Here is a 72,089-nt window from a genome sequence, read left to right as displayed (position 1 = left end):
CATCATTTCTCCACATCTCCAACTCGGTTTGTCTCATGCTCTGTGTGGGTCCCAGTCCGGTCACTTTCTAAAACCTTGGATGATTACCCTTCCTTAGAGTACATCGTGGGCACTAGCGCCGGCTTTGACCACTTTGACCTCGCCGAGTGTCACCGTCGTACCATCCGTGTTACCACCGATGGAGATTCATTCTCCGATGATTTCACCGTCGGCCTCTTGACTGATGTCCTACATGGCGTCTCTGCTGCTAACCGGTTTGTTCGTGCCAGTTCTTGGCCTGTCATAGGAGAGTTGAGTCCTCTCATTTATAAGGTCGGTATTGTCTTTCTGCATGCTGGAACATCTTCATGATTCATGATTAGGTCCCATTTCTCTTTATTTTTAATTAAAAACTTAGATTCTCTATTTCTCCAATGAGTTTTAATGTTTTATACTCCATTGATTTGATTATGGTCAAGATTGAACCTTTTCCAATGTATCAACTTAGTTGAAAAGTGTGCCAGTCTTATGTTTCTTTTAAAAAATTAAGCAGGTTGACAATATTTGAAATTGACGGAGAGCTAATGATATGAAGATATCATCTCCAAATTCCTTATAGATGGTAAGATATAAGTTTTTAAAGTCGGGTTAGTGATAACAGAATTTTCTTCAACGCGATCGCGAAGAGGCTTTCGCGATCGCGATTCGCACTGCCCAAAACAATAATTTGTTCTTCGCGAACACGACCCAAAGTCAGCGATCGCGATGCACACCCCTATGGACAAAAGCAACTAAAAATGGCCTAGAAATAGTCCGAAACCACCCTCGAAACTCATCCGCGCCCATCGGGATCCCGTCGAAACATACCAACTAGTCCCAACACATATTACGGACCTACTCGAGGCCTCAAATCACACATGATAACATCAAAACCACGAATCTTCGATCAATCTCTTAAGTTCATAAATTTCAAACTTCGAACCAAGCGTCACATTCAAGCACAACCAATCCGGAATGGATCTAAATTTTGCATACAAGTTCCAAATGATATATCGAACCTATCCCAACCGAGCCAGACCTCGCAGGCTGGTGCAAGCCTGTAATCTATTTTTTTCGAATTTTTCCCAAAAATTTCTTGCGATGTTTTAATATTTCATGCAAAAACATTTGCAGGTAATTTACATGCGGGTAAAAAATTCCTAGGCAATGTACTTGGGAATTTTAAACTTCGCATGTAGTAATTACCTATGAAGGTTTTTCCATCTGATTATTTTTAGTAGGAAAATCTGTAGAAAACTAAATTATCTGCGAATTTTCCTCCAGGAAAATCTCCATGTAATTCATGCTTTTCTTATAGTGTTATTCCAAAACTCTAGAACACAATATTTAATACTAAAACAATTGATTAAATCTATGGATGAGGTTCCAAAAACAAAATAGTTATGGAATTTCAATAGGGGTTACACTGAGAAAAATTCAAATTAACTTGAGATAAGCTTATAAATTGGAGATTTGAGGCAGATTAGGAAAAGGACGACAAAAGGGGACTGGCAGTATGCTGAAACAGAACCGTAAAGATGGTGAGAGAACCTAAGGACACCAATAAAAAGGACAAAAAATAAAAAGTAACCTGCAAGGATTTGGAGGGGTAAGACCGTCAATTTTATCTACTGCAATTGTAATTTAAGCTCTCCCCTTAAAAAACTTCTAGGTTGGAGTAATAGTCTTCAAAGCTTGTATAAGTGGTTTTACTTCAATTTTTCTCCAAAATAGTCACCCCCAGTCACACTCTTCTCACCAGTGCCGCTCTCGTCCACTGAAGCTAAGGTAATATCTTATCACCCTTCTCTTCTATTCTCACTTGAGATGTGAAGAGTTAAATTTTTTCCAGTTTCACGTTTAATTATTTTTTATATATTGGAAGATTAGGAGAAGGTATTTTATCGTCCCTGGTGTATGATGCATGTGGTTGCAAAGAGTGTTAAAAAACACTCTCAACATAGGGTTAAAAACATTATTTGCAATCACATGCATCATACACGGAGGACGATAAAATACCTTCTCCTAATCTTCCAATATAAAAAAATTAAACGTGAAAATGGAAAAAAAATTAACTCTTCACATCTCAAGTGAGAATAGAATAGAAGAATGATAAGATATTACCTTAGCTCCAGAGGACGAGAGCGGCACTAGTGAGAAAAGTGTGACTGGGTGACTATTTTGGAGAAAATTTGAAGTGAAACCACTTTTACAAGCTTTGAAGACTATTACTCCAACTCAGAAGTTTTCTAGAGGGAGAACTTAAATTACAATTGCAGTAGATCAAATTGAGGGTCTTATCCCTCCAAATCCTTGCAGGTTACTTTTTATTTTTTGTCCTTTTTATAGGTGTCCTTAGGTTCTCTCACCACCTTTACGGTTTTGTTTCAGCATATTGTCAGTCCCCTTTTGTCGTCCTTTTCCCAATCTGCCTCAAATCTCCAATTTATAAGCTTATCTCAAGTTAATTTGAATTTTTTTCAGTGTAACCCCTATCGAAATTCCATAACTATTTTATTTTTGGAATATCATCTAGTGTTTTAAAAGGCGTTCGCGTAGAAGAAAATTCTGTTGTCACTGACCCGACTTTGAAAGCTTATATCTTGCGAATTATTTAATATTCATATTGCCATATTATATTCAATTAGCTTCTGCTGCAACTATAGACTTCGCTTAAGTACTTTTGGATCATAGCTAATTAACCACTATAGTACTTAGTGCAGAATATGTTTATTGCAGATTATTTGATATTATCATGGTAAAATTCTTATTACGTTCCATATTGTAACGACCAGACTAGTCGTTTTGAGCATTTGCACTTTTTCTCGGTAGTTTGAGGGTTCAAGTATCTCCGCATGATGTATTATGATTTGCGTAAATCATCGGTGTTGGTTTCCAAGTTATGTGGAATCGATTTGGAAGAATGAACTTCAAGATTTAAGGTCTAAGTTGGAAGAGTTAACCAACTTTGACCTTTTAGCATTGGATCTCGAAATAGAGTTTCGTTAGTTTCGTTGGGTGATTTTGGACATAAAAGCACGTTCGGATTATAATTTGGAGGTCCGTAGTCGAATTAGTCTTGAAATGGCATAAGTTGGATTTTTTGGGAAGTTTGACCGGAAGTGGACTTTTTGATATCGAGGTCGAATTCTGATTTCTAAAGTTGGAGTAGGTCCGTAATGTCAAATGTGACGTGTCTGCAAAATTTGGTGCCATTTGGATTTGATTTGGTATGGTTCGGGCGCTCGGTTGCGATTCTAGAGGTTCTTGAAGTTTACTTTGATCTTCATGCATTTTGGTGTCCGATTCGTGATTCTAGAGGTTATTTTTGATGTTTTGATCGCTCGATCGAGTTCGTGTTATGTTTTTAGACTTGTGTGGGTCTTTGGTTTGGAGCCTAGGGGGCTCAGGTGAGTTTCGGATTAGCTTCAGAGTGTTTTGGTAAGAACCTTGAGTGTTGTTCTGGTTTCATCGCATTTGCGATGTTTTGGTCGCAAATGTGACTACCGCATTTGCGAGGTAGTGTTCGCATTTGCAAACCTGGACTGCTGGGGACTGGATCACATTGCGATGAAGTTATCATTTTTGTGAAGCCTGAAGAGTTTCGCATTTACGAACTCTATATCGCATTTGCGATGAAGGCGTGGTCTGTCAGGGGTCGCATTTGCGATGTTTTTTCCGCATTTGCGGAGGTCGCATTTGCGAACCCCTTGTCGCGAATGCGACATCTGCAGCCTGCTAAATGCTGAGAATTCTGAGACTTAGCTTCATTTTGTTTTATTTTGAACTCTAGCTTCGATGGGAGGCGATTTTGTGAAGGAATTTTCATACCAAATCATTGGGTAAGTACCTCTAATCAATTGTCAACTATATTTCATGATTTTACATAAGATTTAACATCAAATTCATGAGAATCTAGGGAAAAATTTGGAGATTTTGTCAAAACTTTAAAAAATGAAAATTTAGGATTTGAGAGTCGAATATGTCTCGGATTTGGAAACAAAAGACGTATTTGCACTCGTGAGGCTATAGGTAGTCAAGACCTACCCTTGGACCCGGGGGTTGATTTTTGTTGACTTTTTAGAAATTGTATAAAAAATCACAGTTTTATTAATTAAAATTATTTTCCCTTGCATTGTGTGATGTATTTAAGTCGTCTTTGGCTAGATTGAGCCGAGCGGAGGTGAATTTGTAAAGGAAAAGCTAAATTGAGTATTGAGTTAGCCGAATTGAGATAAGTGCCTTGCCTAACTTTGTTGAGGGAATTTTTCTACTATTTGACATTGTTTGCTACATGCGGGGGTGATACATATATGAGGTGACAAGAATATATGTATGTGCCATGGTTAACTATGCTCGGGGGTAAATTATGTTATAAATTGTGTCTTGTAGAATCACGTGACCCTCTTGACTCATGCCTTAATTGACTCCTAGATACTAAGTACATAGTATTTAATGTTAGAACTACGACTTAGCTTATTATAACTTACTCAAATTTGATGAAATTCCGAGAATACATTGGTGTGTTTAATTCGGTCATCAATATGCATAATCATTAATACATTGCTACGACCGATATTCTTGAGATACTAGATTCTATACTTGTGTTATAGATCATTTGTGAGATTTGTTGATATACTTGAATAATAAGGTTCTTGCGGGTTTATTGAACTATTGTTGGCTTGGAAAGTTGTGATTGGGATTCATTTGGAATATTCGTTTAAACACTCTCCTTGACGTTATTTATGCTTCCTGCCTTGTTTGTCATTGATATACATATGCTTGGTAAGGAAGAGTATAAAGCACGAAGGGTGATGCCATGCCTTTATTTATACATTATCATTCGAGAGAGAGTATAAAGCATGAAGGGTGATGCCGTTCCATATTATTGAGAGTAAAATCACGAAGGGTGATGCCGTACCATATTATTGAGAGTAAAAGCATGAAGGGTGATGCTGTACCATATTATTGAGAGTAAAAGCACGAAGGGTGATGCCATGCCATATCATTTGTGAGTAAAAGCACGAAGGGTGATGCCGTACCAAGTTATGCGAGTGTAAAGAATGAAGGGTGATACCGTGCCATTTTATTTATATTATCATGATTTAAATTATCATGAGTTCATGGCACGATGGGTGTTTCTGTGCAAGTGAGGACAAGGGACATGCATTATGTTGTGATATATTTCCTATGTGTATACGTTCATGTCGTTACATTGAGCTGTTATTTTTGTATTTATGGTTCTTATGTGACTTGTCGTCAATGCCATGTTCTTGTTCTTTACCTTATTTGTTATTGTGTCACTCATGCCTTCTACTTGCTGAACTTGCAAATACCATGCCTACTTACTACTGTCATAATTATATCTTTGTCGTATCTATTTTGGTTGCACTTAGTACATGCCTTCTACCGTGTTAATCATCTATGCTTCTACTTGTTAACGCATAAAGATCATGTGTTCCCCTCTTATTCGTTATATTTGTATTTATGCCTCCACCATGCTAGTTAGTTGAAGTTACATTCCTTTTCTTGATTGTTGTCATCACCTCTATGCTTTCCGCCTAGTCTGTTACTGATGCCCTTATGTACATTCTCGTTCATTATTGCTACTTGCGTATTTCCTACTTTGTCGTTACTGTTATCGGCATTTCTGCCATCCGGTTGGTACTGTTGTATGCATATTTGGTGAGGATGAGATAAATGCACGAAGGGTGTTGCCGTGCAATTGACTTGATATCAAAGTATATTCCTCACGTTATGAAAGTTATAGGGTGACTATTGTGGTTTATTGGTTTCGCTCTAAGGAAAAGATTGGTTGAGATATTGGAAACTGTTGAATTATGATCTCTTCTAGTACTCTGTTATTGTTTTGTACATTCGTTTCGTGTACTCTATATTGTTATACTATAGTATAGTTCTATTGCTAGATTTCAGTACAGATTTTGTTTTAGTGAACATGTTTTTACTAAAAAGCCTCGTTACTACTTCGACGAGGTTATACAAAATACTTACTAGGTACATGGGTTCGGTTGTACTCATACTACACTTCTGGACCTTGCTTGCAGACTTTTGGAGCGGAGCTGCTGGTGATGTCTGGAGCTGACCTTGAAGATGTTCGTGCATTCCGGATATAGCTGCCACTTGTCCTTGGTGGCTTTATATTTTGTTAATCTATTTATGTAGCTTTCAAACAGGTCGTGTAATTATTTGTATCAGCTTTGTAAATTCTAAGTCTTAGAAGCTCATGATTTATACCACCAGTTCTTGGGTTAATTTGTAAAAGTTCAAATAATTCTTCATTATTTTCCTATAGTTTCATTTAGATAGTATTGACTGTTAGTTGGCTTACCTAGTGGGTCGAGTTAGGTGCCATCCCGACTAGTGATTTTGGGTCGTGACAAGTTGGTATCAAAGCTCTAGGTTCATAGGTTCTACGAGTCATGAGCAAGTGTCTAGTAGAGTCTTGCGGATCGGTGTGATGACGTCCATACCTATCTTCGAGAGGTTGCAGGACATTTAGGATAAACTTTCCATCTTTCTTTCCTTATCGTGCGGCATTGATTCGGCTTGAAGCATAACTCTTTGAATTCCTTCCACGCATTCATATGGGCATGTGAGTGCTCGGTATCGGCTGAGCATCGACGGCTTTTGATTCCACGGATGAGGTACGAGATGTGATTTCTGTGTGCTGATGATGGGTCAATCTGGAGGACTTGAGGCCGTGTTTTTACTGTGGCTTGAGCACGGAAATTTCGGTTATGTGTGCATGTGCTTTTGGACTTATACGTTCGATAGTGTCCCTATGAGTGGAACTTATGGTCGGCGAGTGGTTGGATGACTAAATGATGAGTAGGATGTGACTGCGGGCTATGTTCAGATGACTTGAATGTGAAGAGAAGAGTCTGCTTGAGGTGTAAAAAGGACTGATGGGTGCTTGATTTCTTTCTCAATGTGACGTGTAGTCCCGAGTTATGAGTGTGTTGGAAGGTTTTCCATGTTGTTTAATTGTGGAACAGATTTGATTCTCATGCCTTATTGATGAGTTTAGACTCAGGAAGATTAAGTGGTGGCATAGTAGTTGTGGCTAGAGTTTAAGATTTACATTGTATGGTGTCGAAGCTCGCGGTATTTCTATATCATTGTGGATTATGCATTTCAGTATCAGGAAGACTAAGTGGTGGAGGAAACGAATTTAGATTCATAGAAGGTCTATTCAGAGTGGGTGTGTCGGTTGTGGTACTTTGGGGTGCTAAGATGGAATGCAGCGACTTATGGGCCTTTGGGCGGTGTGGTTTTTATGCTATAATCTCTTATGGCGAGCTTTGGGGTAAGGATCATGGTGTTCTCGCAAGGAGGGGTATCAACTTGAGGGTAATTTGAAAGGAACTCAGAGGAAACAGGGCGGTTTGATAGTAAATTAGATCAACACGGTAATGATATGATCGGTTCTTTGGGTACTTATGATGTGGTAGGTCTCCACAGGTATTTTGTGGCAATGCGCATGGGTTTTGGGCAACTGCGTGGCTTGGTTGAGTTAGAGGGATTCGGTTCTGATAGCTTGGTTATGTGCAAACAGATTCCAAGGGGTTCTCGATGATTTCTATCACGGTTTGAGGTGAATATTTCCTACTAGTGTGAGGAATATGTTGCGTATTGGGATTTCCTCCTAGATGATATCAAATAGAAGGTTTCTGACTGATCGGGATTGAGTTTTGCATGTGCAGGGTCACGGTTCAGTTTTGAAGGGAAGGTCATGAATTCGTAGATAGCACGGACGATTTCAGATGTCTAGATGGATGATATCGCTACTTGGTGTTGCCTGAGAAGGGTGTGCATTTCAGAAGATGCATTGTGTTTTGACTTATAGATGCAATATTGATATTGCAGTGCTCGCCTGGTTAGTTGATTGATGAGATTCAGATTTTGTTATGTGGCATCGAAGAATTATAGAAGTATTTCTCGTGGGATGATTGTATACGAGAGATGTGTTAGACATTTGGGCGGTGTAGTTGGGATCGGGTAGGATGATTCGTGTGTTCTATGGATTTGGAGACTGGAGTCTCAGAAGCAGATTGTTTCGTGGTTGTGGTTTTTTGGAGGGCTATTTGTCCGTTCGGGGATGACCATAGTTGATTTGGGGGCCCATTGGTAGGACCAATGAAGATGTGTATTCTGTATCGGATCGGATTTGATTGCTCATGTGCAGCTTTTACCACAGGTATATCACCGGGCGGAATAGATGCTATTCGCGCCTTGGTCTGTGTTATGTGCTCCTCTCTTATGCTATGACGGGTTGTGAGGGTTACATGGTTCTTCGTACGCATATTGTAATTCAGTTTAGGCCTCATGGAGCTATGGGCGAGATGGCCTTCGTGATGTTGATTTGCTTATTGTACCATAGTTGTGCTTGTCATGTGTTCCTAATATTTTTCCCACAATTATATTTTATGCACTCTATTGTGTTTGATATTGACGCACATGTGATCAGTGAGCCCGAGTATTATGGCTCGATGGGTACCCTATGTGGATTGATATGATGGGATTGGGTTGCACGCCGCAATGGCACTGTGATAAAATGTAATTCCTGATGCTTACTTCGTGTAGTTTTGCTTCCACCTTGTTGCAAATAGTTCATACTAAAATGCTAAAATTTCCCTGTCTGCTTAACTTGTTTAGTAGTCTTGTTATTTAACTCTCTTACTGTTATCTATCATGTCCGAATTATTACTTGGTGTTCAGGACCGTGTTGTGTGGGGTTCCATATGATTATTGTTGATACTTGTCGGTGGGGCTGCTTGTATTGGCTGAGATGAGGTTTCTAGACTTGAGATCTACGCTATTGTATTGGGATGAGGAAGGTTTGGAAGAATAATACCATATTTTGCTGAGGATTTAGGCAATGGACCTGGTCAGACGAGTGAGTTTCTTGGCTTATTGATTAGAAGAGTGGTTAAGAGGTTATGTGTGTTTCTTTCATCATCGGCAGGGTATGAAGGTTTTGAACGAGGCTCTAATCGATATGAGATTTGCCACCGGCACCGGATTTGTTTTTGGGCAGTAATGGTGGTCAACAACTCCTGCTGTGAGTGTCTGAGTAATGGGGTGTACCGTGTGATTACATCTTGGGGTTATGGCTATGACCTAATGCAGCTTGTTTAGGCTAATATAGTGTGTAGATATGAAATTCGAGTCTTGTAATGAATTCAGGATGTTAGGGATTGGGTTCTAAGGTTTAAGGACCAAGGTTGAAGTAAGGATCTCTAGTTATGTTATGTTGGCAGGCTTATATGGAGCAGGGTGACATGGGATCACCCCCGGGTATCTGCATAGTAAGGTTACACCGTGATTTGATAGCTTTGGAATGACTCTTGGCACGTTCGAGGACGAACGTATGATTAAGTGGTGGAGAATGTAACGACCCGACTAGTTGTTTTAAGCATTTGCACTTTTTCTCGGTAGTTTGAGGGCTCGAGTATCTCCGCATGATGTATTAAGATTTGCGTAAATCGACGGTGTTGGTTTCCAAGTTATCCGGAATCGATTTGGAAGAATGAACTTCAAGATTTAAGCTCTAAGTTGGAAGAGTTGACAAAGTTTGACCTTTTAGCATTGGATCTCGGAATAGAGTTTCGTTAATTCTGTTAGCTCCGTTGGGTAATTTTGGACTTAGGAGCGCATCCAGATTGTAATTTGGAGGTCCGTAGTCGAATTAGTCTTGAAATGGCGGAAGTTGGATTTTTTGGGAAGTTTGATCGGGAGTGGACTTTTTGATATTGGGGTTGGATTCCGATTTCGGAAGTTGGAGTAGGTCCGTAATATCAAATGTGACGTGTCTGCAAAATTTGGCGCCATTTGGAGTTGATTTGTTATGGTTCGAACGCTCGGTTGCGATTCTAGAGGTTCTTGAAGTTTACTTTGATCTTCATGCGTTTTGGCATCCGGTTCGTGATTCTAGAGGTTATTTTTGATGTTTTGATCATTCGAGCGAGTTCGTGTTATGTTTTTAGACTTGTGTGGGTATTTGATTTGGAGCCTCGGGGCTCGGGTGAGTTTCGGATTAGCTTCAGAGTGTTTTGGTAAGAACCTTAAGTGTTGTTCTGGTTTCATCGCATTTGCAATGTTTTGGTCGCAAATGTGACTACCGCATTTGCGAGTTAGTGTTCGCATTTGCGAACCTGGGCTGCTGGGGACTGGATCGCATTTGCGATGAAGTTATCGCTTTTGCGAAGCCTGAAAAGTTTCGCATTTGCGAACTCTGTATCGCATTTGCGATGAAGGCCTGTTCTATTAGGGGTCGCATTTGCGGTGTTTTGTCTGCATTTGCTAAGGTCGCATTTGCGAACCCCTTGTCGCAAATGCGACATCTGCAACCTGCTAAATGCTCAGAATTCCGAGACTTAGCTTCATTTTGTTATATTTTGAACTCTAGTTTCGATGGGAGGCGATTTTGTGAAGGGAGTTTCATACCAAATCATTGGGTAAGTACCTCTAATCAATTCTCAACTACATTTTCATGATTTTACATAAGATTTAACATCAAATTCATGAGAATCTAGGGAAAAATTTGGGGATTTTGTCAAAACTTTGAAAAATGAAAATTTAGGATTTGAGAGTCGAATAAGACTCGGATTTGGAAACAAAAGGCATATTTGAAATTGTTTTCCCTTGCATTGTGTGATGTATTTAAGTTGTCTTTGGCTAGTTTGAGCCGATCGGAGGTGAATTTGTAAAGGAAAAAGCTAAATTGAGTATAGAGTTAGCCAAATTGAGGTAAGTGTGTTGCTTAACTTTGTTGAGGGAATTTTTCCTACTATTTGATATTGTTTGCTAAATGCGGGGGTAATACATATATGAGGTGACGAGAATATATGCATGTGCCCAGAGTTAACCATGCTCGGGGGTAAATTATGTTATAAATTGTGTCTTGTAGAATCACATGACCTTCTTGCCTCATGCCTTACTTGACTCCTAGATACTAAGAACAAAGTAATAAATGTTAGAACTACGACTTAGCTTATTATAACTTGGTCAAATTTGACGGAATTCTGAGAATACATTGATGTGTTTAATTCGGTCATCAATATGCATAATCATTAATACATTGCTAGGACCGATATTTATCACGACCCAAACTAATGGGAGGTGACGGGCACCCGGTACCTTACTCAACCGAGTACCAACGTAACGTATCTTTCGTATAATACTATCATAGGTAAATGAGCCAGAGAGGCTGTCGTGAGATAAGTAGAATAAAACATGAGGAAATACTCAATATAGGATGACCTAACTTGATATACTGACTTATACATATGACGTACTGGCCTATAAGGCCATACCGGTATCCATATACATTACATATGTCTACAAGCCTCTAAGAGTACATAAATATCATAAAGGTCGGGACAGAGCCCCGCCATACCAATCAATACATATTCAAATCATAATGATCAAATAGGCAACTCCGGAGCAAGTGGAGTGCACAAACACCTCCTGCTGAGCTGATAGCCTACTAGGAGAACTCTCAACCTGTTTATCGGGACCTGCGGGCATAAAACACAGCGTCCCCAGGCAAAAGGGATGTCAGTACAAATAAAGTACCAAGTATGTAAGGCATGACAGTAGTATATAAAAGACATGAAAGAAACATGGAGTAAAGAACTCAATCTGAAATTCTGAATAGCTTTATGAAACATGAAAATTTATAATGTCATGCATGTGCGTATAAATTCCATACCATGCATAGGTATATGAATACATAACATCATCAAGCCTCTGAGGGCATCCCATCATATCATCTCAGCCACTGTGAGAAAAATCATCAACGTATACCAGCTGACCAGGTGGTGGTGCGTATATAACGCCATAACCTTTTCTCATATCCCATATACATATAATATATGCGTCTATAACGCTATCTTGTCATGGGTCAATGTACATGTATAAATGAATGCAATGCATAATGAAGTAAGTCAGTAAGATTTCTCAGAATGTCATAAGATCAATATTCCTTCGGATAAACTTTAGCAACTTACGTATTTTTCTGAGACCCATGAACAGAAGATATAATAATAGGACACATGGGGAATCAAGAACATAGGCACCCCTAATACTTCTATGAATAGAGTCATTTATAAAAGTTCAGCGTTTGCACGTTTCGTTTGTTTCATATGGATCATGCCAAAAGGAAAGAATGGATAGCCTTAACATACCTTAACTCCGTTGAGTCCTTAATACCTTCCAAGAAATTCTTCAAACAACTCAATTCAATTTACCACATCATAAGGAGATTCAAAATCAGTGCTGAATAAAGGATAAGTCCGCAACTTAAACTAGTAGCTCGTTTACGTAAATTTGGGCAGCATCTCCCCTATAACTAGGCTCTCCTCCAATACCATATACCAACAACAACAAGAACACAACAATAATAACATGTAAGCATCATTTTCCAACCTTATCTCCATCACAATATACCACAAAATAGCCCACACACCCTAATCACTTCATACATAAAACCACAACCAAAGTAGTGTCAAACAACTTAAAAAATGTAACGACGAACGACCAGCTCACCATTCCGTCATTATGTGGTATTTCTCCACACCATTTGTACTCCAAAACTCTATTAAATAGTAGAAAAATATACATCCCAAAGGCAACACGAAACACCCCACAAAACATTCCACTACAAGTCAAATAACTCGAACTCACGGCTTCCGATCACCGTCCTGTGAGTTCTAACTATTAGGAAACAAATTTATCAATATTCCTTGATATTTAAACACTTAAATACAGAAATTACATGTTTTCTTAACTTTGAAGTACCTTCCAAAATTCAAACTATAAAGAAAAAGAGAGGCGATATAGCGATACTTACGTCGTAGGGATCGTTTTAATGTTATCGCTTCTTGATTCTGTGCCCGGGATGATAATATTCTTTGAAACACTATTAGAGAGCTCAAAGACAGGTTACATGGTGTTCTCTGATCAGGTTATATGTAAAAATGAAGAGAAAGACGAGTTAAGACATATATATCAACTTTTGAAAAGTCAAAGAGGTGCTAGCTTGGCACCCTCTCATTCGCCCATTTTCTGATGCTTATATCTTTTTATCCGGATGTCATATGAATGAATGGTTAAGAGCACTGGAAACTACATTCCAAGACCTTCAATTTTGTATATAATATGTCCCAAAAAGACCTCATATAGCACATGAAATGTATTTTTCAAAAAGCTCTATTACAAGACAAATTCTTAGTCGGTTTTTCCGCAACTTAAATTCGATTTTTCCCAAACTTCATATTTTCTATCCAAATATCATATATAGCCATAGTATGACTTTCAAATCATTTAAATCATGATTAACAAGTCTCATATTTATTACGTCACCTTGGGACGCACAAGGTGTAACAATCTCCCCCCTTAGAAACATTCGTCCTCGAATGTTAAACTCCCAGAAATCTATAGAAATTTTGGCAGAGTCTCCTCTGTAACGATACTACATCCAACTTGTCACACAGCAAACCCAACAATACAAAGCCACACAGGTCCACAATCATCAATAACACAATGGCCTCACACGACCAATAACAGTAACTAACATAAGAATCAAGTACCATATACGTACCTAAAGGTTGTGATGTCTCAGTATGATCCTCCTCCGGAAGTGGAAACAAGTGAGTATACCTAGTCTTCATTTCTTCTTCAGCTGCCCGAGTCATCTCCTCCACATTATTATTAATCCAAAGTACTTTAACCGAAGCTATATCCTTAGTTCTTAATCTCTGAACTTGTCTATCTAGTATAGCAATGAGAGCTTACTTATATGATAGATGCTCTGTAACCTGAACATCATCAACTTGAATTACTTTAAAGGGATCTCCAATACACCTACGGAGCATAGACACATGAAATATTGGATGTACAGACTCCAATTTGGAAGGCAAGTCTAATTCATATGCTACTTGGCCTACTCAGCGTATAATCTTATAAGGTCCAATGTACCGAGGGATAAGCTTTCCTTTCTTACCGAATCTCATAACGCCTTTCATCGGTGATACCTTTAGGAATACCCAGTCATCTACCTGAAACTCCAAGTCTCGTCGTCGATTATCTACATAGGACTTCTGATGACTCTGTGATGCTAATAGTCTTTTCCTTAATTGCCTGTTGTACCAACTCTGGTCCTACTAACTTAGTTTCCCTAATCTTGAACCATCCTATGGGAGACCTACACTTTCATCCGTAAAGAGTTTCGTATGGAGCCATCTGAATGCTGGAATGATAACTATTATTATATGCAAACTCAATAGGTGGAAGATGATCATCCCAGCTACTCCTGAAGTCTATCACACAAGCCCATAGCATATCCTCCAGTGTCTGAATAGTACATTCAGCCTGACCGTCTATCTGGGGATGAAATGTTGTACTAAGACTTACCTGAGTCCCCAATCTTTTTTGGAAGGACCTCCAGAAATTAGCTGTAAACTGAGCACCTCTATCTGAGATAATAGATATAGGGACACTATGAAGTCGTAATATCTCCCTAATGTAAAGCCTTGCATAATCCTCTGCTGAGTAAGTAGTCCTGACAGACAGAAAATGGCTACATTTGTAAGTCTAGTGACAATAACCCATATAGAATCGAACTTACGCTGGGTACGAGGTAAGCCTATGATGAAATCCATATTAATCACTTTCCATTTCCAAGTCGGAATCTCTATAGCCTATAATAATCCATCGGGTTTCTGATGCTCAATCTTAACCTGCTGACAATTTGGGCACTAAGCAACAAACACTGCTATATCCTTCTTTATTCCGTCCCACCAGTATATTCCCCTGATATCATGATACATCTTAGTCGCTCCTGGATGAATAGGATAACGAGAATAGTGAGATTCTCTCATAACCTGCTGGCGCAACCCTGCCACATTAGGAACACATAATCGACCTCGATATTTGAGGACTCCATCTCCTGTAATTTCAAATGGTGTATTCTCCTTTTGAGGGGATGTATCTCTGTAATGAGCTAGCACAGGATCCTCATACTGGCGTTCCTTCACATTAGTTACTAAAGAGAATGTTGTTGTGTCCTGAATAGTAACTCCGGTATCACCTGAGTCCAGTAATGAAACTCCAAGACTAGCTAGCTGATGAATCTCATGGGCTATCCCACACTTCTCTGGCTGTAAATATGACAGGCTACCCATAGATATACGGCTGAGGGCGTCGACTACTACATTCGCCTTCCACGGATGGTATAAAATATCAACGTCGCAGTCTTTCAGTAGCTTCAACCATCTCCTTTGGCGTAAATTCAATTCCTTTTGATTGAAGATATATTGAAGGTTATTATGATCCGTATAGATATCAACATGAATGCCATACAAATAGTGCGTCCACATCTTTAGTGCATGAATCACCGCTAACTCTAAATCGTGGGTCGGATAATTCTTCTTATGCTTTCTTAGTTCTCTTTAAACATAAGCAATTACTTTTCATGGTCGTTCTGCCACTTGTTGCATGAATACATGACTTATCTCATTGCCCACAAATACTAGAATTTCCTGTAACTCATATGATCTCAAATATCATCTTTTAATTTTTTTTCCTTCTCTTTCATTAGCCACGATAGGTGCCACTTTCTTATGGAGTGCATACAATGTTGTTGTGAGACTATTGTTATAAGACCATTTCTTCCTTATGTCACTATGCTTAAGTTGAAGCCTTCTTCCTTATTCCCTCAGCTAGTCTTTCTTTGTAGTACTTAAGAGAGACCCTTTGACTTCTATAAAGCTGTGAGCTTATTACATCGTATACCCGAGAGAATTTTTGATGTTCTTACTCACCTATAATTATCCGTAATTACTTACCTCCGTGCCCTTGTGCTCGTAAGGTTGATTCTGAACTAAAAATTTTTTACTGTCTTCTCAGTGGCACCATTTTTTTCGTAACATTTATGCGGTACCTTTAACAACCCCAACTCCTATCTGAATATTTCTCAAGGATTACGATGTCATCATATTTGCGAGACTGAATTCCCTATGTTGGGTTTCGCTATGTTTATCTTGCACAACCTGCTGATTTGTTGGTACCCTCTTATTTAGCCATGACTAGGCTCTTCCTGAATCAACTACTAACTACACGTTAGTCCATTATCATATCTATATTCTGTGTAATCTCTCGTGGGTTATATCTTTTGTCTTAACTTATCCCGCACACTGGCTCCTTACGTATCCAGTGTTCATTTGTACTTATTTATCAATAACATCTAGTGATGGAACCCTTACTGCCTCTCCCCGTCGTCATGCTTACATAATGTTCTGGAGTCGTATCATATCCGTAGGATCTAAATAAATGCAATCTCATTCCTTTTGCCTTTCTACCACCTTCTTCCTCTACTATTCTATAGTTACCTTAACCACATAACTCTGACTTAATACCATATCACACCATCTTTCCCCCTTTAGGGGAGTACTAACATTTATTGCTATGAAGATTTACCTATAAATGTTTTACCTCTTCATATTTGGCGTCTTTTCACATTTTTACGGACTCTTACTTGCCTTGCGGTAACCCTTCTGTACCAGGGATAATTTAATTTCTTACACACAAAGGTGACACCTAGTGTAACTGGCACACTTAGTCCTTTAAGCTTAACTCTGCTCACAACGCTTGTTTTAGGGAAACGTCTTCTTGAATGACCTTTAAAAGTTATTCTTCTGTTGTCCATTCAATTATTGCCCAGAACGCGATCTCTGAAATTCTCACGATGTCAACTATTATCAAATCCTTCGGTCTCGGATTCATGTTTAGTTTATGTTATTCACTAGCCCATACTAATTTTTATTACTCTGGGGGTCTAACTTTTCCTTCTGGTAATCACGTATAAGTCACCAACTCACTCATTTCTCGAAATGGGGACATGACTTTATGGTTTAATGAATTACCGTTATCATCCATTTATCACATCTTACTCATAATGTTTCATTTACTTTCTTCTTATTCTCCTGCTAATATTTCTGTCTATCATCTTATTATGAAAACTTCTTCAAAACATTCTTTCACTTTTAGCCCCCCTTGATTCAACTCACTGGCTCTTCGGGTCGCCTAACACTCTCTCTTTACTAGGGACGAGAGCCATACAAAGGTAAATATTTATCCCTTCTAGGATTCCAATGCCAATCTTCTCAAATTTTTGAACATTCTAGTATTCATATCTGATTGTACTATTCTAGAGTGAACCATCTAGGTGTCTCACAAAGAGAACCATTACCACGTTTGCAATATCCCTCGGAAATGTGAGCTAATGATAACAATCCATCCACAATTTTGGGTTACTCTAACCCCAGCTGGATGCTGATATCCTACCCTTCTCTTAAATTATATATGTTAGCTCCCACAGGGCATAACTGAAATGGGTGTTGTCAAGTGAATATATCTTTGTTATTGTTGAAAGTAACTCAGAATGCTTATATTTCTCTGCCTGAATTGTAAATACAAATAATCTTCACTAACCGGGTGCCTCGTATCCTTCTTCACCTAGCTTCTTTTACTTGTTGAAACTTGTATCTATCTTCTGATTCTCTCGTTGCTTTTTACCATAGGAATAAATAGATATTCATGCCTTAGGGCTCCTTATCAAGAGGCTCACACGTCGTAGTACACACATATCTACTAAACGCCTTACATTTACTCATCATAAGCATGACGCAAAATCGAGTTTTACTCAACTCTTTCACAACCACATTCAATCTCTTACCAACTGTCTTTCTGGATGTAGATGTCGTTGTATAACGAATAAAATAGAATTTAGGAATTTGAATTTCTTACAACTGAGCTCTTACACACGATCTAGAGTAAGAAGAAAGAGTGACAGTCCTAAATGCCCTGTGGCCTCCTGCTTATAAGTGTGGTGCACAACACACCCATAAACAAGACTCTACTAGACACGGCTTGTAGACTCCCTAGGACAGAACTGCTCTGATACCACTTTTGTCACGACCCAAACCAATGGGAGACGATGGGCACCCGGTACCTTACTCAAATGAGTACCAACGTAACGTAGCTTTCATATCATACTATCATAGGTAAATGAATCAGAGAGGCTGTCGTGAGATAAATAGAATAAAACATGAGGAAATACTCAATATAGGGTGACCCAACTTGATATACCGACTTATACATATGACGTACTGGCCTATAAGGACATACCAGTATCCGTATATATGAAATATGTCTACAAGCCTCTAAGAGTACATAAATATCATAAAGGTCGGGACAGAGCCTCGCCATACCAATCAATACATATTCAAATCATACTGACCAAATAGGCAACTCCGGAGCAAGTGGAGTACACAAACACCTTCTGCTGAGCTGATAGCCTACTAGGAGAACTCTCAACCTGTTTATAGGGACCTGCGGGCATGAAACGCAACGTCCCCGGGAAAAAGAGACGTCAGTACAAATAAAGTACCGAGTATGTAAGGCATGACAGTAGTATATAAAAGATATGAAAGAAACATGAAGTAAAGAACTCAATCTGAAATTCTGAATAGCTCTATGAATCATGAAAATTTATAATGTCATGCATGTGCGTATAAATGCCATACCATGCATAGGTATATACGTACATAACATCATCAAGCCTCTGAGGGAATCCCATCATATCATCTCAGCCACTGTGGGCAAAATCGTCAACGTATACTAGCTAATCAGGTGGTGGTGCGTATATAACGCCATAACCTTTTCCCATATCCCATATACATGTAATATATGCGTATATAACGCCATCTAGTCAAGGGTCAATGTACATGTATAAATGAATGCAATGCATAATGAAGTAAGTCAGTAAGATTTCTCGGAATGTCATAAGATCAATATTCCTTCGAATAAACTTTAGCAACTTACGTATTTTTCTGAGACCCATGAACAGAAGATATAATAATAGGACACATGGGGAATCAAGAACATAGGCACTCCTAATACTTCTATGAATAGAGTCATTTATGAAAGTTCAGCATTTGCAAGTTTCGTTTATTTTATATGGATCATGCCAAAAGGAAAGAATGGATAGCCTTAACATACCTTAACTCCGTTGAGTCCTTAATACCTTCCAAGAAATTTTTCAAACAACTCAATTCAATCTACCACATCATAAGGAGATTCAAAATCAGTACTGAGTAAAGGATAAGTCCGCAACTTAAACTAGTAGCTCGTTTACGTAAATTTGTGCAGCATCTCTCCTGTAACTAGTCTCTCCTCCAATACCATATACCAAAAACAACAAGAACACAACAATAACAACATGTAAGTATTATTTTACAACCTTATCTCCATCACAATATACCACAAAATAGCCCACACACCCTAATCACTTCATACATAAAACGACAACCAAAGTAGTGTCAAACAACTTAAAGAAATGTAACGACGAATGACCAGCTCACCATTCCGTCATTATGTGGTATTTCTCCACACCATTTGTCCTCCAAAACTCCATTAAACAGTAGAAGGTGTAACAATATTCTTGAGATACTAGATTCTATACTTGTGTTGTAGATCAATTGTGAGATTTGTTGGAATACTTGAATAATAAAGTTCTTCCGGGTTTATTAAACTATTATTGGCTTGGAAAGTTGTGATTGGGATTCATTTGGAATATTCGTTTAAACACTCTCCTTGACATTATTTATGTTTCATGCCTTGTTTGTCATTGATATACATATGCTTGGTAAGGAAGAGTGTAAAGCACGAAGGGTGATGTCGTGCCTTTGTTTATACATTATCATATGAGGGAGAGTGTAAAGCACGAAGGGTGATGCCGTGCCATATTATTGAGATTAAAAGCACGAAGGGTGATGTCGTGCCATATTATTGAGAGTAAAAGCACGAAGGGTAATGTTGTGCCATATTATTGAGAGTAAAATCACGAAGGGTGATGTCGTGCCATATTATTGAGAGTAAAAGCACGAAGGGTGATGCCGGGCCATGTTATGTGAGTGTAAAGCACGAAGGGTGATGTCGTGCCATTTCATTTATATTATCATGCTTTAAATTATCATGAGTTCATGGCACGATGGGTGTTTCCGTGCAGGTGAGGACGAGGGACATGCATTATGTTGTGATATCTTTCCTTTGGGTATATGTTCATGTCGTTACATTGAGCTGTTATTGTTGTATTTATAGTTCTTATGTGACTTGTCGTGAACTTTAAAACTTCAAACTTCTTTACCTTATTTTTTATTGTGTCACTCATGCCTTCTACTTGCTAAACTTGCAAATACCATGCCTACTTCCTGCTGACATAATTATATCTTTGTCGTATCTATTTTGGTTGCATTTAGTACATGCTTTCTACCGTGTTAGTCATTCATGCTTCTACTTGTTAACGCATAAAGATCGTGTGTTCCCCTCTTATTTGTTATATTTGTATTTATGCCTCCACCATGCTAGTTAGTTAAAGTTACATTCTTTTTTCTGATTGTTGTCATCACCTCTATGCTTTCCACCTACTCTGTTATTGATGCCCTTATGTACATTCTCGTTCATTATTGCTACTTGTGTATTTCCTACTTTGTCATTATTGTTATCGGTATTTCTGCCATCCGGTTGGTGCTGTTGTATGCATATTTGGTGAGGATGAGATAAATGCACGAAGGGTGTTGCCGTGCAATTGACTTGATATCAAAGTATATTCCTCACATTATGAAAGTTATGGGGTGACTATTGTGGTTTATTGGTTTCGCTCTAAGGAAATAATTGGTTGAGATATTGGAAACTGTTGAATTGTGATCTCTTCTAGTACTCTGTTATTGTTTTGTATATTCGTTTCGTGTACTCTATACTGTTATATTGTAGTATAGTTCTATTGCTAGATTTTGGTACAGATATTTATTAGTGAAAATCTTTTTACTAAAAAACATCGTCACTACTTCGACAAGGTTAGACAAAATACTTACTGGGTACGTTGGTTCGGTTGTACTCATACTACACTTCTGCACCTTGCGTGCAGACTTTTGGAGCGGAGCTGCTGGTGATGTCAGGAGCTGACCCTGAAGATGTTCGTGCATTCCGGATATAGCTGCCACTTGTCCTTGGTGGCTTTAGATTTTGTTAATATGTTTATGTAGCTTTCAAACAGATCGTGTAATTATTTGTATCAACTTTGTAAATTCTAAGTCTTAGAAGCTGATGATTTGTACCACCACTTCTTGGTTTAATTTGTAAAAGTTCAGATAATTTTTTATTATTTTCCTACAATTTCATTTGGATTGTATTGAATGTTAGTTGGCTTACCTAGCGGGTCGAGTTAGGTGCCATCACGACTAGTGATTTTGGGTCGTGACACATATAGTCGTAGATTAGTTACTCCAAATAGAAAACACATCAAATAATTTGTTTGTCCTAATTTCAATGCCTTATTATTTAGTATGAGTGTTAAATTCATTATCTGCATTAAAACTTAATTTTGATGTTAACGATGATTGTGTATGTACTGTTTAAGTATTATTCATAGCTACATCCTTCTTGTGAGACAGTATGTCATAATAGATAATACAATCCTTTTTTTTTCTTTCTTTTTTGTTGTAGTGTTGTTATTATTTGCTTGTTTGATTATGATTTTGGTGACTTTGTAGCATATCAATTTTGTATGTTTAATTTTCTTAGTTATTTAACTTTGACTGTTTATTTCTTTCATCTTCAACAGTTATAATATTTTTCCATTATAGTTTTTTTGATAATCTTCATTATACTCCATAAAAGTGCACAATAAAGTATCTATGGTGGCAAACTTGAGCACACACAAAATATGTATGGTTCCTACTTTCGTGTTGTTGTTACATACTTTATTCATAAATTTTATCATCTTTTATATTTTCTTCAATATGAAATTTTTTACTTGAAAACTTATGAGATAATATTTAAATTCTCATCAAAAGATTAATTTGCGTGAACCATTTTCTAATCTATATAAGTGGTAAATATTTTGTGAAGTACGACTAATCAAAACATCAAACTATCAACATTGATATGCGATTGTTGTGCTAAAATTACTGATACTATTATATTTATGCAATTCAACTAATATTCTTCTATCAAATTCACATATGAAATGGCTCATAATTTTGAATCAGACAAAGGGTACATGTACTTGCAATTATGATTTATAAGTATGAGTCAAATTTATTAATTTCAACAATTATTATCTATTTCTATCACAATTAACTACTATTTCTATGCAGCTGTACACCATAAAATTGACATTGATTTTCCAGACATATTAAGGAAGAAATATGTTGATCGAATTTCTCTACAGCTTCTACAAAATTATACTTTCATTAGACAACTTCTTGACATGTACGCGACTCTAAAAAAGAGTAGGTTACAATTTCTTAACACAAGGCACAAAGTTTAAGACGGGTAACACTTGAAACTAAACCTGTTTAACGGGCCGGGTTAATCCGTTTCCGGACCGGCCCAGATCAGTAGTAACCCGGACCGGTGGTAGGGGGCCGGGTAGGGCTGGGTTAAGGGGTTGGTCCATATAAAAAAATTTTACCGGTTAACCAGACCGGCTCGGACCGGTTAAACGGCTATTTCGGAATTTTTATTTATTTTTAAAAAAAAAATGCATTTGACCTTTGGCAACGATCAGCTTCCAATTTGACCGTTGCCCAACGGAAATTTTGCAAGAATGGCCCCTTTTTTGGGCAATTTTTTAAAAAATAATACTTTTCGTAATTACTAATTTAGCCCTTTGAAAATCTATAAATATACCCCCTCTCTTCTTCATTTCTTCACTCATCTCTCATTTCTCAAACTCAAATTCTCAAATCTCAATTGTCATTCTCTCATTCTTCACCTAAATTGCAATCAACTATTTGGCTCTCATTTTTTTTGAAATTTAATTTATCGTATTATTTGAAGTTTGAAGTTTGAACAATTGATGTTTCTTCGTGGTAACATTGGAGTTGCGAAAATCATGAAGTGTTCAATTTATTGCAGAATTCGGTGCACTCCATCCAACTCTTTCTCTTATTTACTATTTTATTTATATATTTAATTTTTGTTAGTAGTTAAATTTTCACAATATGTTTAATGCTGCAAAAAGAGTTTATAATAAGGTTGCTAATCGGAAAAATAGAAAAAAAGGTACTACTTCAACATCTAGTAGTAATTTAAATAACTCTACACATATTTTTAAAACATAACCTGATAATAATATAGATTATGAACAATTATAGGAAGATTTCGGTATAGAAGATAATGAATTAGAAATTGAAGATGAGACTACACCTAGCAGTGTTGGAGTTGGTAGCATGGGTGGTGGTCGTGGCGCTAGTAGTAGACCACTTGTGGCCCCGATTACTAATCGGAGGAAAAAAAGTAAAGTTTAAAAATATTTTGACGAAATAGAGAATTCTGATAGAGTTAGATGCAAACTTTGTAAAGATGATTTTAAACATAAGACTGGAGGAAGTTTAGGGGGGGACTGGAACACTTAGTAGACATATGAAAATTACTCATCCTATAGAATGGGGCTCTGATTTAGATGAAAATCAAGGAACTCTAAACCCTAGTACTGGAGGACTTATGAAATATAATAAAATGAAGGATCGTGAGGAGTTAGCAAAAATAATTATTTTAGATTGTCTACCTTTTTCTGTTGATTCTTCATCATATCTGACTATGTATATTCAAAGGATTTATAATCCCTTATTTAAAGGTATCCCTAGAAGTACTTGTAGATCTGATATCTTTAGACTTCATGGACAATACCAGGCATACATACGCTATTTGTTTGACCACCTTCCTTGTATTGGCCATGCTGTAAATGGAAATGATTATTTGACAATTACATGTCATTGGATAAATAATAATTATTGTATGCAAAAACGTATTATCGCTTTTAAATACGATGAAGATCAAAGCCATACTGCTATTTTTATAAGTACTACTATTTGCGAAGTTGATAAATTTTATAATCTTAATAAAATAGTATTGTGTATGTGTTTTGATAATACTTCTAACAATAATGCCGCTATTTCAATATTAAGACTGCATTTGAAACCACCACTAGACTAAAATTTTCATGTTAGGTCTGCATGTCATGTTTATAATTTAATCGTTAAAAGTGACTTTGATTTATTTTTGACTGGGATTACTCATGTTAGAAGAGCAGTGGGTGTTATTCAAGGAAATAATAGGCAATTTATAATTAGGGAATTTAAGACTAAGTGTACGGAGCATAACCTTAAACCCAGATTCATGCCACATGAAATTGTTACTAGATAGAATTATACATACTTATTTTAAAAATGTTGCTACAAATATAGATTGCCGATAACTGAAGTTGCTAATGCGCATTGTACTGATCCAAACTGTATGTTAACAACTAATACTTGGAAGGCCATTAATGATGTTCAATTTTTACATAAATTTTATACAGCTACTAGTGAGTTTTCTGGAGCATATTACCCTATTGTTACTATGGCTTTCGTACATATAGCTGAAATTTTTTTTCTACTCTCTGAATTTAAGAAGAAAGAAAAATATAAGGACGCTGTTGAAACAATGCAAGCCAAATTCAAAAAATATTTCTTTCTAATTTCTCTGATTTACTTAATTGGTGTTGTTTTAAATCCTTCTATAAAGATGTCTAATTGTCACCAATTAATCAATGCTTTATATAGTTATATGGAGATTGGACCAACTGAAACCCCAGATATGTATTATTGTATGAACAAGCTAAATAATTATTTGCAATAATTATATAATTATTATGCAAATATAATTGATGATGTTGCTATTAATGAGGCAATGTTAATCCCACTATGCATTGTACTACTTCTACTGCATCTGCGAATATGGATGAAGATGAAGATCTTGATTATTATAATATTTGGGCTACTTTTACTTCCACTCAAACCAGTAGCAGGAACATTGATGAATTTCAGTTCTACTTGCAAAAGCAATCACAGCCTCGCAATAAGGAATTTTCACCGTTGGGATGGTGGCATGAGAATGAAAAGCAATTTTTTGGTCTTTCTGCTATGGCTCAGGACGTGCTGAATGTGCCAATTTCAACTGTTGCATCAGATAGTGCATTTAGTCAATCAAGACAACAACTAGAAGACACCCGTCACTCATTGGGAAGCAATGATTTGGAAGTTTTAGTATGTTTCAGAGATTGGATTAGATCGGAACGAAGAAATCAGGGACGTGAAGATATTGATAAACCAGAAGACGAGGAACTTGGAGATATATTAACACATGGTCACCCATCTAAATTTAACACTCTAGAAGATGGCCAAGAAGTTCATATTGATTATGAAGAACTTACTAAGGCAATGCAAAACCTTTGAAGTTCTAGATTTATATTTAATAATTAAACTTTGAATTTACTCTTTTTCGTTAATTTAATTGTTGTTAAATGTAAACTTTAATTTGCAAGTTTGAAATAAAAAAAGAACTTGCAAATTATAAGTGTAATTTTTTTCCATTTTCAATATATTATATTATCTTAAATTCTTAATGAAATATTCAAATATAAGAATTTTAAAGTCTTTGCATCCTTTATTCAAACGCTCTTTTTATAAGATTATTTTTTTGTTTTATATTTTTAATTTAGTTATAAATTTTTTTTACATAAACCCGGCCCGGCCCCTTAGGCCTAGAACCGTTCCGGTTCAATTTTTGACCGGATGGGGCCGAACCCGTTAAGCCCAATTTATAAAACCCGGAACCCGGCCCGGATTGGTGACCGGCCGGTCACTATCTTTCTCGATCCGGACCGTCCCGGCCCACCCATTTGTCACTCAAACTTGAAACCATAGCCAACATTGCTCATATTCATGTATAAAGTATGTATTGTTTAAGCATAGTAGGCTCACCATAAATTAGTTTTGAGCTTACATTTTTCTTCTTCAAAATTTGTCTTAACTCATTGCACGCTTATTCTAAAAATATTCATATCGCTTTAAAATATTTATACTAATTAGCATGGGATACACGTGCAACGCACGTGTCCAAGAACTAGTATATAAAAAAAAAAAAAAAAAAGAACATTAGTCGAATAAGCTAAAAACAAGAACAACTCAGCAGATGCTGAATTATATCTCCCATCAGACACAGAGAAAGTAGGTAGAAAATGATGAGAAAACTCAAAACTCCATGCATACATATAAGTTTTTAGTAGTTCTGGCTATTTGATATTTTAACTTATTTGTAAGAGTTTGATTCCTTACCTTATAATCTCATTCCCCTATTTTCCATTTTTCTACCCCCAATTTCTTTTATTAAAAAGAGTCCATAATATTGGACAGTACTCGTAGTTGTAATACTAACAACCAATCTTTCTAAGGAAGATCAGTACTATATTGTATTAATTATCGTATGAGAAAATCTCATAAATAGAATAGTTTGAATGATAAAATTCAACATGAAGCAATGATTTTTATGATAAGTTTAATTTCTTTTGCAGCTGTCCGATTTTAAAGATGAAAATACTACAATTCACTGTTAATCTTCACAGATGAGCATTCCAAACCTTAAGTAGCCCATTTTGTAGTAGTATTAACTTGGGCCTGAACAAAGCTGAGATGCTTTCTTACAGGTACCAAAAAGACACTATTTATCAATAATTCGCCATTTTAGTTATAATATCAAAAATAGCCAAAAAAGTACCAATGATATACAACATTCAAAAAATATAGGCATAAAAATATTTTTTTTTCAATGGATATTGTTGCAATTCGTTGAAAACATATAGATGAAACAATATAAAAAATTTGAGAAAATTTAAAGGTGAATTAGACTAGTTTGGAGTCAGAATTCATTATCAATGATATACAATAGTAAAACAATTTAGGCAAAAAGGGATTTGTTTCAATGGGTATGGTTGAAATTCATTGAAAATAAATAAATTAGGCAATATATAAGATTCGAGCAAGATTGGAGGTGATTTGAACTGGTTTGGTATCAAAATTCGTAGTTAAAATTGTGTTTACAAATTCTTTTGTGACACATGTATCACGTGTGTATCTCACACACAGGCAGTGGCAGATCCAAAATTTTATACAAGCGGGTTCAATCAAAAATCACGGTTAGTCAATTGTATAAGTGCAGCGGTAGAGGAAATTTGTGCACTGCTCTTTTTTGTTCATCCGATCACTTCAAAATGAAGACATTTGTTTTTTAAAAAAAGGTAGGGGAAATTTTAAAAAAATAACAAAGAAACTTTTGCCCTTTAATTTTTTAAAAAAATTATCTATATAAATTAACAAATTTTATTTCAAAAATTTAGCCAACGAATATTTAACCTACTTACAAATCGTACTATAACTCTAAGAAATTTAACATACAAAGTTGTTAATTACAAAAGACACGGAAAAAGAAAAGTTATAAAATAAACTAATTTATACAAATTGTTAAAGAAAAAGATATTTTACACCAAACTAAACTTTTGAGTATAACACAAATTAACAATTTCAATATAAACTAAACTAAATTAAAAAAATACAAGTAATTTCGATAAAGCACCAAAATAAAAATTCGCTTTGTAGAAAAGATTACATGTTTTTGAAGTAAAATAAAGGAGTTTAATAAGAATAGATGTTATTGGATTTCAATAAAGAAAAAAATCATAAAGAAAAGCAAGAAAACAAAGACAAAATAGGAAACATCAAGGCCTAACAGCACACACCAACACCAATAACCCAGTATAATCTCACTAGTGGGGTCTGGGGAGGATAGTGTGTACGCAGACCTTACTCATACCCTGGGGTAGAGAGGCTGTTTTTGATAGACCCTCGGCTCCCCCCTCCAAGAAATCCCTACCTTGCTCTTGGGGTGACTCGAACTCACAATCTCTTGATTAGAATAATATATACGTTTAGGTAAAAGGCCACAGTTAATTCGCTGCTTTAGCAAAGGTCCGAACTTGCAACCCTAGCCTTACTTTGAACCCACTTGCCACCGCTCTACAACTTTTGTTAGTAACAAGTGGGTTCATGTATTATAATACTTAACAGTTTCATAATTTTTTGATAAAATTTCAAGGTAAAAATAATTAATTTTTTTAACGAATCGGGTTCAACTGAACCCCCTTCCTATAAGGTGGGTCTGCCCCTGCACACAGTTATACATAGATTCACATGATATACACAATTGATACACATATGATACATATGTGATACACAAATGATACACTGTGAGATACACATATCATGTCTTTTCATATTCATCTTCTACTTCAATTTTTCAATTCAAACCACCTCAAAACTCCACAAAATCATCCCAAAACTGAGATTCAAACTCCTTAAAATGTACCTAATCTATTTCAACAATATTCACTCAAAAAAGCACAAATTTGACCCTTTTTGGCTACAAATATCTAATTGACTAACATGGATAGAATTTTATATTGGTAATATTTTATGAATTGATCAATTTTTATATAATTGGCTTATGGGCAGACTTTTTTGGGTAAGTTACATATGTAGCCGTCGGGCACTAACTTAAGACAACCGCTTAGCCCATTAATTTTGATTACAAGTTATAGACAAAGCATATTACATTTGCTAAAAATAAAAAAAGCCCAGACCCAGCTCACATCTTGCTTGTCTCTCCCTCTTACTGCTTAGTGCTTCCCATACTCCTCGGCAAATATTACATGCGGAAATGATACCAGGTAGTCACTTTTAAGCCTGTTATTTAAAATATATCCACAATATATTTAAAGATTAGCCAATTTCGTTCAAACATCAGGACACAACATCCTAGAATTTTAAACCTCAAAGTTCAAACGTCAGGACATCGTGTCCTAAAATTCAAAAATTATGTCCAGAAGTTCGAATCTTATGTCCTGAATTTTAAATGAATAGTTCAGAAATTCAGGACACTAGTCCTGAATTTCAAATTAGCAACTCAAAAATTTAGAATACTAAGTCCTGAATTTTCAAATTCAGGACACTTAGTCCTGGAGTTTGGGTGAATTGACTAATCTTTAAATATATTATAAATTATGAATATATTTTAAATAACAAGCTTAAAAGTGGCTATTGCTGCACTTCGCCCATATTACGCATGTTTGGGCCAAAAATTATCTTAGTTATGTTTAGACTATATCAGCATTAAGAGGGCCTTCGAAGGCTGCCACATGTCACCGGCATTACTTCGACAAAAGGCTTATTCAAGGTCGAAGTGGTCTAACAAGAGATGAAGGACTGGGTCGAGGAGTCAATAGAGATCAAGGTCGAGGACGAGCACTTTTCTTAAACAGAGTAATAACGGCTAGTTTTAGGATAAGACTTTAAAGAGAATATTCTAGTGAATATTCTCTAGATCTGTACTATTAGGGTTTTGTGGCACATGTCCCCTTATATATAGAAAGAGACATAGTTATAGGGGACATGGAACACTCATTTGTAAGACAACACATTGACATTCTCTGAAGATTCTTACTTTATTATACACATACAAAATATATATTTTTCTTAAGATCCTTGTCTAACTTTTCTCCCACAATCCAAGGAGAATCCGAATATTCGAAGGCTCATCAATCATTCATCATTCTCAGAAAGAATACTAAAGAATCTTACCCTTTTCGGGTGACTCACATGCTTTTATTTACTTAAATGTCATCCATTGCTATTTATTGTTATTTAATGCTACCTCCTTCATTTTTGGATCATTGAATATAACAATGTTGTCACCATTTATTGCTACTTAGATAATACCTGTATCATCTTGCTACAAAATCGGTTAATATATCTTTTGACTAAGATTAAGGGCCCGTTTGAATTGGCTTAAAAAAAGTGGCTTTTAAGTTAAGTACTTTAAAGTACTTTATAAGTGCTGGAACTTATTTTATAAATAAGCAGTTACGTGTTTGGATAAAAGTGCTGAAACTTAAAACAAGCTGATGAAGTGTTTGGTAAACAAGTGCTGGTAAGCACTTTTTCTTGTTAAAATGACTGAAATATCCTTAAAGTTGTTAAAATTATAAAGAAGATGATGACCATAATATTATATTTTCCGTTCATAGCTTCAAATTCAGGGGTAACACGTAAATTCATTGAATAATTTGATTTTAGAATATAGTTACACCAATTAAAAAAAAAAAGGAAGGATTCAACGACTAAAAAAATTAAATGTTATGGAACCAAAAAAAGAAGCCAAAAGAACAATATTTACAAAATATTGGAATGTATCAAACATTATTTAAAAAACTATTGTTTGCTTCACGTTAAGAACTTCAAAAAATTGACAAATATTGGAGAATGGAAAAAAAAATAGTATGTTGTAGGGTTTTTACTTAAGGGTAATTTCGGGATTAAGAAAAATTATAAGGGATAAGAATGTAATATCTTTGGTCAAAGCAATATGGCTTTTAAAGCCAAGTTAGAAAAAGTTGGGTTTGCCAACTTATTGGTTTTGGCTTTTTTTAAAGCAGATTTTAACTTTTTTTAAGCCTATTTTTTTGTTGCCAAACACTTCCACAAGTTAAAAACGGCTCTAACTCTATTTTATCAGAAAATCTAAGTGTTTAAACCTATATCTAAAACAGTTTGGCACCGTCTGTGTTGATTTCTTAGCTAATCTTTTTGTTTTCATTAGATCTACAACTCACGGGATTTGCTAACCTAATGAGCCACAAAGTTTTTCTCCTTCTCTGCACGTATAGAAATTTCCATGGCAGGTAACCAAGGAAACAGAACTAGGGCGACATGTGACGTCCCCAGCAGCCTCATGAACGCTACCAACGAGAGTTATGAAACACTGGGCGATGATGTGACACCCATTGCTTCCCTCAGGCGCGAGAGGTCGCCTCCCCCTCATTGTAGCACAACGAAACCAAATGGGAAAGGGGCTTTCACGTCTACGGGAGAAGAGACGCCACCTGCCATGAAATACTATTGGTTCAAATATACCCATTTATGTTAACACTACAAGAAAGGAGGTTTTCAGTGGCGACTACATTTGTTGCCACGGAAATAAGGGATTTGGAGGCGACTCCCTAAAGTCGCCACAGAAAATATATAGATTTCGTGGCGACTTCTTTGTCGCTACAAAATATACGTTTTTATTAGCGACTTTACATAGGTTGCAACAAATATGTGCCACAAAAAGGCTGGAAAAAAATTCCCGCTCAAGAAAAGTTTGTCTCCAAAAGTTTTTGTGGCGATTTATATTTTGTCGCCTCTAAAAGGTCTATTGTGGGGACTTAGTCGCCACTATACGTTTATTTTGGTGAAAAACAAAAAGACTCCGGAAAAGGACAAAAAGTAAAATGAACAAAAAAGCAAATCTTACCTACGTTTTTGGGTCAGAGACTCAAAGGTACTCCTTTTCACTCTTTTAACTCATTTTCCCTCAAAAGCAACCCTAAGTATACCCAAAATTCAAGAAGTTAACAACGATTTCTTCCAAAAATTTCATTTCCGTCGAAGAACCCATGTCCTAGGCATGTTTCTCATTCTACTTGCACACCAAATTGGGTTAGTTTCTCTTTCTATTTCCTAAAATTTTGTGTTGTTTTGTGGGTTTATTGATTTTTTTTTTCTCTGTTTATTTTTTGATCCATCTCTATATATATGAATGGTTAATCGTGGGTATTTGAGTCCATATTTATTAGCGAGTTTGATTGTGTTCAAAGATGAATGTTTCGACTTTGCCAGTGGCAAAAGCTTCTACGGCTCAAGCTATGAGGCAAAAGCTTCTATTGCTTCTCTCACTTCTATGTTTACCTTATTTTCCTTTTTTCTTTATTTGGTTTCTCTGTTCCTGCTACTGCTAGGGTGTGTAGATTTTTTTTTATCATTGAATTTTGAATATTATTAATAAGTTAAAATTAAGCTAATAAAAGTAGTTTTGTGTAATTAAATTTTTGTCTAAACCTTTTAATAGGTAGTATCTTTTATTTTTTTGTATGTAACAGCTGAAATTATTTTATTTTGTAAAGCAACTACATAATTAATAGTAGCAGTTATTGTTCCTTATATGAGATGTGGGTTGAGAGTCTTTGCATAGTTATATATGTGAACTGAAATTCTTTTTTACTAGAAGTATTTTTGCTAGTATTTGTACTCGGCCAGAATTGCATAGTTCAACACAGGGGCGGATCCAGGATTTGATGGCTACGGGTGTCACTATTTTAATGTAAAACGATCACTAGTGAAGAAGATTGAATTAGGGTGTACATTCAGTCGATTCGATCCGTTTTGGATTACTTTGGTTCGGTTCGATCCATTTTGAATTTATTCAATCCAATTTTAAAAAAAATTATGCATAAACGAATATGTGATACACCCCTTCCATCTACATGTAGCTGATTAATATTATATTATGTCTTTGATGCATCACTATAAAAAAAAATTGTAATTAATAAAATAACATTATATGGATAAAAAGAAAATGATTAGATTATATCCATCCAAATAAAATACGAACATCCAGGAAAAGACAAAGGAAGCAAATATATAATATAAATAAATAATAAAATTAGAATTGTATAAGAAAACTGAATATTTAAGATGAAAAAAATAAGAGAAATTGACAAAAGGAACATAAATAATAAAATTGGAACTGTATAAGAAAAGTGAATATTTAAGATGAAACAAATAAGAGAAATTAACAAAAAGAACATAAAGAAAATAAAGGCTAAAAGGGAACAATGAGAGCATCTGGAGAGTGGATCCCGGGTGTTGTGCATGGAATTTCAGAACTTCAACCATGGCACCTTCAGTCATTTTGTGACTTGGGGTGCCACTTGTTCCTTATGTAGGCGTTTTTGTGAAAAATACTAGTATGTATATAAAACTTTATCCGAACGACCGGGTGGCGTGCCACCCCCAATTCCTTACATAGATCCGCCCCTGGTTCAACACATGCCTATATAACTTTGTTTGTTCTGATTATTGATCACATTACACTTTTTACTTATTAATTGGTTGGATTTTTTATTGTAGAAAATAAAGATGGATAAAAGTTGGTTAAATATTAAGAATAGATGTGACATAAGGTATATTAAAGGGATGGACAGCTTTCTTGATTGGGCATACAGTCAACCAAATGTGAGTACCGTGATTCGTTGTCCTTGTAAAGGATGTAGAAATACCGTGTTCAAGGCAAGAATCCAAGTAAGAAGAGACTTGTTGGGTAAGGGCTTTTGGGAGAGTTACAAAGTGTGGGACTTGCATGGAGAAGTGTTAGTAAGAGTTGAAAATTCTAATGTTGCAAACAATAATGAAGTAGAGGATGAAAATGTTGAAGAGGATAATATTCCTGAAATGATTCATGATGTTTTTGGGTATACGAACATGGAGGATATGAATAGTCTTCCAAAGGACAGTGAAGAAAATGACATTGACATAGAGGACAATGACGTGGAGTGACCAAAAAATAGATTTCTTATGTCTTTCTGTGGTGTTTTCTTATATAACTTTTGGCTGCTCTTTTTTATGGGATTTAGATAAACAGTGGTTCTTATTTGGACATTTAAAGTGAGTCTTATGTGTAATATTTAGAACTTATTAAGTGGTTTGATTCTCTTTGCAAGAGAATAATTCTATTATTCTTTTCTATTTGGATTGTTATATCTTGCTGGTTTTGGTTCTCTTTGTAAGAGAATAATTCTATTATTCTTTTCTGTTTTGATTGATATATCTTGTTGATTTTCCTATGCAGATCCGATATTTGGCTTCTTTTTCTCAATATATTTTCACTCAATCTGAAATTTCTCTATAGTTCCTGGACTATGCATAGGTTATGCTAAAATATGAATCTTTATTCATACTTCTTATATGATGCTGCAGGAAATTAAATGACAGGAATTGGACGAGGTAGAGGTGGAAGGGATGGAAAGGGCCGTGGACGTGACAACATTGGAGGATTTCGGACACAAACGCAGCCACAAGTATCTCAGAGACAAATACTGCCACAAGTATCTCAGCGACAGTCACCGCCACAAGCATTTCAGTCGCAAATACAAGCTTCAATAGAATCTGGATCAAGTAACTCTCGCCATGGACTTCCGATTGAGTCACACTCATCACAGATTTTTGTTGAAAGTGCACATCCAACTCCGGAGATTGAAAATAGTGGCCCAGGTTAGTTCTCTATTGAAATCGAATTATGATTTCAGTTGGTATTTCAGGGAGCAATATGAAGATTTATAAAAATAATACATGTTGGCTATTACATGCTCAACATGTTGGTAACTGTTTGGCTTCCTGGAAACTAGCCTTTGAATATTCATCCATATTTATTGAGCAAAACTTCCTGAATCTAGCCTCTTATTTTCAACTACTTTATCTTCCCACTGAAACAAATATCTTACCATATGCTTTTTTGTAATGCTTAAAGTGATTCTATAAAGCAAAATAACAATGATAACAGTGAATTAACAACGGTTTATGTGGATCTTTTGCGTCACAGCTTCGTGCAACAAATCAAAGAAAGGCAGAGGAAAATATAAATCTTTACAAGTGGACATAAAAACGAAGCACGGAAGTAAAATTTCTATTGTCATTCCAGATGACATTATAAGAGCCGTGGGTCCTGGGTCTAGGGATATTGTTAACTATTGTGGCTTGATTAAGCGAAGCACTATCTCTTTTAGAGATGGTAATTAGCAGGCAATAATTGCAAAACATGGAGAAGCAATGTGATTGAAGGTTAAGGTAATAATTTACTTTCAATGTCAAATTGACTTTTGTGTCACACGTTATATTTACTTTCAATAGCTTTACATATTTATCTTAGGATAAATTTGAAGCTAGTGGTATGCGACAACATGTGTTGCAAGCTCTTGTGATCGACACTATGCAAAGGCTTTTTAGAGCATGGAAGACTCGACTGCATGCTGACTACTTCCTCTATGATACTGATGAAGAGAGATTGTCTCATAGGCCAGATGATATTACACCTGAAGATTGGGTGTCTCTGGCAGAACATTTTGGAAGTCTAGCATTCAAGGTAACTTGATAATAAAAATGCATAATAAATTACCATTTAAACGTTGGCTCTTAATGTATTTATTTAATTGCAGGCTGTGAGTGAGAGGAACAAACTAAACAGGGGGAAACAAACAACTAAGCACTCATGTGGCTCAAAGTCATTTGCCGAAGTGGAGGAATCGACGGTACAAATGCATTTACCCCTACCACTATATAATTATTTCTAATTCATTGTTGTTATTATGAGGTTATAAATGTAAACTATTTTCATTTGTTGTTATAAATCATAGAGAAATCCTGATAATAGAACAAATGCAGCACCAGATCGAGTTTGGGAACTCCAACACACTCGTAAAAATGACCGAGGAAAATAGGTGTGGTCGGATCCACAGTCACAACAAATTCATGTAATTTCTTTACATCAGTATTTTATTTTTTGCAATGTGCTTCCTATTTTATAGTGTAAACTGTTATCCATAATTGTAGGGCCTACTCCAAGAAATTGTGGCTCAACAACAATCTGAAGAAAATGAGCTTCCAATTAGTGCAGATGAGATTTTAACCACTGTACTTGGTGAACGAACTGGCTATGTTCGTGGAAAAGGATACGGAAAGAGGCCTCCAAAAAAGAGTCGTATGCAGCAATTAGACTTAGAGGCAGGTATGTCTTCTGCCATGGAAAGTATGTGCCAACAGATGCAAGCGGAAATGGATAGAAAATTGCAAGAAGAACGTGAACAAATGGCTGTTGATTTGGAAAGAAAATTAGAAGAACAAGTGGCTTCTAAGTTGCAAAGGAAACTAGAAGAGGAGCGCTCACACATGGATATAAAATTTGACAAAATGATCTAAGTGAAGGTGGATGCGATGATGATAAGAATGCAACAGGTAAACATGTATTTTTTGGGTGTTCGGATATTTACAGTGAAATAATATGGACCTTTACTCTCCCTGTTCACTTTAATGCTAAGCATCTGATGCCTTTCTCCCTCATAGTTTTGGCAATCTAAAAGTATAGGCCATTTGGTCCTTTCCCTGTTTTGGTTTATTGTTGTTATAATGCATCGAGTTAGATTTGTCGAAGTGTGGTGCCATTAGATCCTATTATTATCTATTTTTTTTTGTAAAAAGACCTCTAGATTATCAATTGCAAACAAAATATGGTGGAGTTCAATTTCCATACATGGATATGAGTGGCCAATAATATTTTTGACGTTCATAGAAGTCAGATTCTTTAGTTGTTTATGGAAGACAAGATGAGGAATGAACTTGAAATTATGTTATAGAGATTTTAGTTTCCTTGCTAGGATTTTATCAAAGGTACTATAAGTTCCCTAGCATTCTGAGTCTTTTCTTCATGAGGTGCATAGCAGATTTATCATTTTTATCTTGTTGCTTCTTCCATACAAGTATAAGTTTGTAGATGATGTGCTATGTACCAATTAGTTTCTCCCTGAGTCTAAGGGATTCCAATAAACTAAGACAGCATAATTTTCTTCTCTAGATACTTTCAAATATTTAGTCCTTACGTTTTATTTTAATATCGATGTTGGTAGTAATGAGAAAATGCAATCAATCGTTTCATTTTTCATTTGTTCATTAATAATGAGAAACTACAATTAATTAGTTATTTAGTTTTCTAATTGTCGCTATGCATGAACCTTGAACTATGTTCTGTCAAGTGAGTATCCGACCTCCCCTCTAGTACTTGACTAAGAATTTGCATTCCTTTTACATGTTGCATATACTAATGTATCTTTTTATTTTTCTTAATAGCAAGGATGAAATATTCAACAATGGGGAAATGAAGTTGCTCAAGGAGTTTTTTGAAGATGTTGCGGTACTTTGAAGATATTGGACTAGTTTACTGACTATTCTTTTTGTATATGGTAGAATACATTGGCGTATATGAAAATTGTTTATGTGATTTGTTGTTTGTACGCACAATGATAATGTATTGACTACTTTATGTTGAGTTGACCTTATAGCAATGAAAAGAATCTATTGTTCAGATTTCACAATATTAATGAATTGTATTATTGTTTGGCGTTTTAATATAAATATATGAAAAAACTGTGTATTACTTTTAGTTAAAAAAATGCTTTTCTAGTGATTAAATTTTCAAAGAAGCTTATTTGTGGCGACCTTTTGTTGACACAAAAATATCTTTTGGTGGCGATTCTCAGCTGCCATCAAAACCAAATAGCATCAGTGGCGACGCAAGTTGACACAAAAGGTGAGACTTTCTGTGACGACTAATATTGCCACTAAATTAATAATTTTCTGTGGCGACTATAGTTGCCACGAAATGCCTATACCGGCGATCTGAGTCGCCACCAATTGTAACATTCAGTGGCGATTATTTCTCAAAGTCAATATTTGGAGAGATCTTACCATACCATTTGTGGCGATATCTTATACCATTTGGAGAGATCTTACCATACCATGGTCGTCACAGATAAGTATCAACTACTTAGTATACTCAATGACCATTAGAGTCGCCGCTAAAGATCATTTGTGGCGACGTTTTGACTTTCGGTGGCGACCTTTGTCGCCACTAATAAACTCATTTCTTGTACTGTAAGTTTGTCCAAAGTGGACATCCAATCCTACGTGACACTGATATTTGATGAGGTGGATGCCACATGACATGCCACCTCAGCGCCCCTAATCCATATATAAAAGACTAAAATTTGAAATATAATTTTTTTTATGGTAATGGTAATGGTGGCAATAGTGGTGGATGGAAAGGAAATTTTAGTGGTAGAAAAAAAATAGAAGAGAGGGGCAAAATGGGTTAGGGGCGCTGAGGTGGCAAGCCATGTGACATCCACCTCATCAAATGTCAGTATCACATAGTATTGGATGTCCACTTTGGACAAACTTAACGGAAAAGGAGTATATTTGAACTCAAAGTATAATGAAGAGTATATTTAAACCTTTTATGACAGCACATGAGTATATTTTCTGTTTCTGTAATAACATAAGTTGCCAACCAAATAGAAGAATCACATTTGAGCTTCAAATTGTTTCACTTCTACATAAAAAGAGAAGTCCTCATAACCCTAAATGTTTAAAACCTTTCCCTCCCTCTAAACACCCCCCCCCCCCCCCAAAGACGTCGTTACGCTCCTCATAAAAAATGTATAACAAAAACAATTAATCATGTCCAGTTTAATTGTTTTCTACTATACCAATTAGGAAAATGCAAAATGCTAATAACCCCCTCAACTGCTATTGAGCCCCAAAGTCCCACAAATGAATAGTACCATCACTAGAACAAGCTACTATATGCCTTTCATTTGCAAGTATAGCATTTACTTCCCCTATTCTCTCCCTTAAACTATAAAGATACGCCCCATTTTGTACCGCCCAAACCCTAATAACTCCTCCCACATACATTACTGCGTACCCACTACTATTCATGCATCCAACAACTCCACGTTGAGACGCTCCCCTCACGTTAAACCTGCATGCCTCCTCCAAATCCTCCACTTGGCGGACAGTGGCAACGCTCTGTCCGTCCACTGCCACGAGCAATTCGTTCGTGGCATCGAAAGATCCTACGATGAGTCCTTGTTGGAAGGATCGTTCTTGGATTATCAGGCCTTGGTTTCTTAAGTTGATTACAACAAGGCGTAGGCCAGTGCATGCCACGGCTGCGTCTTGAGTTGTGAGCCGGATACGGCTCACGAGCTCGGTTAACTCGGTGAGGAGGTGCCAACCCATTACTGCTTCTGGATCGGTTAAGTCACCGCCGACGAAGATTAGCTCCTCCGTTTCACTATTCCATATGTGAAATGCACGGCCCGGAACACCTGAAATATTATCCAAAAAAAAAGGAGACACTTTTACATATGATGAAAAGCTTGGATCACGCTACAAATAATCAAATTGAAAGTACTTATTGAGTTTAGCATTTACTGAAACGGTAGACTAATGATGAGAAATTAATAGGTGTAATTACTTAGGATAGTAATAGAGTCCAACTTTTACTTCAGGCATTGGCAAGTCGATAAAATTAAAAATTTTACTCTCATTTGCCTTGCTCCTTGCATGGAAAATGGAATAATTCTACTCTACATTTTGTCTCCTTGTCCATTTTAATTAGAACCACTACTTGGTTCAACGCGTGATAACGTAAATCAAGGCATTATTATAGTTAACCTGCTTTCATCTTTTTGTCGCTCCAACTTTAACAAATATGGTTTAATCTTTTATTTTGTTGGGACAGCAAGCTAAATAGGAAGATACTTTTTCTTTTGTTTTTTCCCTAACAGTCCCAAGGAAAAGAAAAACATTGCTCAAGGAAAAGTTAATCAAGCTTCCTTTTGAAATCTTGCATCCCGACTCTGAAAAGTAAATTGTATTCAACAGAAAAGCTTATTATAGTATAAATTTTAACACTATAATATCCTATATTCTCCATCACATTGCTTCATAATTAGTCATGATATTGTACAATTTAGTTGGACAGGAATTTTAATCTGTTTTTCTCTCTGTTTTAAATTTTTTGGATAAATTAATCCTAATACCCACAAAAATCAACTTTTAGCAGTACACTACGTACGGTAAAAAGAAAGCACATACAAACACAAATTAATTACGTGACCTAAAAAGAGAACAATAGACAAAGTTATGAATTCACCTGCATAGAGGCCAACCCACCACTGATCACAGCCGGCGAAGTCCACTAAAGCGCCGTCATTCACCACGTCTCCTAAGTGTGCACGGCGGGGCGGGGCGGCTCCGCCGATGACTGCCACATGTATATCACCATCTAGAGAAGCAAAAACAAGCTGGTTCTCATCCGACAAAATGATCCCGGAAACAGCTCTAGAGTACCGGCCAAGCCGGTCACGGAGTTGGGGATGAAACGTCGATAAATGAACCCTAGTAGGTAGATGAAACAACTGAACCGAACCGTCGGAGAACCCGACGGCTAAATGACGATCGGACAATGCGAGACGACGACAAGAAAGGCCGTCGTTGTTGTTGTCGTCGTTGTTGTTTGCAGGTACAAAATGGAGAGTGTGGTAAATGTACGTACGTTGGCGGAAATTGTTGGAAGTTTGGTGCCAGTATATGTATTCGTTGTGCCATGTTTGGCGGAGAAGATGGCGGCGGTTCCATATTTTGAGGGTTAAATTTTGCCAGAGAAGATCGGAACGTGACACTGCTCTCCATGTTGAACACACCTGAAAATATTATTAAGAAAATACAAAGTTCAGCAACTTCACTACAACTTATAAAAATTATGCACATGTTGCTTTTGATATCATATTCTTTTGCCAAGCTAATCTTTCATTTATTGTCTCAGTATTGTTTGCATCACTAACACAATATGTAAAAGTAAAATAAGTATTCTAAGTTTTGATAAATAAAGTTACTCGATTTTTTTGTGGATGAAAAATAACAAATGATGAAACAACGAATACACCACAATAATTACAATAACAATAAATTCAGGAGGGCACACTTTATTTCTACAAGATTGGAAAATTATTTCCTATAGAATATAGGTAAGCCAACAATGAAAGCACAAGCACCAACACACTGAGAACTGTAATGAGTGAAGCTAATGCATAGTCCATCTCAAATTATTAAATAGTTTGACCAAAATGTTTGTTTGGTTTCCAAAGAGTTCTCAAGTCGAGGCTTGCAGAAGCAGAGAGACAGTTGGAAAAGGCATCCAAAATCACAATCTGGAGAAATAAAAAAACAAAAAAAGGAGAATAATGGCACGCGCGTTTTGGGTACTTTTAACTAGAGGGTCGTTTGGCAAGATGTATAAGAATAATATTAAATATAATATATTAATAATATTAGAATTAATAAAAATAATTTTTTTTATGTTGAAATTAGTTATGTTGAGATTGTTTCTTATCAATTGTTTGGTTCAGTATATTAAAGGTCTTGAAAGGGTAATTCTGTCTTTATATATGCTTATCGATGTATAAAAAATTATGAATGGGTGAAACACTTGATTTGCTATATATATATATATATATATATATATATATATATATATATATATATATATATATATAAATAGTATTGAATACGGTATATAACTAATACAAGTTATAGCAAAATTACCAAACAAGGGATTAATAACACAAAAGCTAATACATATGTAATATTTTTCCTAATACATCCTACAAAAAAATCCCATATTTCTTAGTTTTAATTTATACAAATTTATTATTTTAATCGGTCTTAAAAAGAAATAAATTTAAAAATAATTTAACCTAAATTTATTAATTTTATTCTTAATGGTAAACTTCTATAATATTACTATAATATATGTAAAATCATCAATTTCATAACTATATAAATGTATGACAACTTACAAACTCAATTAATATATTCACATAAGTTGAAGGGGAATCTAAACTCGCACTCGTTTATTATCCTTCAGTATAAATTTACTTATTATATTTTTATTTTAACACCTTAACTCAATCGTTTGTACATTAATAAATGCACAAATAAGTGCAAGTTTAGGTTTCCCTAACATATCCAAAACGATGGCTTCACGTGATGGCCATTTGGAGAGACATGGAAAAAAGCCTTTTTGCATGTTAATAGCCATGTGTGTGGCCGCAACTCCTACATATACTGATATACATTAGTATAATATAATATACTTCTCACGTTTTAATTTATGTAAACTTATTTTCTTTTTATTTTGTACTAAAAAAATGATCATTTTCCTTATTTGAAAATAATTTACATGCAATAATTTATACCCACATAAAATATATTTACCTTATTTTACACAATAAATTTAAATTTTTTTTCTCTTTTATTAAATTTCGTGTCAGTTAAGTGAGTTAACCTAAATTGAAACAATGAGTAAAAATTTTCATACTATCTAATCATTCCTGGGATATATACAAGTCGTTTCTCGATCCACCACAGGTTGGATTAAGAGCCGTGTGATGACTATCTAACACGGTTCGAAAGTACTTTTAATCTTCATAATTATTTTTTTTTGAAAATAAAAGCAGGCTACTTTCTATAATAATTAAAACTATTTAATAATATAATTGTTTTATACTAACAATATATATAAATTAAACGTTAAGGAAAAAGAAAGAAGAGAAAATCCACGTACATAGTGTAAACAAAAGCAGCACATCAACAATTTTGTTTTATTCTCGTTTTCTTTTATATTAACTAAATAGAAAAACAAAATAAACAAAAACTAAGTTAGTCAGATTTTAGAAGGAAAAAAAAAGAAAAAAAAAGATATATGTGCAGAAAATGGAAGATGCTTAAGTTATATTTTAATAACAAAATAATACTAGGTATAAAGGATTGATCGTTTGGCACAATAGTGAGATAAACCAGGATTCACCTTCTATATGTGATAGTTAATTCTATTATTTTAGTGTAAACATTATTTCGAGCGTTGGAACAATGGTAAAGTTGTCTTCGTGAGACATATAGGTCACGAGTTCGAGCCATAGAAATAAGTGTTTGCATTAGGGTAGACTATCTATATCACACCCTTATGGATGCGTCCCTTCTCCGAACACAGCGTGGACGCAAGATACCTTGTGTAACAGGCTGTCCTTTATTTTAAAAGTAGCTATCTATAATCAAACTTAGGATAAATACATTTCAAAATTTATCACAGGATTACTATCTTTATCCCAAACGATCCCTAATAGGAGAAGGGCATATTTTAAGGAGAAAATAACTCGTTATGTTTTTAACCTATACTATATTACATGAAATGAGAGGAAGTAGAGGACGGTATGCAGGTAGTAGTCAGAAAAATAGTGTAAGTAGGGGTCTAAACATAGAGTATATATAGTAGTACTGTATTTGGTACATAATAATCCTACTATCAGGGGAGGGGAACAAGAAACACTGTCATTTCCCTTCTTTTTCTGTCACAAATCTGGCTAACAGCAAAACGGTCAGACATAAATATCTATCTGCCAATTAAACAATTTCTTTTAAGAAAATTAATGTTAGTACCAAGCACGATGCACGGATAATTTAACAGAATATTAATCTTATAAAGTTGTGATCTAATATATTATATTATTTTAATAAATATTAGTTATATTTTATTATTTAATATAGTATGCAGAAATATAACAAAATTTATACAAACTCAAAGAATACATATCATATAGTAATAAATAGATTATTTGTTCCTTATTTATTCTTATTGTCAAATTAGCAAATAGTTAATATTATACATTTACTAAAGTGACTTTTATTAACTTGTCAATTGGCTTAATATTTTGATACTACTTCTCTTTTAATATAACATAGATATATATTTTTTTTGAGTGTTATTTATTTATCTTTTAATTTTAGTTAGTTCAAAATATAAATATCATAAACTTATCTTTATCTCCCTCTTTTCATACATTCTTTTGTTAGAAAGCTACTTTATTTTATCTTTAATAATGTCACTTGGCTTTTTGTAGTTATGCCACTTGGTTTAATAAGATTATTTTTTCTTCTACTTTTAATTATAGATAGATATTAGGAAGAATACTATCCATTCAATTTGAATTTTTTTTTTTATATTTTAATTTTTTTTTAAATTTCAACTTGAATGTACTCCATAATTTGAACGCGTAATTTTTTTATATATATATACTTTCGTTTTTTATTATAAATAATTATAAAATATTTATATTTATTAATTCAAATAAATAATCAATTAATTCAAAATTTAAAATTCAAAATATTTTTTAGTTAAAAAGATAGTTTATTTTATTTTAACAATGACACTTGATTCAATGAGATTGCTTTTTCTTCTACTTTTAATTATAGATAGATAAGATGTACCTTGTTAAAGAAAGAAGATGACAGGAATTAAATATTAAAAGGATAATATAAGATATAATTATTTGTTTGTATGGATAAGGTTGGAGAAAGAGGGGAATATTGGGTTCATGAACTAGTGTAATAAAGGGGGAATGGGCAATCTTACTTCTTAGACATGCTTGGTTTTGGCCAAACTTTCAGTAGACATCTTCACAGGTATTATATAGTTCGTCCGTTTAAATTTAGATGATTTAGCTTGACTTGATTTAGCTAACCTCCTCCCCCGAATAACAATTAGCTATATGCACTCTCTTTTTTTTGGTCTTATCCGGCGTTCGATACTCGTATTGAAGTGTAATTATATCCGGATTCGTGTTACGTAGAGCACCATTCGGGAGAAGCGCTCTTTATTAAAAAAAAATTCATATTCAAAGCTCGAACCCGAGAAATTTGACTAAGGGAAGAACAGTATCTGCACTGTCTCCTTTGGTGGTAGATATGCACTCTTTAAGAAAGGAGCTAGCTATATATGCAGTTTAGTTGTACGTACAATACAAATAAAGAATCTGCAACAGGGTCTTTATTTTAAAATCATACTTCACCTTACTAGATTTGCAAAATAGTTCTGATTTAACAGTTTTCCTGGAAACCAACAAAGGCGTAATGATTAAGAAAAACAAAATACTCCCATTAGTACAAAAAGAATCGGGAGCATATAATGCTTACATTTTTAGACTGCTACATTCAGAAAAAGTGAGCTTTATTTACTGTTATTTCTTAATTATCGTAAATCCCCCCACCTACCAAAGAGAGAGTAATGCCCAGAAAACATACTATGATTACCCAAAGGATAAATAAGGAAACGCGATCATTATTGTTCTTGTTAAATGCAAACTAGCTAGTAGTAAAAAAGAAAGTTCCTTTGGATATTTCTTTGTTCCTGTCTCCATATATTGGTTAGTGGAATCATATTAACTAAGCATCTTGGAAAATTAAAAGGAATTCTTTTTAATCATTTTGAGAATACGGGGTGGTTCATGCATTGAACAACCTTTTTTATTAAAAATGGGAATCGGTTGCCCCAATTATTTTCTTAAATACATTCTAAACAATGACAAAATACTTCTATTTTTAGAAAAAAATAACTTTAAACTTCTCATTTATCTTTATGAAAAACTTTATAACTATACAAGTAGCATGATATTGTCCATAAATTTCAAAAGAAAAATACTCTTAAATTTCAAGATGAGTCAAACTTAGTAGGCGTTTGGACATAAGAAATGTAAAATTCTCGAAAAAATGGTAAAAAAAATTTTCAAGTAAAAATGGTATTTAAAATTTAGAGTTGCGTTTGGATATAAATTTCAGTTTGGGTTGTTTTTGAAATTTTGTGAGTGATTTGCGTGAAAGTTTTAAAAAATAGATTTTTGTTGTTTTTTAAATTTTCGAAAGTTTCCAAAATGTATTTTCAAGTAAAAATTAAAAATTTTATGAACAAACGTTAATTTAGAAAAAAAGTGAATTTTTTTTTAAAAATCTTCCATCAAATTTTATGTCCAAAACGGGCCCTTAATTTTGAATATATAGGAGGGAGTACTTGTCAGTAGTTACGAGCTAGTATTACATTACAGGTGCAAAAAGAAGAAATAGGGGCGGAGCTAGAGTGTAGGGAGTTGGTTCGGCCGAACTCAATAATTTTGGTTCGAACCTTGTATTTGTCTTAAAAAATTTATCGACTATATATAAATTTTTAATTTAGAATCAGTAACTTAAAACGATTAGAATCACGAACTCATAAGCTTAAAATCCTGGATCGAGACTCAAGGAGAAAAATCACACTTAATGAAGTGAGAGAATTATAGATATCTAAGAAAGGTGAGTCCACAAGCTAGGGAAATTCTAAAGCTTAAAATGGATGATGCAAAGAAAAGGAAAGGTTTTCAACAAACCAAAAGTACTATTTTTGATTCAATCGCAACAATATGTGCTAGAAAAGGACTGCCCAAGAGTGGAAAATAGAAAATAAAATCACTTTTATTTGTTGGCCTAATACTAGTCTGATATACAAGTACAACCTTCCTCTAAAGACTCTTTTTTCTGCCCAAATTTCGTCTTCTTAATGGCAGTAACCAGTTACTAGTACTTCCAACATTTTTTCTACGTTTTCAGAAAAAATTTCAATGCAAAATCTGCATTTTGTCACTATATTTCTAGTTACTAATTACAACTTCATGGGTTTGATTTGACCAAACTATCCTTACAACCTCTTAGCATAATGATTATCTCTAATATTTTCTGTTTATGGAAAGATGATTACGCCTGACTAATTACCATATTTATGTAGGTTCATTCACAATCCCAAACCAAAAAAAAAAAGATAAAGAGAATTTTACATTATTAGGTATAAATTGTTGGCAAGACTATCCTTGTGAGTTAGTCAAGCAACTTCCTTTGTAGGAGAACTTTTGTTCCTATAATTTAATTTACTAGTATAATTAATCTACGATTTCAGGTACTATACGTTCTTATGACTCTTATGAGTTACTATATTTTTTTTAATATACATAAGATCGAGTTGTTATAACAAACTAACAACGTCAGAGGGCAGATTGAGGATTTTTAGTCCACGAGTGCACTATTAAAATAAAGGGAAAAAAAGATACTAAGTAGGAATTGATCCCTTTCCTTATTAGTAAATAACTCAACGTTCAACAAAGTGCACCATTCACAGGCCTGCCATTAGAAGAAACCAAAGGCAATTAGTTCATCTTTGAATAGGTAGCCCGGTTAACCAGACAAACCTTGAAGCTAAACTAATTTTAGAAAATATATACATAAAATATCTAATTATTTTGCGGAGAGACTATGAGTTCACGTGCCCCATAATTTCTCCTATAAATTCGCCCCTGAATAACATATCCAATATGATCCCACAAATGAGATTTAGGGAGGGTGAGGTATATGTAAATCTTACTCCCACCGTGTATGAGATAAAAAAATTATTTCCGATATACCATCAGCTCAAGAATATCATGTTATAACTAAAATGATAACATATCATAATATTTCTGTGATACCTTAGGAAAACGAAGAGGGTCAAGGCGTATGTAGCATATACATGATGGGGTTCAATTGAATTCATAATTTTTGATGCGGGGTATAAATTTATGTGTAAATCTACTAAAATTATAACAAATAGTAGATTTGAACCCATAACTTTTAAAAATATAATGAGTTTAATATTAAAAATCTTAACGGGTTAATACATAAAGTTTAAATCCTGAATCCGCATACGAATAAGTGGTTGCATACCTGAAAAAGACTGGAGAGTGCTTGGGCAGCAGCAAGGCGACCAATGGAACGAGAAGCATCAATGGCTATTTGTAAAGCCAAAGCCTCCAAAAATGGCTCCGGCCAAACACCATTTCCCCCACCTCTACGCCTCCGCGGTGAAGACGGTCTACCACCAGTTCCTCGTCCACCGTCTCCGCCTCCATTACCGCCATCTCCTCCTCCTACTTCTTCTGAAGACGACATATATATGAGCTAGTATAATAACAATAATAACTATGCCTCAGTTACAAACAAGTTAAATTCTGTTCGGAAGTTGGATATAAGCCAAAAAGGAAAGTGACTGTTGGGAAAGATCCTGCTACTGATGATTATATGTAGTAAGAAGTGATCAGAATATATAGAGAGAGAAAGTGGGATAATAGATAGAGGTGTTAGTCCTGCAATTTAAATATCACAAACTGCGTAAAATAAATGAAAATTGGGAGGTTTCTATTCGCTGGTAAAGGCGGCGGAGGAGAACATGGTTCGGACCACAGCAGAGGTTTCAAAAATGGAACAACAACATGAGAAGAGACTGCTGGTCTGTTCCATTCTCCATAATCCTTTTCAGGTGTTCTTGACACGTCGATCTTGGCAGCGTGGTGCACGAAGTATCGCGTATTCACCCAAATTTCAGGAAAAGACAGTAACCTAATGGGTACGATGTAAATAATTTATCCTAATACAAACACAGTGACACAGCCCCTTATGCCAAGGGTGATCAAGCGCATACACTTCGCCGAAAATTTATAATACGTGTATAAGTTAAATAATATTTTATATAGTTATATATTATATTTTGACCACCCGTAATACAGTTGAGTACGACATTCTAGTGGTTCAGGGTGTTTAAAGTGATGTGTTGTTCACGTTTTCAAGTTTTGCCCATTTTGTTTGCCAAAATTAAAAAGAGACCATTATATGTGATCTATTTATTTCTTTTTCAATCTAAATAAATTCCTAATAAAATAACTTTTAAAGGTTAAAATTTATGTAGAAATAACCAACTAATCTTAAAAGTAATTTTTTTAACTAAAAGTTATTTCTTAAATAAATTTTATAATTTAAAAGTCAATCTCTACAAAAATTTCTTCAACAAAAGCTCTCTACAAACTACAAATACTCTCCACTCTCTCTTTCCGTTGGTTTTATATTACTTTTATTAGTAAAATTTCTAACGTTGTCTTTTTATTATTTTAATTTTGATTTATAAAATTATAGTTCTATTAATTTTTTCTTTAATATTTTAGCTAAATATTGCGTAGTTTGATTTAAAAAAATTTAGTACACAATTCATTGACAAATAGGTATAGTGGTTGCTTTCACGGTGCGAACCCTGATCGTATAGGTATAGCTTTGTTGTTGCTCTATGGTTCCCCTACATACTTTTTATTTTTCTATTGTTTTTCTTTTCCCCTCAAGAAATAGAACTCCTTTATTTTGCTTTAACTCAATTTTCTACGAGATTGAATCGTCAAAATGAAAGAAATTTATGAAAAAGTGTTCTTATAGGCGGATCTAGGATTTTAGTTCTATAGGTTCAGCATTTAAAGTTATAAATTCATATCTATTATTTATTGTAATTTTATAATTTTTTACACATAAATTTATATTCCGTGTCAAAAATACTGGGTTCAGTTGAACCCCGATAATTCTATAAGCCCCTGCTTATGGACCTTACCAATGGGAATATGAAATACTAAAAGGAAAGATTTTGTACTTTCTTTTATTGCTCTTTTGAGTATTGTACTTTGACATGTTTGAAATTGGAAATAGGACAATTCTTTTTTTACAACTACTATATGTCCTTGTGTACTAATGGAAAAAATCCATTTTCTTTTTCCTTTCAGTCTCTTTTTCCTGGATTTTATTGCTTTACTAACGGTGTACACGTAAAAGGAGCCCCCTTACACTTCCAATTAAACAAATGATTAATGTGAAGCATGCTCCCTTTCTACTTCAATAAGTATGTAAGTAACTTTTTCTATTAATAGAAAGATGGTAGTTTATATATAGATAAAAGTTGACACATAAAAGAAATAAGTATGATTTTGTGCTTGCATGGTCCGTGGGAACCAGATTTTTCATTAAGCATTTTCAAAATATAATAAAATAATCACACAAAAAAGTCAAAAACTAAAATTCAATATATATATATATATATATAACCTATTTACACAATGTAATTTTTAAAATTGACACCCCCATAAAAGTAGCTCAGCGACCGCTCGTATATTTTTGGAAAATGTGCCTGCAGTGCAATTTGAGAAAATTGTTGGGGGTGAAATCCCAATTTACCGGAAAAGTATAATATACGCCCAAGTTAATGAAGTTGCCGAATTGAAGAAGTCTATCTTTATCACCAATAATAATAATTATAATTAAGTATAATAGCCCGTTTGGATTGATTTATTTTTAGTGCTTTTAAACCAAAATCTCTTTTAAGCCATTTTGTAGTGTTTGGATAAAGTAAAAATTACTTTTAAATATTTATTTTTAAGCTAAAGTTAGTATTAGTACCCGCGTGATACGCGAACACAAATCATGTCAATTTGGTTCAAATAATCTTAAAATATAAATCTCTCGGATAAAAATTATATAAATATTAGATATTAATTAAAAAGTAGGATATGAATTTATTGTTCAAATTTCGTAGTGGACAACCTATTTTTTTCTATATCTGTAGCAACCTAACCCCTTGATTTTAGTACTTGTATTTTGTTTCGGTATCAATATTAAAGAATACTATCTTGTTTGAGCACATTAGATCATATTATTTTAACAAAATTTTTACTATCACTTTATTTTTATCTGAAAGTCAAATATGTCTTATTCAACACATCATTTTTATGCAAATTCTTTTTTCTTTTTGTTCTTTACTTATAATCATTGTATTATTTAATATTATTATACTATTATATAATCTTTTATTAGCTTAACAATTAACTTAATGTCATGCTTATTATTCTATTATGTTTGTATCCTCTTATTCAGATTTTTAATCATTTAAATCTATCAGTAATATTTTTAAATATAATTTAATTATTTAATTTATTTATTTTTAAATTAATTTAAACTATAAGTACCCTCACACTACCTCTATTTTTCTTATACATTCTCTTACCTACTATAAATTTTCATTAGTTTTTATATAAATTCTAATATATAGTCTTATTACGTTTTATGTGGCTTTTAATCAACTTGTAACTTTATTTAATATTATTATCAACTACTATGGTTTAATATAATATAGATAAATATATAATTTCTTTAATCATAAAATAAATATTTATTTTGTTTTAAAATATTGCTCGAAAGTTTTAAATTATTTAAATTTGTTAATAATATTTTTACGTATATTATATTTAATTTATTTTATTTTCTAAACTTATGATTTATATATCCTCACATTATCTCTAATTTATTTTTATTATTCAATATTTCTAGTTTTTATTTTATCTATTAGGCTTGAGTTATGTGGAGTTACCCATATTATGACCTTTCTTATCATAATATAAAAATAATTCTCATCTCAAATTTAAATAAGTTTTACTCCATTTTTTTTATGATAAAAAAATTGAATAGTTATTTTTCTCTATTTATTCTTTTTTTTTTGCTATTATATTATTCAATACCTAATATTATTACATTATCATGTGACTTTTTATTAGCTTGTTTAAATTTAATAGTTATTTCTACCATACTCATTCTAATATAATATAGATAAAAATTAAAAATTATTTTAATAGTAACTTTGACTTTATTGCTTATATTCCAAAATATGATTTTTCTTATTATATTTCAAAAAATAAATCTCATCTCAAATTAAGATAATTCTTATCATTTTATTTTCTAAATTGGACTGCATTTTCACAAAATTATGTTATGCTTTCAAACTTAAACTAACAGCACTCAATTCAGATATAAATCATACAAAAATATTTTCTTAATTATTTGATCACATTATATCTAAATGTTGTTGTAATATTTACATATAAAATATTCGTTTGACCGATTTATTAATATTAATATGACTTTATTATTTTTGTTATTAAATATTTTTTTCTGATTATTTAATTTTTTTCTTACCTTATAAATAATTTATATATTTTATGTAAAATCTTATTTTGCTGCTTGAATTTTTTTATTTCCTAAAGTCAATAAATCTTTAATATATTAAGTAAATTTTAGCTTTATTTTATATTTTAACTTACTCTAAAGTATAAATTGTCATAGATTATCTCAATTTACGTCTTTCTTTATTTTTTATCTTTATCTATTATAGTTTTTTAATTTATTTTGTACCTCCATATTTCTAGCTAATATAGAAAAAAATCTATGAGTGGATTTAGATTTGTCTAAGATCTATTTAGATTATGTATAGTATTCATTCAACTATTTTCATTAATTATGTTTCTATTTATAATTTTTAATTATTAATGTTGTCCTAAAATTGCCAAGTGGCTTCATTTTTGCTTGCCACTTGGTTTAACCACAATCAGTGGCGGACGCACGTGGTGGCAAGCGGGTTCAACTGAATCCGCTTCACAAAAAATAATATTATGTATATGTATAAATTAGGATTAAAGCTACGTAAATTTTGTATAAATATTTTATTTGAACCCACTTGACAACTACTATTTTACGACTAAAGTTATGTACTTCTAAGATTGAACCCTCTTGCACAAAATCCTGGGTCCACCACTGACCACAATGCATACCACCCTCCTTTTAATATAATATAGCTGACAAAAACAAGCCAAAAGCTAAAACTAAAATTCATAACTTATGACTTATGCTTAAAAATCACTTAAAATAAGCTCATCCAAATGGACTCTAAATCTCAAATAAATTGGGATCGAGTATATAAATTTTCACTTTTTTCTTTCAGCTCAATTTATATTATTATCATACAAAATAAAATAGAAGTGCATCCATCGTCGGATTATTCTGCTATTGACAAGATATTAACGAGGAAAAGACGAAAATCGATCCTTTCCCAACTCTGATCCTTGTTTAAAGCAATAATAAGCATCTCTTCAATGGGCAAAGTCCAATGTCATTTGTCTGTTAGTAGTTTTATTTTGACATGCAGACCAAATTACCATGTTTGTGTAAACAGTAGACAAAATTTGGGTATTTTCTAGATTGCTTCTAGTCTCTAATCATATTAGGTAGAAACATAATTTACAGAAAATTAAAACATAAATTTCGTTCATCATTTTAGATGTTGGATATAGAGGCAGCATTAAGCCACAGGTACTGAGAATTTGCTCGCAAAGCTGTAACCCCATAATTATTTGCCATGCCGCATTTGGCGCAACTTGCAGTAAGATTAAGAATATTTACAGTACTGCTAAAATCAAATAGTAAAACTTTGCGTAAATTCGAAGGTTCTTTTTTCACAATTATTTCTAAATATAGAAATATATTATTTTAAATTTGGAATAGACTGAAAAAAGGAAAGTGTATCTTAAAGTAGGATATAAAGGGGAGTATCATATATATAGACCCTACACTCCTTTTGGTGCTCCTTTTTTACTACGTGGTGTTGTAAGGGATATCATTTCAATGCTATTTTGAGTTAGCTTAAACAACCAACATATTATACTCTCTTTTCGTGTAACCAGATTTCATCTCTCGTCTATCTTTTAAAAGATTGTTGTTTTAATTACGACTAACTTGGATGAGTGATACACTCTTCTTCAACTATCCACAAACTTTAGTTTATTTTATGGCGAAGGATATGATTAATTCAGGGACTGATCCAAATTCACTCTGTGCAGCTATAACAACACCAACAAGCCCTCAAAAATCCCTAGTAAAATTTGGTAAGCTATATGATTTTCGCTGTTGATGTCGCTCTGTACAACTTATCTTTATTAATGATGTGAAACTTAGAACAAGAAACTTCTCATGAAGTCAAATTCCATAAATTTACTTGAATTTTAATCTAAAATGCACATTTTTTTTAACTATCAAACTTACTTTTTAACCATTATTTTCAATAAGATTAAATTCATATGGAATATAGAAAAGCAAAGGGGCTTATAAAATCAAAACGTAGAAACCGATTAAGAATAAGTATAATGGCGTTCAAAGTGCAACAGTATGCTAACATCAGGCCTCAGGGTTAGCAAATGCAAAGAACACGGCATAAAATAGATACTCAATCCAACTGCACTGTTTTGAGGAAAAAAACATTACAAAAGACACATTTGTTAAAACTAGCTTTTAACCAGCAAATATTCTTAATCTAATTTTATGTATCAACTTCACGTATACGCATGCCTCAAACAACAGCAACATTAACAACACACTACTTTTCTTCTGGACAAATACTTACAAAGCCATAATAACTACAATGCTAAGGGAACACTCTAAAAAACTAGTGTGGTAACATTATAATGGATTTCTACTGCATGGCTTTTCTTCTCGTTACAAATACTTGATACCTTTGAACAGCAATATCTTCAGCAACCTTCATTCTAACGTAAAGCTTTAGATAATTTGGAAGAATTCAAGCAAAAAGGTTAGCCATCTTACATCATTTGCCATTTTGGTACAAAGTAGTGAAATCATGCTTGAACCTGAGAAGTAGCAATATTATGCTTGAGCAATGCCCTTTTTAACAAGCATCTCATACACTTTGTCCAACTTATTCGGATCAACATTGAACAGACCATGAGCATCAGACTTCTTGGTGATGTTGCCATTCAAGATCCCCATAGACATGGTCTGCAACATGTTTAGATAATGAGCCGGCAGGATCCTGATCTCATCACAAAGCTGTTTTTCCTGCATTTGCAATTGCCACAAATGCAGGTTAAGATTAAAAGGATGCAGCCATACGCTAATAACAAAAAAGTTTCGAAAATTATCGTCTTTCTGGGTCAGAATTGCCACATCAATCCCCATTCTGGTATATATAGTAAGTCAAATGAAATCGATTGCATGGTGAATGATCTGGCAGCAGAAACAGAAGATTCTTACAGCTTCTGAGAGTAACTCAGCCCCGAAAAAGCCACTGACATCCCAAACGTCTAAAGCACTTCCAACACCATGTGGTGCAGTGGTTGATGATAAGTCCTTGTAACAAGAATCCAGCATTTCAGGGCCTGTAGCAACTCCTCTGGGGCTGCTGTTATGCTCCACTTTAAAGTGACCTGCTCTTTGCAAATATTTGCCACTTGGGCCACTCTGGGAGTTCTCCTTTAGTCTAAGCAAATTTTCTTCAGTTTCCCGCTTTCTCTTTTGTTCAATATATCTTTCAGCCTCAGCTGAAGTTCGGCAACCAGCAGCTCGGGCATCCTGGGTGCAGGGACTGAATATTTCAATATTAACACTAACTTGAAAACTTAATAGACAAGACACTACATACAGTGTTTAAATTTGTCACATATGCCAGAAGTACGTGCTTGAGCCAACCTATGGGTCTTTAATTTTCACCAAATTTTATTTGCTTTAAGAATTGGAAATGCATACCATGCAACAACCACTACCTACAGCACCCCATGGTGTGACCGACTGTTACTTAAGCGGGATGAAAATCACAGGAGACCGGGGTTCAAACCCCAACAGACGCAAAATATGCTAGATTCTTTCTTGCCTAAATTTTGGTGGACAAAGTGACCGAATAGTTGTGTTGATGGGAGGAGTAGGCATCCTACGATAAGTTGAAGTGCGTTCAAGCTGGTCCGGACAACACCGTTACAAGAACAAAAGAAAAGAGACCACTACCTATGGTTGAGGAAAATAGCTTGCTTGTAGACTTTATGCATGGTAGTAACAAAAATAGGAGAAAATAAGTTGTAATTTTAATACAAAATGCTTAACGAGTATATCGTTAAATTATAAGATCAAGTGTTAAAAGTAATAAAACATTATTTTTAAAATTTTGCATATCATTGAGTTTGTGTTTTTCACATTCCCAATATATTAGTACTGGCACATGACGTTTTAATGTGTAACAAAACATGATTACGAGTTATTAATGTTCCAATATGTGTTATACGTATTATATTCATTCCGAAGAGATTCCAAAGAGCCCAGAAAAGAGGATCATCATTCTGGAAGTATGCTATTAGCAAGACTTTTCATCTAACCTGAAGATCTTGTATTCGTTTTACCATCCGGTGCTCCTCAATGATGCTCCTCAGGAAATCCTCATGCTCCTCTTTTGAATTAAAACGCATGAACACCCTGTAGCAACGGCAGATGTCCTTCTCCTCCGAGGTGAGGTCTTTCTCGAAAGGGTCAGGATGAAGTAGATTTCTTTCCAAAATAAAGTCCTTCCTACGTTTCCTCTCATCAAGCCTGCAGAATATTAACATATTGAAGAATTTCACAAACTAACACGAATTAAGGGTCTCATGAGCCATTAATTAGCACATCAGAGCAACTAGCATAGACAATTGCTGATTGTACTATATAATTGCCTTCAATAGATACATTTTCTCATGAATACATAGTTCAAAAATCCATATCGACAACATGATGCACCAGAAGCACCTAACAGGGATTCGCTCCCCCCTCCCAAACCACAATCACGGGAAGATTATCAACCAGACCCAGTGAGATGTCAACAGGGTATTGAACTACCTTCAATCTGAGGACAACTGAAAATGCATACGGGCAGCAGAAACTTACATCGAATGGAATCTATTTTTCAGACAGAAGAGAAATGCATCACAGAAGGGGACAGTTAAAATTTTACAAAATTGCTATGTTGCTCAAGGCAAGTTGAAGTCCACTATTCATCCACAAGATCCCCGAGAAAACTAAAATAAAGGTGGTTCTACCAGCAAGCATCAGTTGCTTCAGCTGAATGAAGCATTCAATAAAACCACCTTAAAGTCAAGAGGCCAATTGACATTTTCAGATGTGGCAAAAAGTTAAAACTTTTAGAATCAGATAGCTCTCTTCTGCATTGATTCTCGCACTTGGAATAGAGGGGGGGAAAAAAGGAAAGGGTAACTGATAGAGTTAGCATTTAACGTTCAGTTTTTTGCATATGCTGGGGAAAAGGAGGAAAATAAGTACCAACATCACAGTTCTGTGAGGATTACTTACCTTTTATAGTATATACGCAATACCCGCAGTTTCAGTTCACGTTCAGCGTTGCTATCTGTCTCTTTAAATTCCATATCAGCCAGCATCTGCTCAGCATCATTATCGTATTCAATTTCAAACTCCTCTCTCTTGGAATTATAACCACTCAATTCTGTCATAGAAGGGCCCTCATCCATTGCAGTTCTAGGCTTTTTCTCTCCGACACTCCTGTCTGCAGGACAACCTAAAGTCGAACAACAAAAACCTCTTAGCATTTCTCTCTCAGATAAAAAAGTTACCATGTGTACTGTAAAGAAATTATCAAATCTAAGTACTACAGCAATGATATGGAATCTCCCATTCACAATCAAGTAGAAATTTGGACTAAGCATGTACTTGCAAAACTTTCTTTGCCATATTTGGCTTTCAAAATAGTTATGAACAGCATCACTCAACAAGAAGTAGTACTAAATAATCATACTTTATAAGACTAGTAAATGGATATTCGAATCTTAAAGGGAACACCCTAATGCATGATGGAGCAATGGTGCACGAACAGTAAGCATCATTATTTTCTGTGCTATAATGCTAGAGCGATTGATACCTTCCACTTTGATGCTATCGTGATTCTCCTTACTATGGAGTACGCCAGATGTCCTCTTTCCAGCTCCTGTCAATGCACCAGAAGCAGAATCTCCAACTGAAACTAAATCCGACATGATAGAGAAAGTAAGTGAACATATGCCAGCATAAACCGAAGGTATACTAATTTTCTCTCCATCTCTCTCTCCATACACACACACACATTATACATATATTACTGCCTCTGCAGGACATTGGGAGAAAATTTATTTCTACTTTATTCTTTTTTTAATGGGAGCCGAGTTGGGAATGATCCTAAGGGTAGCAACTTGTGCCAGACGCTAAACTACCTGAGGCAAGTCCAGCTGAATTTTCTTCCCGTTGATCTTCCATCCTGAAAATACGTGTCCAAATGTATGAGAACAGAGAAAACTATGAAACTTGCTTTTATTTGGAACAAACCCGACTATACTTGATTCTTGCAGAGAATGGAGACTCTTCTTTAACATTCACTTCCTGGGGAGCAGCATATCCTAACAAGAATAAACATTCAATTAGTAAGAGACAATGTGATTCTGAGAATGGCGGATATGCTTGTACTTCCTCCAATGCATCATTACTCCATTATCAAGAAATGATGATATCTGTTGACTACAAATGGAGCAGAGCAGACAGGCCTATGAAAGAATGCAGAAATCAGACATTTCTGGCTATCCCCCTTTTTTGTTATTTTTCTGATGCCATAAAGAGGGGGGAGGGGGAGGGGGGGGATACAAATGATCTTGGTCTGCTATATAATTTTTATTCATCAAATGAAAAGGGAAAATTCAGGGTCCCAGAAAAACCTGCCAAAATTCTGTTTATAACCCAATACAGACACAATCTCTTGACTAATGGCCGAACCAGCCAATTGAAGTAAACATCATCCTGTCCAACGTGAGGTAGGAGGAAAGCACAGCTTGATTGTGTTATGCAGTGAACACAGTAAACTGATGCACTGACAAGAAAGCATACGAAGCAGATAACTAAGAGGCAAAACCATTGTAGTGTCAGTGCCCAGTCTATGGGTGTGCATCATTTAGCATATACCGAATTTCGGTATCCGGTATGGTATTTGGTTCAAGTGTTTAAAAAATTCAGTATTTGGTATGGCGTTCGGTATTTCGAAAAAAAATACCAAAATACTGATACCATACTGAAATACATACTAACTTACACAATACACATATTTTAGATTATATATAAATATAAAAGCCCTAAAATTTTACTTCCTTTATCCTTATAGGGTTTACTTTTTTACCTTTCCCCCTTTTTCCTTTGTTACCTACTTACATTTCCAGCTTTCCCACCTAGGCTTTAGAAATCAGAAATCGGCAATTTCAGTTTCCCAGCTATATTTATTTCAAAACTGATGGTAGCAAACTGATGGTAGTCCAGTTCAAAAGTTCATATAAGATCACACATACCTTTCTTCTAACTCGCTCTTTCTAGAAATTGGAAGTTCTAGAAGACACTTTCTTTGATTTATTGTTTTATCCATGATTTTTTTTACCTCTTAAAGACAAAAAACGGAGTTACAATCCTCTATCCAAGCTGAACAAACCGAAATTAACAAACTGAAAGGAGAAAAGTCGAACCATACCGAATTTAATCAGGTATGGTATTGGTATAGCATTTTAAGAAACCGAATACCGAAAATATCGAACCAAAATGTCTAAAAACCAAGCTAAACCGAGGGACGAACACCCTTAGCTCCATTCATTCAAGTTAGTCCCAATCTGACTTTAAGCTTAAGACCTTTTTTACTGATAGTGGGTCCGGCCAGCTTCTGCATACCTCAACTAAGAGATATAAAAAGCAAAATGAAAATACGAGAAAGAAAAGCTCTAGAGTTTATCCATCTCGAACAAAAAAAGCTTTTGAGTTTACCTTGCTCCTTGGCCATGGCAAGAAGTTCCTCTCTGCTCTTTCCCATAACGTGAGACATGTCCTAGAGAGATTGAACGTAGATTCAGCTTTTCATATTGAAGCCTTTGATGTAATGCTGCACTGTGTTACGAGGATCTCTTACCGGAAGCGGAAAACAAGGAGAATTAATATATATGGTATTATAATGGTCAATACACTGCAATTTACTTTTTGTTCCAACATGTTCTGCAACTTCAGCCCAGTTTGCCAATCCGTACATTTCCATGCCCTGCAAAAGAAAAAGAGGACAGGTGATAAACTAAAAGCAAGAGATCTGCAATCCTCCAAAAATTATGTATAAGATCTAGATCATTAAGATACATTAAGAGAACTTGTAAACAAAATATAGAGTAGAGAAATAAATGATAATTGAAGTATTCAACACAAGCAGAAAGATGGAAAACTACCTCTAGAAGTAACATTTCCTCATCTGCATTCCAGTCAGCACATATAAGAGGAAATGACAGGTTATCCTGTTGATAGAAGAAGGCCTTGAGTACATAGCCCAGACATATATTTCAATAGAAAATAAGAGGTTATAAAAAGGGTGAGAATATAACTATGTAAAGTAGAAGCACAAAAGAGCCGGACCTCCTCCCACAAAGTAAACGTGTGAGAAAAATTGCTTCGGTTAAGATCATTGATCAGTTAAGACAGGAAGTTGATATCCACTGAACACACAACCACCTAGTGGCACCTACTGATCCCATTATTTGTAATTAAGCATGATTATAGGCTGGCATTTCACTCTTGAGCAACAGCTTCATAAGAACCTTGTTCCTATTTTGAGAGCACAATGGGCATATTAGCAAAACCCATGCTTTTAGGTTTGACAAGTTCAACAAAGTAACCATATCAATCTCTATTGCTTAGCATCCACATAAAAGGTGTAAACTTCAACTCTACCTCTCTAAACATAGAATCAAAAATCAATATGAGCATCCAACTTACTTCCATCACATGAAAATCATCTCCTGGACATAAGCATCTCATTATTGCAGTTAGAACAACCTTTTTCATGAGCATAATCATTTCTATCTATTATCTTCCATCTCATTATGAATCCAACTTAGCCCACTATCGGTAACTAGGTAACGGATTATATCCAGAAGCTTGTAATGAAATCATGAATAGTGTTTCAACAGACAGCAGCACGCTTTGACGAACAGGATAAGATCAAAAGCCATCTTGTCTAGCAGATATGGAGATAATTAACTATTGATATCTTACGACTATGACTGACCATCAAGCAGCCAGGAAAACTGCACAACCCTTTCATATTAGCTGAGTGGTCAACTTTCAGATATAAAACCAGGTATAGAGTTCACCTTGCACAATCTTTTTAATTTTTTTCCTTTTTAAAATGGTCTTTAAGATGTTATCTACTCAGCAGCTTCAACAACTTCCATAATATTTTCCAGAGCCTTGTCTAAAGCAATTAGGATATACACAAAATGATGATATCTGCTTCAGCAATGTGAGATCAATGAGGAGCATGAGCTTTGAACAAAATATACTCCGAATTAGCGCTGCAAATTAAAGACTGCTTCAAGCATTTTCACCGACTTAAATTATTTCTGTTCAGTTGATAGATACGAATAACACAATAAGAAAAGTACTTCACTGAAGTAGTCCACCATTTTGATGAGAAATTCAATTAGATGAAGTCACTAACCATAACCCTATACAGATGATTGCTTTTGTGAGGTTGCACTTCTGCTCCAACAGAAAAGCATTCCACACAAAGATCAAAGTCAGAGCACACAGCACATTTAATTCGAATCCTTCCAGAGATGTCTTTATTGCAATAATTGCAATGGTACAAGGCTTTTTTCCCGTCGCTCAATACTTGGCCTTCATATATAGAGACAAGACAAATTATAAGGTTCAACTTAAAACAGGAATTAATTCGTGATTAGCATCTGAGTAGAAAATCAGGCATAACAAACAAGGCTCCAGAAATTGGAGTAGTTACAATGCATGTCTATGTCGTGGGAGCACACTTACAGTGAAGACTCATAAATTGTTCTTTTTTTTTTTCACAAGTAAGAAAAAGAAATAGAACAATTTATGGCACGGTCTGTTCCGCCATGAACAAGATTAAAATAAGAAACATGAAATAGAAGGTAAAAATAAAATTTTGTTCCACAAACATGGTCACAAACTGTGATGAATAAAGAATTATGTACTCTCTCTCCATGTGAAATCTGACTTGGCACCTTAGTATGAGAAGAGTTAAATTTATAGTCTTAATTATTTATTTATGATAAACAGTTAAAATTTAAACAGTTTAGTGTTCGTTGCAGAAACATGATTGGTCTTATGTTGAATCTTGTGCTTCTTTGAGAGAAAAATAAAACAAAAAGTTTTATTGAAAAGAGAAAAAGAGAAAAAGGGAATTCCCCATGAATTAAAATTTGTGACACACAAATGTTGCAAGACTTTCCTCGGGAAGAGAAAAGGGGGTTCTATGAAAGTTTTTTGCTTCATACAAAATGTAGCAACACTTTCCTCTTAAAAGTAAGACTTTCTTTTTTAGATAGACGGAGTAAATAGTTTGAATGTGTCTAGTTTACAAGTCAAATGCATGTTTGTTTAAACTGAGGGGAGATCCTGCTTTTGTAAATTTTTCATTCCCCAGGATGCTAAATTGCTAATTACCCATGTATAATCTCAAAGACCATACCAGCAGCTGCAGTATCAAAATTCTCCACATTTGGTACTGTCCTTTTTCTCTTTGACCTACCAAAGAGTTAAAGGGGGCAAGGGAAAAGTAAGTTATGAGATCAGGCCAATAAACCATAGAATCGAATTAAATACAGCTCTGCATGAAGCAATGATAAGTACAGAACTACGTTTACATAGACACATATCCGTACATGATATGTAATGCAAGAAAATTTACTGTCTATGCACTTGTGAAAAGCAATGTTCTAGACCAGAAGGTAAGGATCTATATCCGAGCAAAAGGTTAAGTAAGCCATTTGGCAATGGAGCCCAAGCATCGGCTATCACCGCTGCTGCTCTGTAATACTCCCTCCATTTCAGTTTATGTGAACCTATTACTATCCGAGGAGTCAAACAAGATTTTCTTTGACCATGGTTTTTGTAAATACTTTTTAATTTGAACTGTTAACTATTGTGACTTATATCATTTTATATGTAGTTTCTAAGTATGTAAATTTTATTTCAAAAAGATTGAAAATTCTATGTTCGAATTCACACAAAAAATTAGTCAGTTTGACCCAGGAGAAGAAAAGGAAAACAAAAGAAAAAGTAATGTGCTTAATAGCTTGGTTAACTTTTTAAAGTTTAACTCTAAGATGTTAAGAAACAAAACACTAATGCAAGTGAGAATGACACGTCTAAAAGGGCAGCTCGGTGCACTAAGCTCCCGCTATGCGCGGGGTCCGGGGAAGAGACGGACCACAAGGGTCTATTGTATCTCATTAAAAACAATTTCCTTTTTTCTAACAACTAGGATCACATTGGCAAGGTGCAAGTAGCAAGCATTGAGAATAAAATGAGATAAGGTCGCTTAAAATGGTCTGGTCGTGTTCTGGGTCGACCTCTAGATGCATCAGTATTTAGGTGTGAAATCATGGTGGGTGAAGGTGCTAAAATGGGACGAGGTAGACCTAAAATCATTTGGAAGGAAGTTATTTCGAAACACCTACAATTTCTTGGAATCCATGTATCAGTAATAGCACTTAGTAGGAAAATGTATTAGTCATGTTAGTACATTATTTAGGTCTGATGCTTTTCTAGAAGCATCTTTATCATAGGTTTATATGGCAATAAAAATATAGAAAACTTCTAATATTATTTTTTACTATTATTTATATATATTTAACTTATTTTTTTACTTGTACTTTTATGAATGATTATGGCATGAATGAGTTTAAATGGAGAAACATGGTCAGTCAGGATTCAGATAGCCGATCCCTACTTGTTTGGGACTGAGACATAGCTGTTGTTTAGGAATCGCATTGGCAAACAAATCATGGGACTATCCTCTCAAGAAAACGCAATTTGAATAGCAGCTAATACACGCTTTTATATCAAAAGTAACAAAAAATGTAAGGAAAAGGAAAACCTCAAATAGATATTAAATTATCAATCAAGGGCTTTTTATTGGGTTCTGCTAGAGCTAAAGAAATTTAAACTTGATTCTTCTGCTGAGTTAGAACATGCCACTACATCCTATGCAATTTGAGTAAGCTCCTTCTCATATTAACAGAGATTGAGAAACAAGACCCTCGTATTCCATATCAAAGACCTGCAACTCAACCTCTCTTTTCTCCTCATAAAATCAGTATCTAATATTATAATTCAACAATGCTATATCATCATTGATTAATCGAGCCAATTCAAAGTTCAAACTAAGACTTCCAGCCTATCTCTCATTTTCCTTTGTATCTCCAACTCTTCTCTTGTTATATAACCTAACAACGATAACTTTCTTCTTTGCTTTTTCACTTAGTCAGTATCCTACTCTTAGGTTGCTCAATATACTAACATAAATAATGGAGTTGTAGCTTAACCATGTTCAAGTATCATGCACAAAACATCAGAACTATTTGGAAATACCTAAATATGGTGCAAATACTATAAAAGCAGAGTAAAATTTAAAAAAGAAATCGTTAATCAAATTGAATAAGCAAATTATAGTTTAACTGACCTCTGACTTGGATCATCATCGGCGGACTGATGTACGGCCCGAGAACGACCCATATTTTCCTAATTGGAGCTCCGAATTTGAAAAATAGAGCTTCAATTGACTTGCTAATAGAACTTAAAGGTGGAGATCCAGTCGTCACTGTACTCTAGTGTGTCACAACTCCGGCTATCGGACAGATAAGTGCGATAGATTATTGGGAAAATTCCCAGATTTGGGGAATAAAGTATACTTATTTAATGTTTATATAGTTGGTTGAAATTAAGAAAATGTTTTTATCCTATAAAAAATGATTAATTCCGATTACAAGGGTCAAAACATTTAATTTATTTGTATGAACTAGTACATTGATCCCTTAACATTGTCCTTAATTTTTCTGCCAATCTAATTTTGATGTGAATTTGTTGATGTACGACTGTTGCCTTTAATTTATTTTTATTCCTATGTTTGGATTTTTGACTTCTGATAATTAAAAGGTACGACATATTATATTTGTGTAGTATCATATATATTCGTTAAGTAGTTTATATCAACCTTTGATTTAGTTAAAGTATCGATTATTTAGTTATTTTCCTAATGGCTCATTAGCATAAAACTAAGTCATCTACTAAAATCATTTTGCCATGGTGTATTAATAAATTCTTCGTTATTAGCACACATTTGCCTATTGATCCGTCTTAACGGATTCTAATATTTCTTAGTTACCAATTCAACAATTTTTTTTATAGCAAGTTTTTTAAACCGTTAATAAATTCCTTAATGGGAATAGTAGATTAACTAGTTAGATTAACAGACAAATTATTTACGAATTTCCATTTTCAGAAACTTGATAACTTTCTCTCCTTCAATATCTTTGAAATTTTATTTTATCCTCGCATATAGAAGTAGAAATCAAGATCAACACTTCTGCGTTAAAATTATTACTCCATCTATTTTATTTTATTTAATGGTGTTTGACTAGCCACAAAGTTATCTAATAAAATAATTTTATAAAAAAAACTCAAAGAAAAGAAGCAAGGCTGAACTATTGATTAACGTCCTTCAAAGAAAAAAGCGTATTCTATTCGTTGCATGAAGAGTTCGATCCAGGCTCAGCATGAAAAGCTGGCGGCATGTTTCACACATCCAATTCAGACTATGTTTTCGATCAATCTCATTCTCGTCTCATACTCAAGTCTGACTTCGATCATTATCTCTCGTCTGCGCAAGATAGATTCGGCTTCGGTGATTCACCATTTGAAAGGCGGGTGAACGCTATCGGTACATAACTAACAAAGTTCGGTTCTATTTCGATCGTAGGTATTAGTGAATGAATAAAGAAAGTAGTTATATGATAGATTTTTTCTTTTTGGAACTTGTGATCTTAAACTAATCATGAAATTTTTGCGGCTTTAAAAATATATCATTAAAGGTAGAATGAATGCTTAAATTTAAAATATTTTCAAATATAAAATTATGCAATATTCTTTTTAAACAGAACAGAGGGAGTAAAATTGAAATACTCCAATTACAAAAGCACCTCAAAATATTCAATGTGACAACTAACAACCAACTATAAAATTAAACCAGAATGATTCAGATTTACTACAGCAGCTTCGTGAAAAAAAGTTACTTGAATCTCGTTATCATTTCGACATGTCTCTAAATCAGCATCAAAAGTTTCAGATATAGGATACAATAATGATGCACTCAAATAAGTGAGGCAACACCAATTTAGCAAATGGTCAAACGAGTAAAACAGCTGCAGTTAATTTATGTTGAGCTCTCAGAAATCAGGACAAGGCAAAATTTGGAATATATTAATCCTTATTATAATATCCAACTTTGCTTCCTAAGATAAAACAAAGTGTTTGTGCCAAGCTTGTGTGTGTATCGATTAATCCGCTAGATACCTACTATCTCCAACCAACACAGGTACCGGATATCATACCAAGACTTAGGTAGATGTAAGATCTCGTCTAGTGCTGCCTCAGTTGGGATTCAAATGTTGGTTCCGAGGTTGTTGACTTGTTGCTTCAACTATCGACCGCTAGGCCACCCCTGGGGGAAACTTATAGACCATAAATATGTCAATGCTCGACTTAAAACAGAGAACGGGAGAAAGGGAAACAAATTACATACACGTCTCAAACAACCCTCATCGAAAAGCTGCTGAGACTTTGAGCTACATATGACATATAAATGGAAATAGATGAAACCAAGTTGAACTTTTCGTTGCCAAAAACTAGGGATCAGGACATGAAATAATTTCCAAAATAAGCTGACTAACTTTTGATCAAACAGCAGATAAAATAACACGTTGGCTACTGGCAAAAATCCTGCCCAAGCTTTCTCAGAAAGGCACCTACTACAAAAACTATTAAACTACAACATGGTATGCCAAGCCCCTAAATGACCACCAAAACAGAACATAATAAAACACTAAAAAATCATTAACCATGGAGAAGCAAAGGGAAGATGTGAAAACGATCGAGATATCCAACGAAACAAGGCTATAGTTGAGGTTCCGAAAATAGGAGGCGGCCCAAAATGCTAGAGAAATGCTGAATACTGGGAATCGGAAATGTTTCCTTGTTCCTGTACAGACTAAGAGAGTCAAGCTCAGAGCTCATCTTGTGGATAGAGTTACCTAGTACCTGTTGCTGCTAGGAAGTAGCAGGTATCCCATGGAATTAGTCAAGATGCGCGTAAGCTGGCCCACACACCAAATAAAAAGAAAATGGGAGAAGAACACCTCCAGGAATGGAAAATACTGAAACCATATTTCCAGTTCCTATTACAATTCAAGACTTCTCAAGGAAATAAAAGGAAGCTGCTACGTAAATGCAAGTGGAAATCAAAGACAACAAAATCAAATATTTTGAGCACAATAACATTTGCTGGACATGAGACAGGAGATAAAATGAGTTGCGAAGCTTAACACCTTGTATGTCTTTGAAAACAGCAAGAAGGCACTAGAAGTTTGACTCCTAGAGGTATCCCAACTCTCTATCAGATGTTCATTATCCAGGTAACATTTCAGAAGTACAGCATTATTTAACAGCTGAGAGTAATCTTTGAAAAAAAAAGCTTCAATTATCTGATATGGCAAACTATTTTGCTCATGAAATAAAAGCATGTTGGTACGCGAGCAATTGATTTTTTTTAGAAATTAAGGGCAAGTTACAGATGTTAGGAATAATGAGAACAAAGTTTTGTACAACTTACATTCTATCTTCTCGTAGAACTAATCACTGTTGCTATATCAAAACCTTTGTCCGTGAGGCGTCTAGCTTCTATTTCTTGTAAAAAATTTACATTATATCTTCAGTCCATAGAACTAATTATTGTTGTTTTATCAAAACCTTCAGGCATGAGGCGTCTAGCTTCTAGTTCTTGTAAAAGTTTTATGATCGTTCCTTCTCTGCCGCATCTGAGAAGTGAGTTGCATAGTTCAGTTAACATACCCAAATCAGGGGTAATAGATATTTCTACCATCTCTTTCAAGACTTTCAACGCTCCATCATAATCCTCATTCTTGACGAAGGTGGACGTTAATAGAGTCAAAGTTGGCTTATTCGGGTGACAACCTCCTCTGACCATGCTTTTATAGAGTTGAAAGGCACGGTCAGGATTCCTTCTTGCACATTGTCCACTAATCAAAGCAGAGAAAGTAGAGGAATTAGGAACCAAGTTTGCCTTATCAAGTTCTTTGACCAAAAATGCAGCTTTCTTTGTCTTCCCCTCTTTGCAAAGTCCCAAAATCAATGCATTGTAAGTCAAGATATCACCCTTCAATCCATTGTTCGCCATCTCCTCAAAAAGCCGACTTCCCATTTCAGAATTACCAACCTGGCTATATGCATTTATCAATGTATTATACGTGACAACATTAGGAGCCACACTGATTCTCTTCATCTCACTAAAAAGTCTGTTTGCTTCATGTAATTTCCCTTCCTTACATAAACCGTGAATAAGAGCATTATAAGTAACACTATCTGGACATACCCCATTCTTCTCCATCGAGCTCTTAAGTTTCAACGCAACACTCAAGAGGCCGCGGTTACAGTGTCCAGCAATCAAAGTATTATAAGACACAACAGTCGGTTTCAAGCTTATGTTCTCCATTTCCCTTAAGACCTCAACAGCCTTTTCTAGTTTTCCCAATTTGCAAAAAGCACTCATAACCATGTTAAAGGTATAAATATTAGGCGAAATCCTTGACCGACGCATCTCCTTATAAAAACCTAATGCAACATCTGTCCTATCCAAACTAAGCAATGAGCTCATAAAAGCATTGCAAGACTCAACAGTAGGAACAAAACCATATTGCTTCATACTACAAAATGTATCACTGGCATTCCTAAACTTCTTCAAATGAGCATGACACTTAAACAAAGAGTCAAAAACACGTGGCGAAGAATCACACATTCGATACGATAAAAGTACAGCTTCAAATAATTTAGCAGGAAAATCAACAGAACCTGATTTAAGAAGCTTCCTCAAAATTGATTCAGCTGATTTAAACTTCTTATTCTTAGTAAGAACATGAAGAACAATGGAATGATTCTCAAGGGTATTTGAATTAGGGTTTTTAACCTCAACCCAATTGAAGAATTCAAGGGACAAAACATAATCTTTTTGAATTTTCAATAAAATGTGCTTTACTCTAAATGGGGTTAAACCAGAAGCTAAAATCTCAAGCTTAGACCAATCAGAATGTATAAGGTGACTATGTGCTACATTAATAAAATCAAGATCTTGACCTTTAGGCTCAGAAATAGTTCTATGAGGCAATGGAATTGGGTCCAATTTTTTTCTTTGGTGGGTATTTTTGGGTAATTCAAGAAAGGTTGAAAATTTACGAAAATGTTTTAGACACTTCATTTCAAGAATTTTCTTGAGTTACCCAATTGAAATTTCATTGAGGGGGAACTAACCTTGTATAAAAAGAGAAATCTTTTTGCTTATTAATTGAAGGTGGACTTCAGTGTTTGAGCTGCGATTGCAGGGTACCCATTTTCAGGTACGAAAGGGGGTGATTTGATTTCTTACATTTAAATATTTGCCCACAATTTGTTACTTAATAGAAAATGTGTCCCCGGTATTTTTTTGAAATTATATTTACCTCCCGTATCACCCTTGGTGGGATTTAATCTTTATTTTTGTAACTAATTGGTGATATTTAATCTAGTAGGAAGAAAGTATGAGAATTCACTGATTTTTAAGTTTGTGGAAAAGGAGGACTGTGGTAAAGCAAGCAAAAATGCCAAATCCTTAAAGCTGAAGAATATTTTCTTGCTATTTCTTCTTTCTTTTATTATTGTTTAAGTTTTTTTATTGTTTCTAAATTTCACTTTTCTATTATATCCAAATGATGTCATTACTAAAAGTCTCGAGATATTAGTCATCCTTTTATTCACTCAGAAATGTATTTTTATTTTCTTTAATTTTTTGCACATTTTTTCCCTAATAAATTAGGAAAAATTATGCGATACATCAAATATTACATCGTATTTATCATTCATAACTATACTTACAGCAAATTTATCATTCATAGCTATATTTGAATTTAATAGCAAATCCATAAAATAAGGGAATAATTGTTTTGAAATGAAACAAGAGAGCAACAAGCTCTTGTAGCTTAGTTGGTTAAAGCGCCAATTTAGTTAGTGGAGGTCTTGAGTTCAACTCTCAAAAACAAGAGAGCAACAAGTTCTTGTAGCTTAGTTGGTTAAAGTATCCACTTAGTTAGTGGAGGTCTTGAGTTCTTGTAGCTAAAGCACTCATGAGTTCTTGTAGCTTAGTTGGTTAAAGCGCCAATTTAGTTAGTGGAGGTCTTGAGTTCAACTCTCAAAAACAAGAGAGCAACAAGTTCTTGTAGTTTAGTTGGTTAAAGCGTCCACTTAGTTAGTGGAGGTTTTGAGTTCTTGTAGCTAAAGCACTCATGAGTTCTTGTAGCTTAGTTGGTTAAAGCGCCAATTTAGTTAGTGGAGGTCTTGAGTTCAACTCTAAAAAATAAGAGAACAACAAGTTCTTGTAGCTTAGTTGGTTAAAGCGTCCACTTAGTTAGTGGAGGTCTTGAGTTCTTGTACCTTAGTTGGTTAAAGCACCCACTTAGTTAGTGGAGGTCTTAAGTTCTTGTAGCTTAGTTGGTTAAAGCGTCCACTTAGTTAGTGGAGGTCTTGAGTTCTTGTAGCTTAGTTGGTTAAAGCGTCCACTTAGTTAGTGGAGGTCTTGAGTTCTTGTAGCTTAGTTGGTTAAAGCGCTCACTTAGTTAGTGGAGGTCTTGAGTTCTTGTAGCTTAATTGGTTAAAGCACCCACTTAGTTAGTGGAGGTCTTGAGTTCTTGTAGCTTAGTTGGTTAAACTCTCAACAACAACATTTTATTTTTCTGTATTTCGCCTTAGTTATATTTGTTGCTTGTATCCTTTGTAAACACCCTTGTATTTCGCTTCGTTGCGCGTTTGAATACAAGTGATATGAAAATTTCTTAATAAATTATACTAGATGGATTTTAGGACTACTGTTTATTAAATTTTTGACCTTGTTAAGAAAAGTCTTGAGAAAATAACCTCAGGGCAGAATTTTGAAGTACGCTGGTAAGATTTTCAGGAAGTCATCCTGGCAATCGCCATAATTTTGAAGTACCTTAAATTCAGCCACAAAGCTAAAATATTTGGTGAACCGTCAAGATCTGTGACAAAATCCTGACGATCACTAGATTTTTTCAACATGAGCTAAAAAATTTGGTGATCATCGGGATTTTGCTACAAATTCTAACAATCACCATCACTTGCTGAAATGAAATCATAGTGAGCATACTAAAATTTGATGCTAAACTATTTTTTCAAAACTTCTGTTATCGGAGTCAAAAAATCAACAATGGCACAAAAGTATCATATATTTGACATTCTCCCTTTTTTCTCTTAAGTATTTGTCCACCAACATTTCTACTTGACCCAATCCAAAATTTTCTTTGGGCTTCCCCTGAAAACCTCAACCACAGTCCAAGTCTATTGTCTCTGCTAAAATCTTCAAGAAGTCCGTAGGTTAGTTGTGTGACCTCAACAACAAATGCCCCCAAGTTTTTACTAGGAGAATACTAGCTCGTCTTATAACTTTAAAACAATCTCATTGTACTTAAAATCCATGAAGTTGCCAAAAAGAAATGTTCAAATTTTATCGAGATTATTATAGTAGTGCCACAAAATTTGCTTTTAATTTGGAATTTCTACGAGTTCACAAACACAAGATATTTTATTTTTCCCACCAAACAAACACAATAGATTGAAAAAGATTAGAAATTTTCTGGAAAAAGATGTCAGAAATAATCAGTTCAAGCAATCGCGGAACTACAAATTTATGTGTTCAAGATTTAATATATTTGTACAAAAGTAATATTTGACTTCTTTATATAGAGTATAATTTTCCGACGAAAGATATTCAATCGATCATCCTTTGCAAGTTGTAGCTCTGTCAGTGGCGGATCTACTTAGGCATATGTGGGTGCTAAAGCGCCCATTACCTTTGACCATATTTAGTAAATTTACATAGGTAATTATAGAAATATTTACATAAAAATTGAGTGAGCACCCACAACTCAACTCTTTTTTTCTTTTCTTTTAGAATTTTAATCGACGAGCCCCCACGATTTTAAAATCCTGAATCTGCCACTGAGTTCTGCCGAGAGTCCGAGAGATTGGTAAGATCCATTAATTAAATAGTATTCTCTGGTTGCCTTCCAAAATTGCTGCATAAATAATGGGGATATCCAACTCTCTCCCACAAACCCACGTGGAAATATACATTTAGTACTAGTACATTATTTTATACTGTTGTTTTTTAAATCAGAATAATGTAGCTTTAGATTCCACAATGTAAGCATTGAGCTAAAAGAGCAGTTAAATTTAGATATGTCCCTTTCTTGCATTGATTGAAACACAGAGGCAGTTGCCATTTCTTTTAGTTTCTCTTCTTAAGTCTTTTTCTGTTTACCTTTCTTGTTTGTTCATTTTCTGCAAAGCTTTTATCACAATTGTACTGTTAAAGAAACTTCATTAATGTTTCTTACCTCTGTTAAGCTGAGCAAATGTTAGTGCATTGTTTGATTCTGCTTGGCTTTTTCACTATTAGTTGCTTACTTTTCCTCACAATATTATGATATTTCTCCCCTCTTTTTGAAGTTGATATCACTGTGTGATTATTAGAAGTGGTACTTTTTTATGAAAAATATTTACTCGCATTAAGTTTTTGTATTTAATCATGTTAATTTACTGCAGTTAAGTTAGTATAGTACTATAGTATAAGGTGCAAATACATATGTTTACCCGAAAAACGAATGAGTTGAATTTGTACGTAGTTCTAAGAATACGTGGTATAACTTGACACAAATTCGTATGAGCAGAAGTGTCGAGTATTGACTGTCAAGAATGAAAATACAAGATGAAGGTTAAAATGGTAGGATAATTTATGAATAAACAAGATGAAAATAATGTATGAAGCTTAAAATGGTAATCTCTCAATATGGAGCATATGCACGGTATCTGAGTAATGGTGTCTTAATGCCTCAATGGTTCGATCCCTTACAGAGATAATAGTCATCCCTCTTATAGTGGGGAATCCTACTTTAAATATAATTAAAAATACATAGTGGAGAATCCTACTTTAAATATAATTAAAAATACATAGTGGAAAATCCATGATAAATCAAATTTTCCCTA

General features: G+C 34.6%; 4 protein-coding genes across 10 annotated transcripts; 1 reads left to right on the top strand and 3 right to left on the bottom strand.

The window, feature by feature from the left end:
• Nucleotides 1-31,340: 31,340 nt before the first annotated feature.
• Nucleotides 31,341-36,994, top strand: LOC107769825 (uncharacterized). 5 transcript variants are annotated; one of them, XM_075238185.1, is made up of 8 exons: nt 31,341-31,517; nt 33,834-34,127; nt 34,456-34,700; nt 34,783-34,995; nt 35,069-35,161; nt 35,295-35,350; nt 35,463-35,864; nt 36,753-36,994. In XM_075238185.1, exons 4-7 carry the CDS (start codon nt 34,804-34,806, stop codon nt 35,536-35,538), a joined length of 417 nt encoding a protein of 138 aa, XP_075094286.1. In that variant the 5' UTR covers nt 31,341-31,517; nt 33,834-34,127; nt 34,456-34,700; nt 34,783-34,803; the 3' UTR covers nt 35,539-35,864; nt 36,753-36,994. The 5 variants fall into 5 exon arrangements, with proteins under 5 accessions (XP_075094286.1, XP_075094282.1, XP_075094287.1 ...); XM_075238181.1 differs by having other exon boundaries at nt 35,295-35,383; XM_075238186.1 differs by having other exon boundaries at nt 35,267-35,383.
• A 1,140-nt stretch (nt 36,995-38,134) lies between these two features.
• Nucleotides 38,135-47,622, bottom strand: LOC107764579 (transcriptional regulator STERILE APETALA-like). The gene is made up of 3 exons (XM_075229588.1): nt 47,088-47,622; nt 39,625-40,174; nt 38,135-38,794 (listed from the first exon to the last, which is right to left on the bottom strand). Exons 1-3 carry the CDS (start codon nt 47,310-47,312, stop codon nt 38,211-38,213), a joined length of 1,359 nt encoding a protein of 452 aa, XP_075085689.1. The 5' UTR covers nt 47,313-47,622; the 3' UTR covers nt 38,135-38,210.
• A 5,622-nt stretch (nt 47,623-53,244) lies between these two features.
• Nucleotides 53,245-63,603, bottom strand: LOC107769824 (transcriptional adapter ADA2-like). 2 transcript variants are annotated; one of them, XM_075238178.1, is made up of 13 exons: nt 63,391-63,603; nt 61,396-61,451; nt 60,385-60,563; nt 59,117-59,182; nt 58,813-58,938; nt 58,671-58,731; nt 57,214-57,274; nt 57,092-57,135; nt 56,764-56,859; nt 56,181-56,403; nt 55,214-55,424; nt 54,102-54,419; nt 53,245-53,906 (listed from the first exon to the last, which is right to left on the bottom strand). In XM_075238178.1, the coding sequence occupies exons 1-13, from the start codon at nt 63,441-63,443 to the stop codon at nt 53,715-53,717; spliced, it is 1,686 nt and encodes a 561-aa protein (XP_075094279.1). In that variant the 5' UTR covers nt 63,444-63,603; the 3' UTR covers nt 53,245-53,714. The 2 variants fall into 2 exon arrangements, with proteins under 2 accessions (XP_075094279.1, XP_075094275.1); XM_075238174.1 differs by having other exon boundaries at nt 56,764-56,865; nt 63,391-63,596.
• A 1,319-nt stretch (nt 63,604-64,922) lies between these two features.
• On the bottom strand, nt 64,923-68,405 carry LOC107769823 (uncharacterized). 2 transcript variants are annotated; one of them, XM_016589082.2, is made up of 2 exons: nt 66,595-68,405; nt 64,923-65,437 (listed from the first exon to the last, which is right to left on the bottom strand). In XM_016589082.2, the coding sequence occupies exon 1, from the start codon at nt 68,251-68,253 to the stop codon at nt 66,694-66,696; it is 1,560 nt and encodes a 519-aa protein (XP_016444568.1). In that variant the 5' UTR covers nt 68,254-68,405; the 3' UTR covers nt 64,923-65,437; nt 66,595-66,693. The 2 variants fall into 2 exon arrangements, with proteins under 2 accessions (XP_016444568.1, XP_016444569.1); XM_016589083.2 differs by having other exon boundaries at nt 64,923-65,427.
• Between the last annotated feature and the right edge of the window lie 3,684 nt (nt 68,406-72,089).

The sequence above is a fragment of the Nicotiana tabacum genome, chromosome 2 (assembly GCF_000715075.1).
Source record: "Nicotiana tabacum cultivar K326 chromosome 2, ASM71507v2, whole genome shotgun sequence".
Classification (NCBI taxonomy): domain Eukaryota; kingdom Viridiplantae; phylum Streptophyta; class Magnoliopsida; order Solanales; family Solanaceae; genus Nicotiana; species Nicotiana tabacum.
Note: the sequence above shows the minus strand (reverse complement) of the source record. Positions and strands in the feature narration are given on the sequence as shown.

Bases quoted from the DNA above. Each gene is read 5' to 3' on its own strand.
- LOC107769825 (XM_075238181.1), top strand. From the start codon at position 34,804: ATGCGACAACATGTGTTGCAAGCTCTTGTGATCGACACTATGCAAAGG. The intron at 34,996-35,068 runs GTAACTTGATAA...ATTTAATTGCAG, and splicing joins TTGGAAGTCTAGCATTCAAG to GCTGTGAGTGAGAGGAACAA. The intron at 35,384-35,462 runs GTAATTTCTTTA...CCATAATTGTAG, and splicing joins CACAGTCACAACAAATTCAT to GGCCTACTCCAAGAAATTGT.
- LOC107764579 (XM_075229588.1), bottom strand. From the start codon at position 47,312: ATGTCGTCTTCAGAAGAAGTAGGAGGAGGAGATGGCGGTAATGGAGGC. The intron at 40,175-47,087 runs GTATGCAACCAC...TAATATTTTCAG, and splicing joins CACTCTCCAGTCTTTTTCAG to GTGTGTTCAACATGGAGAGC. The intron at 38,795-39,624 runs GTGAATTCATAA...ATAATATTTCAG, and splicing joins GTGGGTTGGCCTCTATGCAG to GTGTTCCGGGCCGTGCATTT.
- LOC107769824 (XM_075238174.1), bottom strand. From the start codon at position 63,443: ATGGGTCGTTCTCGGGCCGTACATCAGTCCGCCGATGATGATCCAAGT. The intron at 58,732-58,812 runs GTAAGAGATCCT...CAATCTCTCTAG, and splicing joins CTCCTTGTTTTCCGCTTCCG to GACATGTCTCACGTTATGGG. The intron at 53,907-54,101 runs GTAAGAATCTTC...TTGCAAATGCAG, and splicing joins CTGAGTTACTCTCAGAAGCT to GAAAAACAGCTTTGTGATGA.
- LOC107769823 (XM_016589082.2), bottom strand. From the start codon at position 68,253: ATGAAGTGTCTAAAACATTTTCGTAAATTTTCAACCTTTCTTGAATTA.